Source organism: Artemia sp. Qi Xiang Cuo, chromosome 6 (genome assembly GCF_049724085.1).
Source record: "Artemia sp. Qi Xiang Cuo chromosome 6, ASM4972408v1, whole genome shotgun sequence".
Taxonomy (NCBI): Eukaryota; Metazoa; Arthropoda; class Branchiopoda; order Anostraca; family Artemiidae; genus Artemia; species Artemia sp. Qi Xiang Cuo.
Window position 1 is genome coordinate 58,759,031 of NC_142799.1, and position 65,374 is coordinate 58,824,404.

The window sequence follows — 65,374 nt, forward strand, 5'->3', positions numbered from 1 at the left end:
TTGACCTTGGACACAGTTATATCATGATATTGTCCTTGATGGTCATCCTTGGGAGTTTTATTCTCGGGCAATGTATTTGACTCGTTTTTATGGGGAAATTTATTAAATCCATAGCTTTTCGCAGGTTTGTTTTAGTTGAACCTTTGGGAGGAGTTTTCTTTACAATAATACCGGGGGTTTCTACAGCTCTGTTTAATTCCTCCTGTAAAGACAGGGGCCTTTCTATTGGTGGTGCGGGGGAAACCAAATCATCAGGGAATCTTTTGGGGGGACAAGGGGTCGCAATTATATAGGGAAAAAATTGGGTTTTTGGAGATATTGTATAATCTAAATCTCCTGCGCTCACCGATGAATAACTTTTTGGATCTTTTGGCGTTTTTACTCTCTCTGGTAGTAGAGATTTTCCTTTAGGAATAACTAAATTTTTCATAGCTAAAAATTCTTCAAAATTTTTCTCATCGCTCTCATGTTCAAAATAATCTTGTTTAAAATTCAAGGGTTTTAGCTCTGCCAATCTTGATTTAGGTGGCTCATTTTCCGAATCTAATGAATCAGTAGAGGAGGGATGTGATACCCATCTTTCCGGAAATTTGGCTCTTTTTATTCTGCTAACATATGCCATGTAATGTCTTCCGCCATCGGGGTACTTCATTTAACAAGTATAATCATTATCGTGCTTTTTTACTGTACGGTCCAGAATATTTATTGGAAAGTTTTTTGCCTTCCGTTTTTGCTTCGTTCTTTAGGTAGACGCAATCTCCTACTTTGAAATTTATACTCTCCTTGACTTTGGGTTGGTTTCTTAGCTCTTGGTTTATTTTACATTATTCCAACTCTCGCCTAACTATTTTATAAGTTTTCCTCATCCTATTTATGAATTCTTGTTTGTAATCTCCCGAGCTATTATAATACTGCCGAGATTCAATAATCTCATTATACGGGATTCTAAAATCACGACCAAAAATTAAATAAAATGGATTGTCTTTGGTTATTTCTGAATAAGCAGTGTTGATTACGTTAGTTAAATAAGGTAAGAATAGATCCCAGTCGTTCCTATTTCTTTTTTATAAATAATTAATAAGTTCGAAAATATTTTATTCCTATTTTCTATTTTACCATTAGCTTGTGGGTGGTACGGAGCTGTCACCATTTTCTCTATATTAAGAAAACTCATTAAGTCTTTTGTTACCTTTGAAACAAAATTGCTCCCGTTATCACTCAAAATTTTATTTGGAACGCAAAATTGTAAAAATAATTTTGCTAACGCTTTACTGGTGGTATAGGCACCTTGATTTTTTATGCTTTTGCAAAAGTAAATCCGGAAAAATGATCTATAACTGAAAGAATACAAGTATGGCCTCTGCTAGAAACAGCCAAGGCTCCGCTTGTTCCGTATAAGTCAAATGAGATAATATCGAAGGGGTATTTTGCTACTGGGACCCTTTCCATTGGAGGATTAGGATAAGCTGGGGGGGGGGGGCTCTTAAGTTTCATGCTTCGCATGTACTTACAAATTATTTAAGTTCTGTCATTGCCAACGGCACGTAAAAATATTGTTTTAATTTATGGAACGTTTTCAGTACTCCTAAATGTCCACCTATATCTGAATGAAAATATTCAAGTGCAGGCACTATTAAGTTTTTTGGTAATACAGGTATTATTGAGGATTGGTTTCTCTTTGTCTCAGCAGTCACGACTCTACATAGTATTTCTTCATCAAGGTCATAGTAAAAATTATCTATCTCTTTTCTAAGAGTTTTGAATTTATCCGGTAACGCATCGTCATTCACAAAATAATCAATAAGTGCTACACACACTTCGTCCTTTTTTTGCTTTCTTTTTATATTTTCTAGACAGGGGACAATAGTTAACCTTATTTTCTTTTACCGTGTTCTTGACTTTGTTTTTCTTACTTCCATGTTTGCTCTTAGCATTGACAGCGTTAACTTCATTTTCCTCAGCCTCCGACGGAATATTTTCTGGGTATCAACTCAAAAAGTCGCAAGCTGCGTTTTGTTTACCTTTTAAATGTTCAACTTTATAATCTAGGTATTGGATTTTCATAATCCATCTAGCTAGAATGCCCGTGGGGTTTTTAAATGTGCACAGGTACTGCAAGCTCTTATGGTCTGTTCGTAGTATAAATTTTCTACCAATCAAATAGTGTCTAAATTTATCCAAATGGTGGATTATAGATAATAATTCTAAGTTCGTGGCGGAATAACTACTTTCGCCTTTTGATAAAGTTCTACTCGAATAGCATATAACTTTTTCTATTTGTTTTTGTTTAGGCGTTCCCTCTAGAGGATTAGGGTTTTCTACCGGGATTATTTGCGAAAGAATAGCGCCAATGCCCTTTGAAGTAGCATCGGTTGTGACCACGGATTTTCCGTTTTCGAAATCAGGAAGTGATAATATTGGTTCTGAAGTGAGTGCCTTTTTGAGACGGTCTAGGGAAGTTTGTGCTTCCTGGGACCAGGTAACATATTGGGAGTTCCCTTTGGTTAATTCCGTGAGGGGTTTTGCAATTTGGGCGTAATTGCGCACGAATTTTCTAAAGTAGCCAGTAAGACCTAAAATTCCCCTTAATTCTTTCATAGTTCTGGGGGGCTTGAGATTTTCAACACATTTTATTTTATTAGGATCTGGGGATATCTCTCCTTGTGTTACTACTACTCCTAAAAATTTAATTTTAGGTTGAAATAAATTTACTTTCTCATTCCGGCATTTTAAATTGCCCTGTCTGAACTTCTCGAACACCTTAGCTAACGTTGCTAAGTGTTGTTCGGCATTTTGTCCCACGCATATGACATCGTCGAAAAAATGAATTATATTCTTTAATACTCTTAACAGGTGTAATAGGGGTCTACAGAGCGCGCTTGAACTTGTTTTATGTCCGAATGGTACCCTTAAGTATTCATAAGAACCATATTCAGATGCTGAAAATGTAGTTTTATGGTCATCTTTTTCGGCTATTTTCACTTGGTAGTAGCCTTGGGTAAGGTCCAAAGAAGTAAAAATTTTGTTTTTGCTTGAAATTGAGTCAAGAATTTCATCTATTCTTGGTAGAGGAAATTTATCAATAAAAAACTTGTTTGTTGAGGGCTCTGTAATCTACTACAAGTCTAAAATCTCCATTCTTTTTTGGTACTAAGATCACTGGTGCACTATACGGACTTATACTGGGGCGTATAATTTCATTTTTATCTAATTCACGGATTTTATTTTTTAACCACTCTTTGTGATTATACGGCACACGATATGGCTGTTTTGCTACAGGATTACCAGTCGTTAAAATTTAATGTTCATAAAACGGTATCAATCCGATGTCATATTCAGATGCGGAAAATACATCTTTGAAATTCCATAATAATTCGCATAATTTTTTCTTAAGATCCAAGTCTGTAATATGATCCATATTAAATTTGTTTAAAGATTGTGATTTAGTTAAAGGATATTCGTTATTTGAAGTTTTAATGCCGTTACCTAGGTTTCTTTTAGAATTTTCCCAGGTATTTAAATCATTTTCCGAGATAACTTGGATTTGAACTAAACTTGTCCCCTTTCTTATTGTAATTGTATCATTTTCTTGGTTATTAGTTACCCAAATAAAACCTTCCCTTTTTCATAAGATATAATCTGTTCCTCGCATAGCAGATTTTAAGGAATTTCAGATGGGGTCGCATACCATATTTCGGATTTGCTAACCACTGGCTCAATCATCTGTGATATTTGAATTTTTTGCATCGTTTTGGGAGGGACTTTTTTTTCCTTATCACGAATCCGTAATATTTCTCTTTATTTTCATCGTTTAATAGATTCATACTGGTGCTAAGCTTCGCCATTGCGGCATCTTGTGGCGTCACGTTGGGTTTTACTATGTTTTTCCATAATTCCACTATTTTCTTAATTTCGTTTGACCTGTACTGTCGCATATCTCCTATTTTTATTTTCGCAGATTCGATATCCTTATTTTTTAAATTTACTTCATCACTGCAATGTCTTTCAGAATAATTGAACAAATTTCTATCTATGCCATGTCCTTTTTGCGAGACATGAGGCTCAAAATATTGCGACATTATACCACCAGAAATTTTGTTTACTGTTACGTTGTCTTTGTAAGCTCTGTTACAATTTCTTACGGTAGAAATTTCTTCCCCTACCTTAGCCGGGTAGACAAGCCTCCCGTTCGCTACGTCTAATAGTACTCTATTAGACCTTAAGAAATTTACGCCTATAATTTCTTCGTACGGAAAGTTATCGCATATTATAAAATTTGTCGGAAAGATCCTATTGTCCCTTTTTACGTTTAGGCAAATTAAACCTCTTACATCCAATTCATGCCCTGTCACACTAGCTAAATTGGGATTATTAGGGTTCCTCTGTTGCATAATATGCAGAGGCAACATATTAAATACGCATGAGTTTATGATACACATCGTTGCACCAGAGTCAATCAAAGCCTTAAAATAAACATTTTATACACAAAAATAATTAAATATAGGTAACTTGTTATTAATATCACTACAAGACGGCACTTCCATTGTTTTGGACCTATTAAATATTCCGGGCACCCTCTGGGTCCAATTTATAATTCTGAGGGGCCTGAAACGTTTCCCTGAGGATTTATTTCATGTGTCGGTGCCTGTAATAGATATTCAGACGTATGAGTTTTTGTATGCATATCTAATTGATTTACGTCTGTCTGTCTTCGCCATGTATTATTATGGTAACGTGGATGTTCTGTGTCAGTGCCGTTTGCTGGCGCTGACTGCCAATGCCGTTGGCTTGCAAAATTTTCATTTCCCATCGGCAAATTTTCGTGATTTCTATATAGCATTCTCACATTATATTGGCTTTGGCGAGTATTTGGGTTTTCAAATCAGTAATTAATTTGTCTGTTGGGAGGAGGGTTATACAAATTTGGTTGGTACGTGTTGTAGGGTACTGCTTGGTGCAATCTTCCCTGGTTGTAGCCTAGTGCACCACCGGCGCTAAAAATTTTTCTTTCGAACAAATGGTTGCCATAATTTTGCCTACTGCCGACAGCAATTCTTGGTATGCGGTTGGGGACATAATGGCACTCTCTCGCGATGTGCCCAGGTCGATTGCAATTATAGCATCTTATTATTGTGTGGTTATTTTCATGATTGGATTGTTTGACAGGCTGAAAATGTACTGTTTTCTGCCTAGCGGGTTCTTGCGTTTTATTTCTTTGTGTTACTGGGGAGTTATCCCTTGAAAAGAAATTGGAGGACGCCTGATCGCTCTTGAAGTTTATTTTCGCATTTTAATCACCTAAGCTATTCATTTTTGTTTTACTTTGATTTGCGACAATCTTATGAACTTGTATCAATCAATCTACCTCCTGAATTGCGAGATCCAACGTTTGAATATTTTTGGATATTACCACTGTGTATAGTTTTGGGGGTAGCCCTTGCAAAAAGGTATTTAGTCTGATTTTTTCATACAGTTGCCCAGAATCAGTTCCGTATTTTGCCTCTACTGAAATGCGTATATTATCAAGATATTCTCTCATATTTTGTGAATAGTCAAAGCTCACCGTTCCGTGTTTTAATTTATTTATGGAACTGGTTTCGATAAATCTATCTTTAAATGCTATTAACAATTTATCAACCGTATTTATTGGCAAGTTGGCGTTATTGCCTGTGGTATGTTCAATCTGTTTTAGAAAGGTTAAGGCCTGGCCTTTTAATCGTAGTAGGAGCATGTCGACTAACGCTTCTAGCTCTGTTTTTGTTAGTTGTACAGACTGGGTCAATTGGATATTAAATTCGTCAATAACTGACTGACCATTGTACTCCGGGATAGACTTGGCTATTTCTATATTTTTCGCGACCAACTTTTGCGCCATTAATTTTTCTTCTAAATCCTCTTGCATTTTTTTGCTTTTGAATAATTCGAAACAAATTTATTTTTTTACTTAGCCTATTTCGGGGAAGGCTATTATCTCCTATGAGATATTTTAAAGGGTTTCTTGTCGTAGCTTAGCGGTTATAGGCCTAATCACTTTACTTATGTGTCTGTATCTCTCCAATAATTAAATTCAAATTACATGGTTTATAGCGTAATCAGTTCGCAAATTTTCCTCCAATTTCCGACCGTGCCATTTGTAGCGATAAAATGGCACGGTAATCCTACCGATCGCGCCATTTGTAGCGATAAAAATCATTTGTAGCGATGAAAAATAGACTGGACTAATTGTGGTACTAAAAATTGACCGCATCAAATGTAATGTAGTGCTCAAAAGTCGTGAACTTACACCTTATAAGTACTCCAATAGCGCCGCTTATAGCGCTAAGGATTGCGCCAACAAGGCTTGCGCCACCCTCAATTATGAGAGAAAATAAAATGTATAGCCATGTAAACGTGACCTCTTTTTCTTGAGCTATCTGGAGGTCGGATTCCCTGGGAACGTCCTTGGAGATTTGTGAACTAATTACCTATCATTAGGCTGGCTACAAACATATAAGATGAAATAAACACAGGTAAAAAAAGCAATAGATTTATTGAAACTTACATATTTAGGTGAACAGCAGTTGGTCACTCCAAATGACAATAACGGTGACCGAGATACAACAAGTAAAGATCATACGCCAAAAATTTCTGTCTGAATGGTCCTGATTCTGATTTACGAATCCTTTCAAAAAGCACTTTTACCCCACTATCAAACGTAGTTTTTTTGCTCTGCGTTGTAAGAACTGCCTCACAATTGGCCCAAGTGGTCCAAGGATGCGAACCCTTCGTCCAATAAATTCTTTTAAATATTTCTGATGATTCAAACATTCACACGGTTCTTATCATTTAAACTTCCTTAGAAATACTGTGCGTAGCATCTTTTTTGTTGCCTACTGTCTTAGCGAAATCCAAAGCTTGGATAGCGCCGTTCTTTGTCTGAGGCTAATTGCGATTTTCTCTTTGCTGATTTAGGATTTTTCATTTTTGAAACTAGGTTTAAACTTAATTAGAGGAAGTCGGAACTATCCTTAGAAAGAAGGAACCTTATTTTGGTATTTTAAATACATCGCATTTTACTCACGGTACACAGTCTGTTTAATTATATTTGATTTTTGAAGCAATCAAACAGTTCGTGGTAAAGTTATATTAAAAGACAATCCTTACAAGAAAAAACCATTGCATATATTGGACTTAGTTAGCTGCCTGATTCTTTTAGAGTCATCCCTTACTGCTCCAATGAAGAAAAAGCCGTAGGGTTTTTTCTGTCTGAAATCAGGGTTTACATAATTTGGGTTGTCAATCGTGGTTGCATCCGGGTTGCAGTGGTAGCTAGCAACCAAGTAAGAGACAACCACATCCAATGTTAAGAAATATAGAAACCCACAACTCATAAATAAAGAGTCAGTTCAAAACGAAAAAAACATCAATAGAACCGCCATGTCTGAAATACCGGTATAGGAAATTTTTTGTCCCTTGACATGAATAGCAAGGAAAATATATTGGCTTGAAAATCAAGAAAAGTGGCAGCTACTACAGCATTTTCACTAAACGGCATCTTTTTTTCTTTTCTTTTTTAAAATTAATACGGGTTACAGTGGTAGCTAGCAATCTGGGTTAAACTGGTAGCTAGCAATCTAGTAAGAGATGATCATATCCAATGTTAAGAAATATAATAGGCCATAACTTTAAAAAAGTGGTAGTTAAAAAAGAAGAAAAGTGGCAGCTACTACAGCATTTTCCCTAAACGGCATCTTTTTTTTCTTTTCTTTTTTAAAATTAATACGGGTTACAGTGGTAGCTAGCAATCTGGGTTACAGTGGTAGCTAGCAACCTAGTAAGAGATGATCATATCCAATGTTAAGAAATATAATAGGCCATAACTTTAAAAAAGTGGTAGTTAAAAAAGAAGAAAAGTGGCAGCTACTACAGCATTTTCCCTAAACGGCATCTTTTTTTTCTTTTCTTTTTTAAAATTAATACGGGTTACAGTGGTAGCTAGCAATCTGGGTTACAGTGGTAGCTAGCAACCTAGTAAGAGATGATCATATCCAATGTTAAGAAATATAATAGGCCATAACTTTAAAAAAGTGGTAGTTAAAAAAGAAGAAAAGTGGCAGCTACTACAGCATTTTCCCTAAACGGCATCTTTTTTTTCTTTTCTTTTTTAAAATTAATACGGGTTACAGTGGTAGCTAGCAATCTGGGTTACAGTGGTAGCTAGCAATCTAGTAAGAGATGATCATATCCAATGTTAAGAAATATAATAGGCCATAACTTTAAAAAAGTGGTAGTTAAAAAAGAAGAAAAGTGGCAGCTACTACAGCATTTTCCCTAAACGGCATCTTTTTTTTCTTTTCTTTTTTAAAATTAATACGGGTTACAGTGGTAGCTAGCAATCTGGGTTACAGTGGTAGCTAGCAACCTAGTAAGAGACGATCATATCCAATGTTAAGAAATATAATAGGCCATAACTTTAAAAAAGTGGTAGTTAAAAAAGAAGAAAAGTGGCAGCTACTACAGCATTTTCCCTAAACGGCATCTTTTTTTTCTTTTCTTTTTTAAAATTAATACGGGTTACAGTGGTAGCTAGCAATCTGGGTTACAGTGGTAGCTAGCAATCTAGTAAGAGATGATCATATCCAATGTTAAGAAATATAATAGGCCATAACTTTAAAAAAGTGGTAGTTAAAAAAGAAGAAAAGTGGCAGCTACTACAGCATTTTCCCTAAACGGCATCTTTTTTTTCTTTTCTTTTTTAAAATTAATACGGGTTACAGTGGTAGCTAGCAATCTGGGTTACAGTGGTAGCTAGCAACCTAGTACGAGATGATCATATCCAATGTTAAGAAATATAATAGGCCATAACTTTAAAAAAGTGGTAGTTAAAAAAGAAGAAAAGTGGCAGCTACTACAGCATTTTCCCTAAACGGCATCTTTTTTTTCTTTTCTTTTTTAAAATTAATACGGGTTACAGTGGTAGCTAGCAATCTGGGTTACAGTGGTAGCTAGCAACCTAGTACGAGATGATCATATCCAATGTTAAGAAATATAATAGGCCATAACTTTAAAAAAGTGGTAGTTAAAAAAGAAGAAAAGTGACAACTACTACAGCATTCTGCCTAGTGCCCTTTTTAATAGTCAATAGTGATTGAAGGGCAACTAACCCCCTCTCACACCCATTTTACCCCAAACACATCCAACCAACATTTTGAGATAGCCATTTTGTTCAATGTAATTATTTGGATAAACCCTGTGTTCTATACCCTCCAATCATAGATGCCATTGTTATTAATATTTTGGTACAAACAAAACTCACTATAGCAACTGACCCCCATTCATCCACGAGAAAATTTCTTGGTGACACCCAATACCTCTAATACCTATTAAAATGGTACAATTTTTACCTTCAATGCTTTAACATAATTGAAGCACTACAAACAGTATATCATTAGAGAAAATCTAAAACATATCCAACTTAAGAAATGAACATCTGCACTTAAAAGGAACGACAAAAGAGGGCCCCCCTCACTTGCACCCCTAACATGCGTTTTTTTTCAATCAGTAAAATACTAGAACAAATGCATTATGCATACTCAAAGAACTCTTGCTTAACACTTCCATAACACTTAACACTTGCTTAACACTTGAATAACACTTCCAGGAACGGATTTTCAGCCAACATGGTGTCACTAAGCAGCAATCTCAACCTTTTCTTACTTGTAAAGCCTTAAAGATTCAGTGAAACATAACCTTTGTGTAGATTATCACAATTTTAAGTTTGACATAGATTTTCAGTTTATTTCTTTTGTAATTTAGACCTTTGCTAAGTAGTTTCCATGGTTTGAGTTGAATCATTAGCCTTAATTAAATTTGTAAGCCTAATTTGAATCAGAACCCTTTTTATACAATGTTAATTGACAAAGAGGAAAGTAGGTGAGGCCTGAGCTCAAAAGATATCTTCAGGTGAAAATAGTAGATTTACGAAATGGAAAAATATTTCCATCTTATATTTAGGTGGTGGGCCGATTTCTAATGGTTTTATTCTCTTAGAACAATTATTTTTATGTATTACCCTGTAAAGCTGTTGCTGCAGATAGGGAAGGAGATAAAACATAAAAGTATCTTTATGATATACCTGAAAATCCAATTCACTTTTGTCATCAACATTCCAAGATAGGGAAAAAATACTGACTAAAAATTTTACTTTCTCAACTAATTGTAACTTAATTTCTGGCAAAATTAATTTCATCTACACATCAAATTTAATCCAAATCAGGTCCTTGGAAGGTGCATTTGTATCCCATTCTCTGCCTGATTCTAGTTTAATAGGCTCTACTAAAGATTACATGAAGAGGGGTATTTTTTAACATAGAAAATAAGTTTTATTTCTCAGTTTGGGTTAAGTATTAAGTATTGTTAAGCATTGAAATTGGTCTCTCCGCAATTGCAAAGACAGTTCTGAGATTTTTAGCCAGACTTGAGTGTATGGTATTTTTAAAACTATTGCCCGTTTTTAAGACTTCATATAAACATTTTCTCAAACCCTCATTTGGCTGTATATGTGATTCTGAAACTGTTGTCAACCAGCAAAAAAAAAAATTAAACTCTTGAAAATTCACTATCTGTCAGTTTGGAAAATTGATGGAGATGGTTGTTTAAAAAAAAAAAACCTCCTCATGCCCAATTTTAGGCTTCATGTTTATTTCATTCAAGTCGCTCAACAACTTTTAAAATACCGTATAGAAAATTTATTGTAATATTTTGCCTTTGCTTTTGAAAATTATACATTTCAAGAGCATTTAACAAAATTCTAATAAAATTTGAATTCAGAATTAACTTTTGTATGTGGAAAAGTGTTGAAATGATGCCAGAATTGCCACTTTGGCAACTTTGCTATGAGTAATATATGTTTTAAAATAATAGGAGAGCACTAAAACTGCTAATGCATAACTGGGTGGATTCCTGCACTGAGAGATCCTCTTGGCATGTTTCAAATGCCTCATGGTTAGGAAAAGGAAAGCCCATTTAGCTAAATACTGTCCCAACAGATCATCGACACAGGGACAAGTGTGCCCCCTTGCTCCCTAACAATGCCACTGAACAGCTCCCTCTAAAATTGATATTTTGTCTATTTAAAATAAATATATTTGTGAACTGAAAACTGTGAGCAAAACTGTGGTAATTGTAACAGTCATTTTAAATTGACGTAATTAAAGGTGTGTAAAAGAAAACTAATTGTCATAGATATTTTACATTGGAATATCTTATCACACTTAATAATGTTGTTTCCAGTAGTGTCCTCAACCCCCCGCCCCGCCCCCCGCCCCACACACAAATAAAAAAAAAGGAACATATCATTTTCACTTTTACTGAAAAGCAAATACCTAGCTTAGATTGTAATTTTATTAAGCTAGTTGATTCTCTGTACATCTGAAAGGTTTGGTTTTAAAAGCAGGAAATATTTACAAAAAACAAATTGGATTTATTAATTGTGAGAAGTCTGAGTAGTTTTAAATTTTATGATGTTATAATAAACAATCAAATACTTAAAAAATTGACTTTGTTTACAGTAAAGCACAAAGTGAATTCTTTTTTGGAATGGTGGGGCTGGGCAGCCACTTCACTTTTAACTGTGACAATTTTAGTTTGTTAAAGTGTGCCTTCTTTGTTGATTGAAATTTGTTTGTCTTAGGTTTCATTTATTCATGTTTACTAACTTATGCTCGTTTTAGGTTTGATTTATATAAGCTAATGTCTTCTTGCTTAAGTTATAGATAAGTTTTTCCGTTTGCAGAATTTTTTTTTTCAACTAGGAGAAATTGCCCTTGGCAGTGTTCATAGTAATTTTCACTTTGGTGGAAATAAAATATCCTTTCTGAAAATATATATTCTTACCTTGTTTTGGTCTGCCTATGTATAATTCCTTATCCCTGAACCTACCATGGTTTGAATGTATTTTGCTCTTATGCTTCTAAGACAACTTAGGTGAAGACCTTATGCACAATCTTAGATAAAGTGCTTCTATGTAAGATCTTATGCATTATATTACTTTTATCTGTAGCATTAAATCGTTTTTAGAAGAAATACAAACAATCCAGATGACAGAGACAAAAAAAGACTTGGAAAATGCTGCCTCTAATTTCATACCGGAACCAAAGAAGGGTTTACTTACATCATTCTTGACCCGCGAAGCAATGAAAATTCCGGAGAAGCATCTGGTAAGTTTGTTAATTCTGTAGCAATTTATATTTTCAAAAAAATTATTGCATAATAAATAGCTCTATGACTATAGTGTTTCATTATAATAAATACACCAAAAAATTGAGATTCTATTAATATCTGAATGTTGAAACAATTAAACAGTTGGAGATTGTGAAAAAAAGACACTGGGTGGGATTCTTTTTGAAGGATCTTCAAATTCAAATATGCACAAAATAGCAGGAAAATAAACATACAACCAAAACGAAGACAAAAGTGGAAGCATTTTGTTGATTATTTTTATATGAGACGGTTCTTCTAGAAACTGTGATAATGTGTTAAAAAAAAGTGTAAAAGTGTGGCACTTTTATGTATTTATATAGGACTTTAGTCATGAAAGTTTCTTTTGATGACTAAAGTCCTACCAGTTGCAGTTGCCCATTATGGTTTTTGAATTGTGGGGGACTGTTATGATGAAATAATTGGAGTATCTGCTGTTTATGCATTTTAAAAAAGTAGTAGGCTTACTTAATAATTCTAGTAGTTTGGTTCTTAAAGGTGACCTGGGTTTACCAAATCTGAGTCATAAGAGGACTATACAGATGATTAAAATTTTGTTTACAGGCAGTCTTACGTTTGCCCAAACAAACAGTTCCTGGTAACGAACTATATGTAAGGAGCGACCCGGCTCAATGGTAACCGAAAGTCCAAAAAACAGAAAAAGAATCAGATTTTAATTTTGATTTCAAATATATAAGTTTCATCAAGTTTAATCTTACCCATCAAAAGTTATGCGCCTGAGAAAATTTGGCTTATTTTTGAAAAAAGGGGAAAAGACCCCCTAAAATTTATAGAACCTTAAAGAAAATCACACCATCATATTCAGCGTATCAGAGAACCGTACTGTAGTGGTTTCATGCTCCTATCTACAAAAATGTGGAATTTTCCATTTTTTGCCAGAAGAAAGATCATGGATGCGTGTTTATTTATTTTTTTTTCTTTTTCCCACGGCTAATCGTATTGACCCAGTGGTCCTAGAATATCGTAGGAGGGCTCATTGGAATGGAAATTAAAGTTCTAGTGCCCTTTTTAAGTGACCAAAAAAATGGAGGGCAACTAGGCCCCCTCCCACGCTCATTTTTTCCCGAAGTCACCCGATCAAAATTTTGAGATAGCCATTTTATTTAGTATGGTTGAAAATGTGATAACTATGTCTTTTAGGATGACTTGATCCCCCAAATCCCCCGGGGGGAGTCCTGAAAGTTATGAACTTTACCCAATGTTAACATATAGCATTGGTTATTGGGAAGTATACAGACGTTTTCAGGGGGAATTTTTTCTGGTAGTGGGGGGTGGGGATGGGTCAGGGGTTATGTGGGAGGGTCCTTCCAGGGAGGAAGTTTTCGTGGGGGAAGGGACATTGCTATGAAGGGGGCGCCGGACTCCCCAGCATTATTTAAAAAAAAATCAGAAATTAAATATAAAAAAACAAGTTTTTCAACTGAAAGTAAGGAGCAACATCAAAACTTAAAACGAACAGAAAATATTAGCTATATGATTCGGTTCACCCCCTAGTCAATACCTCGCTCTTTAAGCCAAAGATTTCTTAGTACTTTCATAAGAGCTATTTATTCTAATTAACGGCCTTTGTGATTAAGGTGTCGTTTTTAAAGAATTGGAACAAAATTCGAACTTTAGCTTAAAGAGCGAGGTATTGACTAGGGGGCAAACCCCCTAATATGCGTATTAAAAATATATGGATATAGAAGTTCGATATGTAAGTTAATTCGTAAGTTACGTATATTTATTACTAATAAAAACGTTCGTAAATAAAATTCAACAAGTTTCGAGAAAGCCATTTACCCAAATAAAATTAAAACTAATATGCAAATTTTGTTTTAATTATTCAACTTCGCTGAGCCAATTTCAAAACCTGCATTAATCAAAAAATTTTCAGAAATTTAATAATTTTTTTTTTTTTTTAACTGAAAGTAAGGAACAACGATAGAACTTAAGACGAACTGAAACTACTTTGTTTAAGAAAGTGACTTTCCCCTCCTCAATGCCTCGCTCGTTACGCTAAAGTTTGACTTTATCACAACTCTGTTTTTTTTAAACGATAAAAAACTTTAGCGTAAAGAGCAAGGCGCTGAGGAGAGGACAGCCCCTTTCATATACGGAATAATTTCTGTTCGTTTTAAGTTCTAATGTCGCTCCTTACTTTCAGTTAAAAAAACTTGTTTTTTGGTTTAATAACTCTCTAAGAAGGTAGTTTATAATGAGACGTTGAATCATATGCAGTGCAATAGCGCTGCCTAAGTAAACAGCAAGAAAGTAAAGCTGCCCAAGTATAGGTATAATGGCTTATATTTTTTTAGGCCAAGGCACTTCCTTTGGAAGGAGTTTTCGTAGAAACTTTGAAAGGAGCTCATTCGATTGCAGATTGAAAGGGCTAGTAACCTTTTTAAAATTAAAAAGTGATTTGAGGGCAACCAGCCCTCTCCCTACGCCCATCATTTCCCTAAATGTATTAGATCAAAATTTTGAGATAGCCATTTTGTTCAGCATAGTTGAAAGATACCAAAATTATGTCATTGAGGATGTCAACCTCCCTTTTGTCCTCAGGGCAATATGTTCATTGTTTACATATAGTATGTGTTATTGAGAAAGGTATGTATTTTGAACTTTACTTTCCAAAAAGACAAAGGGCATTCACGTGGGCCTTTCAGAGAATGGTAAGTAGAGTGTTGAACTAAATCAAAACATTTTATGTGTATGTAGATTGTCAAAAGGGTATAACTCAGGAATAACAGTATATTAATTTGGAACTTTCAGGAAATGACAAAAGAGAAGATCAAAAAGGCAAGGTTTGCATGCTACCACTACTACTACAACTACCACCTTTACTGAAGCTACCACACTACTCCATTTATAATATTGAGGGGAAATTTGAAGTAAATCGAAACACACTATTTACATGTACTGTACATTGTCAAAAGAGTACTTCAGAGAATTCTTAAAGGGGAAGATCATCTGACCAAAAGGCAATTTGTGCACACTACTTCTATTGCAACTACTTGTAAGGCTAAGAACATTGGGATGAAAATTTCGAGATGTATATGAACAAACAGGTTATCAAAAGTTCATATTAGCAATGTCTTAACATTAACTAGTTGCACTAAGTTGAAACTTTCAGTACTTGAAGAGAGGGATGTTCAACTTACCAAAAGGCAATACGTTAGTACTACTGCTGCTATTAGAACTATTGCTATTACAATCAATACTACTAGTAGTAATACTAATACGGCTACTGTGGCTACTATTACAACTATGCCTATTGGTCTGAAGATGAAATTTTCAAGGAATTTTGATCGGGGAAAGCGAACTGAATTACAACACGCCGTCTGTATACAGGTTGTCAAAAGAGCATAACAGCACTATCGTAGGAACAGTTTATTGTGAGAAGTTGAAACTAGCAGGGCTTGTTGTGGGGGATGTTGAACTAACCAAAAGGAAATATTTACATCGTAATGCCACTGTTTCTACTCATATTACTACTACTGCTACTATTATTACTGCTTCTACTGCTACCACTAAAGCTAAGGCTACTACTATTAATTCTACTTCTAATAGTGCTAGGGCCCGACCAATATGGATTATTTGGGTCCGATATCGATATTGGGTCCGATATGGTTTATTCTATTCTTTTTAGTGGTTTTGGTAGAAGATCTACTTCCTTGAAGCCACCTTTTTTTGGAACATTACTGCACCAGGTATGTATTGACAAGTATCGACAGCACATATATTTTGACTCATCTCTGTTATTCTCTCCACCTTGGTCATAATTTGCTGGTGGCTCCGCCCCCAATGACTGGACAAGCAAAATTACCTCAGGGAATCTGGTGCCATCTTCTGGACAAGTTGCGCATAAAAAAATATATGTCGGCCGATAACTGATATTTCTTTCCTGATATCCAATAATGACACTGACCCTCATGTCGGCCTAATAGTATCGATCGGCCGATATATCGGTCGGGCCCTAACTACTACTACTTGCTGCTATTAAATCTAAGGGTATTAAAGCGAAAGTTTCGGAATGTATTGAGACTGTATGGAACTAAATCGAAACACACTCTGCCTACAGAGGTTGTCAAGAGATCATGAGAAATGCTTCAGGAACCGTTGATTGTATTAAGTTGAAACTTTCAGCATGTGTTGAAGGGGATGTTGAGAAACCAAAGGGGCTATGCGCATACTGCTACTGCTGCTACAATGCAAGCTAAGGGTATTAAGTTGAAGCTTTTAAGGAATATTTTGGTGGATGTTGAATTTAATCAAAGCAAACTCTGAGCGTGTGGATTTTCTAAAAGGTGACAAAGCAGTATCTCAAGAACGGCTTACATTATTAAGTTAGACCTTTAAGGGTAAGTTCGACAGATTTTTAACTAACTTTAAGGCACTATGTGTATGCTGTTAATATTACCACTACGTTTACTGTAACTCATGAGTCTCAGGGTATTGAGGTAAAACTTTTTGGGGGACGTTTAGGGGGAATTCCAATTAAATGAAAAAACTATATGCATGCAGGATTTCAAAAGTGCATTTAAGCAATATCATAGGCAGCTGTGTTCTATAATAGCTAAAAGTTTTATTGAAACTTTTAAATGAGCTAATTTGATTCAGAATTAAAAGTTCTAGTGCGCCTCTTAAGAGTAATAAGAGATTGGAGGGCAAGCAGCCCTTCGCCCAAGCCCATTCATTTTCCAAAGACATCCAGTCAAAATTTTCAGACAACCATTTTGTTAGGCATAGTAAAACAGTCCAGCAACTATATCTCTAGGGATATTGAGTATGTCGATCCCCTACAATTGTGCAATGGACCCACTATGCTTTAAAACTAAATCAAAAGATACTGCGTATATTGTTGCCAATAAGAAACGTAAGTAATATATCTTGAATTACTGGGGTTATTAAGTTGAAACTTTCGGGGCTACTACTATTACTACTTCTGCTCTTATAACTTAAATGAATAAAAAAAAGTGTATATGTACCCAGGTTGTCAAAGAGCATAGATAGAATGTTTTGGGAATAATATTTAGTTTTACTTTTCAGGTCAGCTCGGAGGAGGTATAAAATTAAGTTAAACTTTACTATTGGTGTCCATATTAAAAGCTATTGAAAAAATTTCTCCAACATACAAATAGGAAGGCAAACTATGAAAACTTATAGAAAAACTGAAAAAATATAAAATATTATTTTTTTTCCACGAAAAAGTTTACGTCAATAAAAAACGGACAGGAATTAATTTTAAAACATTTTCCTTAAAACAAGTTTTTCAAAAAAAAGTAAAGAGCTCCAATAAGCCAAAAAGGAGCATAAATAAATTCAAATAATCTTCCAATCTTAAAACTACCACAAATAACCATCAACAAATAAAGGAAACCAAAAACGAAAAGAAACTACAATAAATAACCGATTCAAACTTAGAACGAGCAAAAATTAACAAGAGTGGGGCTGATAGCCTCCTTGCTTTCTCAATGCCAGAACATAACTTGCACTTTACTGGAAACCAAATACATTTTAAATGTTTTCACTTTTTTCTTTAATAAACGAAAAATCATCAAAACTTTAAGGAATAAATATCAGTAGAACCATATGTATATTAAACTGACAATCGGTAATTTGTTTTTTTCTTTTCATCAAAACTTTAAGGAATAAATATCAGTAGAACCATATGTATATTAAACTGACAATCGGTAATTTGTTTTTTTCTTTTCAGTTAAAAAAAGCTTAACTGAATCAATAATTTAAAGCTTAAAAAGGTGATTACAGATATAGAAAAAACTAGATGCGGAAAAATTTCACTGAAACCAAATAATTTGGAAGTTCTGTGAATTCAGTCTTTCAATTGTTTATTTGAGATGTAAACAGAAGCATAAATATCTACTTACAAATTACGAGTCTAAATCAATTTAAACGAAAAATTTTTTGTGACTGGTTGAAATTTGGAAGAGTTTTAGGCCTTATAACTCAAAATTGTGCTAGAAAGGAACGGGGACGCCATTTTAGATTCACTTGTAGATGACCCTGCTTGGTTTTTTCGGTACTAGGTTGGGATCATGGGAGACTGGAAGATTTTTTGTGTTTGTAAAAGGCGTTTGTTAAAAAAAAATATTTTCTTTTATCAATTGTTTCCTCATGCTTGATTTTTGAAATTGTTTCATGAATTGTTTGTTCTTTCCAGTATGGGATATGTCGACGCGTATCAGAGTTTGAAAAATTGAACCGAATCGGAGAAGGAACTTATGGCATTGTTTGTGAGTCTCTTAGTTGTGTTTGAATCTTTTTTTTCCGTCCAGGCACGTAAATGAGAAAAGTAAATGCCCTGAAACAGTAGTGACAACAGTGACAAAATAAAATTAAACCGAGTTGGAAATCGGGCTTTTCAGCCGTATCAAGTCTTAAGGCATCTTAACACAAAATAAACAAGAATTAGGTAGAATTTTTGATGGAATATCATATTTTTTTTATCCTTCTGATATGATTATCATATAATTCTTGGATATATTCTGAAGAGGATTGTACTTTTTTTCGACAGTATCAGACTTCAGTTTTTTTCTTTTTACAGTGTATTCTGATGATAATATCCAGTGCATGAACATACTACTACTCCCTAACAACTCGCTGCAGTACCAAGCCGCTTAAGGCCAACACAACTACGCACGCTCTTCCTCCACCCCAGTATACTCATAGACTCCCTCTTTACACCCTCTCAAGAAGTTCCAATTTCCTTTAAATCCCTTCTTACGATCTCCTTTCACCTATTTTTGACGTAATACCTTAAACTAGGTATTTTTTTCCCCCAAACGATACTGCCTTTCCATAACGAACAAATAAACGTTCAAATGAGGACAATTTCATTTATTTAGACAGTGAAAACAGGTACAAAGTCTAGATTTTTCGATCACATATACAGCGATCGTCATCAGTAGAAATACTAAAATATTAAAATTCAAACTAATATATTAATACAAAACAGAAGAGTAACTTCTGGGTCATTCACTAGATTCTTTTTCTGAGAGAGTTCAATAAACAGGGTCCATTCAAAGTCTTGAGATATAAATTTTCTGTTTTAATCTTGCCTAAATGTAAAATGAATTTCCAATGAAGGTGGCAATTGCAAAAGGAAATATCTTCTGTGTCTTCTAATTGTAAAAGAAATGTTGAATTTATAGCTGTTTACTTGATTGGTCTCATATATATATATATATATATATATATATATATATATATATATATATATATATATATATATATATATATATATATATATATATATATATATATATATATATATATATATATATATATATATATATATATATATATATATATATATATATATATATATATATATATATATCTCCCCATATATACGGCGAATTTTTGACGTAATACCTTAAATTGGTACCCTTTTCTTAGACCACACTGCTTTTCTACGACGAACAAATAAATTATTTGAATACTTTATTACTTCTATTAATGACGATCGCTGCACATGTCATCAAAATATCTAGACTTTTGTACCTGTTTTCACTGTCTAAATAAATGGACATATCCCTATTTGAACGTATATTTGTTCCGTACACCCAATTTAAGGAAGACCTGCTTTTCAGTTGCCCCTACATGGTTCGCCGAAAATGATGATCTTTGGTAATGTGTCATCGTTCATCCGCAGAGTGTGTCCTAACCATCTCCATCATTCTCTCATTATAGCCTTAGAAAGCGGGATAGAACCACATTTTTTGTACAGGTTATTTTTTGGAAAACAGATAGTCAGACGGGTACCCCAAACAATCCGTAGTCAGTTCCTCTGAGAAACATCCTCTTCCGTCTTTCGGAGCGCCAACGTTTCAGACCCATACTTGACCACGGATATCACTGTAGCTTCCAGTATTCTAGTCTTGTTTCGCGGATTTATCATCCTATTCTTTCAAACTTATTTCAACTGTGAAAAACACTCTGGGCCTTGGCTATTCTAATTTTAATATTTTAGTTGCATCCACACTAAAAATACTACCGAGATAAGTGAAGCTTTCCACTTGGTCGATCTTCTCGTTACCCGAAATCACCTCTTTACCCTCACTTATTCCCAGTCTGAGCAACTTAATCTTTTTAACATTAATTTCCAAGCGTATTCTTGCGCCCTGAGCCGTCAAAGCCTCCAAAAATCATTCATTCTGCTAATATTTTCATCTAGGATGCTCAAATCATCGGCATGATCGAAATTTTGGGAAGTTTTACTTTCCCATTTGATTCCATACTCTCCCATGGTCTTTCCTGTGTTTCTTAAGACAAAATCCATCATCATGATCTATATAAATGGGGGTAGAATGTAATCCTGCTTAACTATTGATTCAGTACGAAACCAGCTACTAATATCTTTTTCTGCCTCAACCACAGCAATGGTATTCTCGTACATAGTACTAGTGGCTTTACTGTTTCTATCTGGTATACCGTACAAGGGTAGAACATTTACTACACCTCTTCTATCGGCTGAATGAAAACCTTGCTCATAATCTATAAAACTGAAGACTAAAGGGATTCGACGATTAATATAAGAGAAAAAATTTGGCCGACCCAACTTCTCCCCTTCTTATAATCACATCTTTCTTCTCTTAAAACTGTATCTAAAGCATCTCTAAAGTGAAAAATGTATCATCATACTAAATAATTTTATTCCTACAAAAACGGGGTTAATGCCTCTGTAACTATCATTATCACTCTTATCACCTTTCTTATCGCGATGTTTAATTAAAGTTTTCTTAAAATCGCTAATTGCTTTCGCATTTTCAAAATTAATAATCGTACTCTTCAGTAATTATCTCTTATTTCACAACAAACACATTTAAAGAACTATTTACCCCACTATCATCATCTGGTGCTATATTATTTTTTTATCCTTTTAGTACTGTCTCTAATTCATCCTCGTAAAATCAATCTTTCTTCACTTCTAAAGCATTACGATCTTTTATTCTTTTCTACATCATTTCTTATTACTTTGTCACGGCTTAGCGTATTCTCAAAATGTTCTCCCCATCGTTGTTTAAGTTTTTTATTATCACTAATTGTGGTGCCGCACCTATCTTTAGTCGTGAGAAGTTGAGATTGGCTATTCCTCTCAGTTTTGTTACATGGCGATACGATATTTTACTAATCTTCAGCAATTTTGTAAATGGCCTCCACTTTATACCTCCTCAATTCATATTTTAATGCTTTCTCTACCTTCCTTACATTGCTCTTATTTCCATATGATGTACTCAAATACTTCTTGTACTAGCCCCTCCTCTTCTCTACTAAGCTTAAAGCATTTTAATTAATATTCCTAGCTGAATTTCTAACTCTTCTCCCTAAGACACCATCTGCTACTTCACGAACTATTTTCCTAAAAAAGCTAAAAAGCTATATTCTGGAAAGATTTCAAAGTCTGACACGCAGATGTTTTTATACAATGCCTGTATAACCTTGATAATATTTTAATTCTTAATTGGTCAAGAGGCAGACAGAGATGAATTGGACATTAAAATGTGCTGGATTTGCGAAAAACTGTCGGAAAATAACATAGAAACAATAGGAAATGCTCAGTTTGAAACAATAATCTTATTACGGGGAGTTTCAGACATATGGGATACTCAGAGGCGTGAATCCACGCCTCTGCTACGCGTTCCCCTCAAAAGAACTGCCCCGGAAGTTACAAACCGACCCTCCAGCCATGAATTTTGCTTACATTAAAAAGTTCGAATAGTTTAATTTCTTCTAAATAGTTTATTTCTTCTATAATTTCTTCTATAATAGTTTAATCTTCTACATTATGCAATTTTATACTCTTTAGTTTAGTTTTCAACTATTCCTGGAAAGTTTCTCTCAAGTTCTTATTTTGGAGTCTCTCAACGTTATAACTTCTCGGAAGGTAATTACCCTTCCTAAATTTCGGCTTCAAATTAACCCTAGACAGTACTAAATGGTAATCTTTACTTTTGAAATCACTATCAGCGCTCCTTTATGCTCTGGTATCTTATATCGACCCTGTAATTATTCTGTTTGCAAGTTGTTGTGCCGTAAACTGAGTACCATGTTAACTTGTGGGTTATTTTGTGATCAAATAGGCCTACTGTATTGGTTACAACTATATTGTTGTACCTACAAAATTGCAGCAGTCTATAACCGATACTTTTTTTCTTTTGCTACACCAAATTTACCTTAGCTAGGATACCATCTGTCCCTATTTTTACCAACCTGGATATTAAAAATCCCAAATAAAAATACCATATTTCTACCTGAGATCCTGTAGCTGTAAGAAAATTCATCTGACTCGCTACTCATATCTCCGTGAGTCGGTTCTACGAGAACACACTACTATGACTGATACCTTGATTTTTACCTTGGACTGATGACTACTATGGCTGATACCTTGATTTTTACCTTGGACTGATGACTACTATGACTGATACCTTGGTTTTTACCTTGGACTGATGACTACTATGGCTGATACCTTGGTTTTTACCTATGACTGATACCTTGTTTTTTTTTTTTTTTTAATGAGCAACTAGGATTCTACTATTAATACCTTCCCAATCTAAACAAGACTTAGAAGCTCCCTTATTCCTCATGAGACCTTCTCCGTGCCTATGTACCCCATCCTTCTTGCATGAGTAAATACATTCTACATCATCTATTTTCATGTTACCTATCCCTAGGATTTGACTTTAAGAAAGACATAACAAGTCCACTTCAACATGTCTGAATTCTTCAGTTAAAACTTCAATATGATAGTTGTTTTTTAACGATGTTACATTTAAATTTCCAATTTTCATTTTATTTAAATCATAGAAACTATTTTGGCCTCAGGCAACGGAGACCCCAAACCATCTCACAACACCGGAACAGCTTCAAACCTTTCATACCAGCCAATCCTCGTGTTGGCATTTGGCGGGTTTGAATAAATGTTTGCATATGCGGCTAAAATAACCGTTTCAATTTAACTTGCATCTATGACATGTTCATAAAATTTTTATTCCATAAATTGTTGCCTTCTTTTTGTGTTTTATTTTCCAAATTTGTGTTTAGGATTTTTTCTAATTTTAATTAGAACTTCTTTTGCGCTAGACCCTTTTAATCTGAGGTGTTGGGGCAAGTTGTCACCCCTGTGATTGTGAAAGTGACACAGGATTTATCTTAGGTATGAATAAACTATCATCTTTTCATCTAAGGGTTACCAAAATAAAAGTCGCTTAATTTAAAGTCACCCGTATCTCTGTTAAAAGCCAAACCTGAATATCAAAATTATTGATTTCAAACGTCTCTCTAACCCCAGTTTATGCTCTTTGTGTTTGTTTGTTTTTTTTTGTGATGGCTGGCCAATTTGGTTTACAAGTTACTTGTGATTCACTCCTAATAACATTTGGTGATGTACAAGTAATACAAGTACTTGGTGGTGCACAAGTACTGGGTGATGCACAAGTACTACACGTATTTGGTTATGCACATGTACTTGGTGAAGCACAAGTACTACAAGTACTTGGTGATGCACAAGTACTGCACGTATTTGGTTATGCAAAAGTACTACAAGTACTGGGTGACGCACAAGTACTACAAGTAAATGGTGATGCACAAGTACTGCACGTATTTTTTTATGAAGAAGTACTAAAAGTACTTGGTGAAGCACAGTACTGCACGTATTTGGTTATGCACAAGAACTAAAAGTACTTCATGATGAACAAGTACTACAAGTACTTGGTGATGCACAAGAACTGCACGTATTTGGTTATGCACAAGAACTTCGTGGTGCACAAGTACTACAACTAGTGGGTGATGCATAAATACTGCAAGTACCTGGTGATGTACAAGTACTGCACGTATTTGGTTATGCGCAAGCACTTGGTGATGCACAAGTACTGCACGCGTTTGGTTATGCACAAGTACTTGGTGATGAACAAGTACTGAACGTGTTTGGTTATGCAAAAGTACTTGGTGATGCACAAGTACTAAAAGTACTTGATGATATATAAGTACTACACGCACTTAGTGATGTACTCCTATCACCAAGAGAAGACATCTTGTACAACCAATCTCAGTTCTATCGCCTCTTGACTCGCTCCCTCTATAACCTCACTCATACCTGTAAATATTACAATACAGACCAAAAATCGTCATTTTTTGGTAGTCCACTTGGGGTCAAATGAAAAGCTGTAGGTCTTCGAATTCTGTGAGAAGAGTTTATAAAAATATTCTTATAAATATTTAAGGAACTTCTTAGAAGGGAGATAAAAAGTAAAGTTCTGAACATTGTGGGCTGAAGAAGGAGCGTGTATGGCTCTATTTATTTTTTTTTTTTTTTTATTTACAAACGGGTTACAATAAATAAATAAACAAACATCTCATTTAAAAACACAATCCAATGCATTACTGCATGCCGGACAAAAACCCGAAAAAAAGAAAAACACTTAAAAAAATATATATAATATTTTCTTTTATTATCTTATTTCCTCGGACCCTAATATAACCCAAAAAGGGTCCAACCCATAAACAAATAAATATCTTCTCTTGCCTCCCTCTCCCACCCCTCCAACAAAAAGTGGGAACTTGAGAATCATCCACGCAAACAACCCAACACATTTCACAACATTCACAAAACGAAAGGAGAAAAAATAAATAAATAAAAAAAGGAAATAAATCACTCATCCATTCAAAACCCAAACAATCATCTCACCAACAACATTCGACCAATCATTCTCTACACACAACCACTAAAATCTTACATATTGAGAAAAGCAGCTTAGTCCGAGGGAATTTCGAAATTCATCCAGATCTGTCTTGTTTTTTACCTCCTCGGGAAGTTTGTTCCAGACAGCCGGGCCATAAAAACGGATAGAAAATGTAGACCTTGTTGTTACAGGGAACGGGGTTCGTATTGAATGGGCATTTCTTGTCTCATACTTGTGTTGAGCTTCAGTAAATCCAATCGAGAAACATGCAGGTAGCAGGTTATTAAAACTTTAAAACATTAATTATGCCGTGTAAAACGTAACTAGGCCGAACAGTGGCAGAATCTCAATACCGTCATATTGCGTTCGAACCGAGACACAGCCTTGCATTCCAGATAAAACATGAGCAGCTTTATTTTGTAGAACCCTCGGCGGCAGTAGATAAGTAATAAATGTTGCTGACCAAACACTTACACAATATAACAAATACGGATGAACCTGCGAGAAATACAACATTCTTAAAATTTTAGGAGGGAAAAAATGTTTCAGTTTCCGCAGCATTCCTGCATTCCTGGGAATTTCTGTACAAAGATTCAATATGAGGCTTAAACATAAGACACTCGTCAACTTGGACACCAAGATATTGGACATAACTATATCTCTGGAGATATCCACGTTCTAGTTCAATACCATGGATCCAAGGATAATAATTAGCACTTCTTCCATATAGAATAAATTTACTTTTACTATGATTCAAACATAATTTATTTACACGCATCCATCTTTCAATACAACTCATTCCTGTATTTAAAAGCAGAAATAAATCTGCCTCAGTCACAGCTGCCACAGAATACTGTGTGTCATCAGCGAAGCTAGGCAATATCATCTTTGACCTTCTAGCTGCAGGTCCCACATGACTAAATATCCTTTTAAGACATGCATTCAAATCAGTGATGTAGATTAAAAACAACAAGGGTCCAAGCATAGAACCCTGTGGTACTCCACATCTCACATTCATATAATCAGAATGAACACTTCCAGCCCCAACACACTGTTTCCTTCCACTCAAAAAAGACAAAATCAAACTATGAAAATTACCACGAATACCGGCATGCTCTAGTTTTGATAATAATACACTATGGTCAACAGAGTCGAATGCCTTCATAATGTCCAGAAATATAGACGCAAGTTTCAACCCTGCATCCAACGAATCATTGACAAATGTTGTTAAGAAAAAGCAAAGCTTGCTCTGTTGACATCCCATGACGAAATCCGAACTGAGTAGGGTGAAATTAAGAATTTTTATTTAAAAAATCCACCATTCTTACATAAATCAGTTTTTCAAACAGACGCGATATTATTCGGAGCATTGATATTGGTCTGTAATTATTCATATCATTCTTATCACCACTCTTAAACAGGGGTATCACATGAGCACTTTTCAAACAATCCGGGTAAACTCCACTCTTAAAACATGAGTTAATCAAATACAACAAATGACCTGAAATAATAGAGAAAACTGAACGAAGAATTCTAACACTGAAAAAATCGGACCCAGCTGCTGAATTCTTCATTGACTTCGCCGTCGTCTCAAGCTCTGCAAGAGTCACTGGTCTTAAGAATATAGAGACTTCAGCTGCCTCGTCGAGAAAATCATTATATGAGCCATCACTTGGTGACTGTACAATACTATCAGATACGCTCTCACCAATATCTGTAAAATGTGCACACATTTTATTAGCAGCTTGATTATCCGATTGAGCATCAGGAATGTCAGGGATAGTCGCGGCAGTACTAGGGTTCACTACCAACTTGATGATTCTCCACGTTTTTGCAGGATTGCCTTCTGCTTCTTTAAATTTATTTTCAAAGTAGAGCTTTTTAGCCTGTCTTAGAAGGGTGTTAAGATTTCTATTATAACTTTTGTAAATATCTTTATCTGATTGAGATCCAGTTTTAGTAGACCTTTCATAGAGCTCTTGCCTTTTATCCATCGATTTAAGTAGCGCTTTCGATATCCATGGTTTCTTTGCAACATCATAACGTTTACGCTTTTGTTCTAACTCCAGATTTTCACTAAACCTATTAAACAGTTTTCAATACCATTTACCAAATTTATCATGAACACGGCCACTACCATCAAGGCATTCAAATGACTTCTTCGTTAGTTCAGTCCTATATTGGTATATGGCTCTCTTATTAGTTACAGGCCGTTTAACTTTAGTCATACCTTCTCCTTGCTGACAACAACTAATAGCTGCACGGATCACAGTAGCACGGTGATCTGAAACGTTGTTCACTAACACTCGCGACAAATCGCAGCTAACATTCAAAAACAGATTATAAATCACAGATGCAGAAGCTCCAGATATTCTAGTTGGGACATTAACAGAAGGGGAAAGACCATAACTATACAGAAGATTCAAAAAACTTCTTGCCTTCGAATTCACATCTTGCACATTATTCAAATCAATATTAAAATCACCACTTATAAAGCAAGGCACTCGCAAATCCGGTATTTTATTCAACATATTATCCATCAGGTCCGAAAACTAATCCACATTTCCTGAAGGGGGCCTATAAACAACAACAAGAAATAACTTGCGCCCAGACAAAGAAACCTCTAACACCATTGATTCAAAAATCATTTCTCGATATACAGCAATATCCGGCCTTGGCTTTACATTATATCCATTTTTCACATAAATTGCAAGACCACCATGCTGTCTTTCCACTCGATTCCGAAGAAACAACCTATAGTCTGGTATATCCAATAATGAAGAGTTATGGTCTTTTAGCCAAGTTTCTGTCAAAGCCATTACACCAGGTTCCAGCCTCGATGAAACTTCATTAATATAATTAAACGAACTATTTAAACCACGACAATTCATACCATACTTTTTCAGCTCCTGCATAACTTTCCATTCATTCAATTCATTCAGGCACACACATTTAGAATCAGCACACTCGACATTCATTCCACCCTCAATCTGGTCTTCATGCATGATACCCTCACTCATCTGTGAAAAATCAACACGACGACTCTCAAGTTCCCCCAATCTATTCAAATTTATCTCAACCATTATCAAACACCAAAGACGGGCAAGAGAACGAAGCGAGAGAAACTAAACCATTTAACTTACCCCAAATTTTCATTCTACCATCAAGGTCCAAGGAAATAATGGGGCCATAACCAGGCACCAAAAACGCAAAAACCTGAAACAATTGTTGGGTTTGGGTGATTTATTCATTAGTATTATGATGAGTTTTCAGTAGTAGCAGTTTAACCGATCTGGTGGAATCCTTCCACCTTTCATGTGCAAGTGGCCTGGAATGTCCATGAGCCACTGAGATGCTGCAATTTTTTTTAGCTACATGATTCTCTGCTCGGAGTTAGTAGTAGCTGTAGTAGTAGTATTTCTAATGATTTTTTTTTTTACTGGCTAGCAATACGAATTAGTTACGACCTTTTCTGCCCTTGATTTATCTTCAGACATTTATCTTCAGACCGACAGGAAGCCTATCCACTACTGCAGAAATGGTCCAGACTATGGGCAAAAAAAATTATGTTAATATATAAACAAATAGGACTTGTGGTAGTGTGGGAGGGCAATAGATTGATCTCTGCTTGACAATGCGGGGCTCAGGTTCGATACCGGCTTCCCCAGGTCCGACGGGGAAGGGAACACCTTGGTTAAATGCGCTCAAGTAAAACATCTAAGATGTCCAAAATGCCACAAATAATCCAGGAGGAAATACTTTATGTTATATTCATAAATAGATTAATTATATTTCTTATCTAATATTTTTGTTTTTACCCATATTTTAGATAATTTCGAAGACCACACTGCCTTTCCATGACGATAAATAAAAGTTCAAATATGGATAAAATTCTTTTAAGAGACAGTGATGATGATAACAATGATAGAAATTCACAAAAATACCAGATATTTCAGTCACATGTGAAGTGACCGTCATCAGTAGTAAAATATCAATAGTAAAATGTTTTACTACTGATGACGGTCACTGCATATGTGACCGAAATATCTGGTATTCTTGTGAATTTCTATCACTGTTATCATCATCACTGTCTATAAAAAGGATTGTATCCCTATTTTAACTTTTATCTATCCCCATATTTTAGACTTTTTAGTATCTAATATGTAATATTTTTTTTTGGCCCAGATATGTGGAAAAGAAAAGAACAGGTTCTAAAATGGTAATGGTAACAGTTGACAAAAATAAAGTAAGCCAAATACAAAGCTGAGTATTTCAGCTATATCAGTGTTCTTTATCAAAAAAAATTATCAGAACTTGATTTAAATAAAAGAAAAAAGATTGAATTCTGGAAGAGTACCCCACCTTTATTTGACAATATCACATTTCATTTTTGTTGCCATTATACCTTCTGATGTTGAATTGCACAGTCTTAGAATTGAATTTTATATAAGTATTGGCTCTAGGGAATTTCCTTTAAAAAATTGTCACTTTTTATATTTGTTCCAGTCAGTAATAGTTAACCTGAAAATTGAGTTTAATTGAAATCTGTTGTAATCTCTTGTATCATAAATATATATAATTAATCCCATGTCAATATGTGATAATGGTATCTTAGCTCTTTCTTTTCATTATTGAAAAGTTAATAAGGCTGCTTCTTACTATGCTTCATTGTGAATCAATTGGACTTCAATTGCTATTGTCAAACAGGAATGCCACCTTTTCAGATTTTCTTTGCATTTGATTTACACAAGGCCTAACTTTCAGAACCGTTTTGCACCGATAAAATAAGCACTGAGGTTTTGAGAAAAAGTTCCTAATTTCAACTCTAGAAATACCTGGGAGGAAAACTTATTTGACTTGGTTTATAATTTTATGTGTGAAATTTTATTTTCGTCATGCCTGCTGGGAGGTGGTTAGGAGATGGAAGATTTCACTCCCTGCCAAAATTGGCCTAAGTGTCCCGTCCCTATCTGAAAAATCGTATAGTTTTGGCCTCGAAAATTTTCTTTTTGTTGTGTAAGTTTCTGTTCCTCAAAAAATAAAATAAAATTGGAAAAACACCATTTTTCTATAATATTAGAAAGTACATTAATCATTAGATTTATAATCTTCCCAAAAAGTTGGAAAAATATAATTTAGCCCTTTTCTATAGTTCAGAGAGTGATAGGCAGGTATACTAATAATCGTCACTCAGCAAGTGTCATCTGAGTATAGCAGGACTGCAAAGTGATAGGCATTCATTAATATCTAAAACCAGAAATAAGAATTGTCTGCTTGAACCCATAGCTTTTTTTACCGAAGAAAAAATAGGAATACTACATAAAACAAAAGTTTAAGGGTCGGGGGGGGGGAGGGTAGGCTCACCATATGTTTTTAAGAGTCTAGCAAGAAACCAAAATGCAAAATGGAAAAATATCATGTATTATAATGCTTATAGGAGGAAGTTAGTAGTGTCCAGGGGCGAATCTCCAGCATTTTATTGGGGGGGGGGGGAAGGGGGGTCCATATCCAGATAGTCAAAAGGCATGGGTGGTATAATATTTTTTTTTTCTTCACATTATGGGGGGGGGCAACGGCCCCCCCGCCCGTGCCCCCCCCACACGACGCCCCGGGTAGTGGCTGGTGTGTTCTAAAATCTATTTTCCAAAGTGATAATGATTAGCATTTTAAGCCTACTTTTACTTTTGTTTCTTTTACTTTTTCAATAATAGTTCTATAAATAAATAAAAGATCCAATTTTGGTACATAATTGTCTAATTTTTTATAGTGACTGTGACCAGGGACGTACACGGGGGAAGAGATTCGAGGCCGAGCTTTCTGAAATTCTAAATTTTCTTTAATTTCTCCTTATATCTTGTTGAAATTATCAGTGACGTTTTCATTATTGGGCCCTCCGAAGGCAAATTGTATCATTTTCCCCTTTCTATGGAAATTCCTGAGTACATGCTTGACTTTGGCCCCTGGTCTATGATCCCCAGGCGGGAAAATGACTTTAGAAAAGATATATTTGTTTTAAGTATCTTTATTTCTTTTTTAGGAATTCATTTTGTCATAAACTTTCTTACATCCTTTGCTTTTGTCTTTCATTTTTGTCTAAATTTGAGTTCCGGGTTTTTATATTTCTTAACATTGGACGTGATCGTCTCTTACTAGGTTGCTAGCTACCGCTGCAACATGGATAAATACATTCTGCATCATCTATTTTCATGTTACCTATCCCTAGGATTTGACTTTAAGAAAGACATAACAAGTCCACTTCAACATGTCTGAATTCTTCAGTTAAAACTTCAATATGATAGTTGTTTTTTAACGATGTTACATTTAAATTTCCAATTTTCATTTTATTTAAATCATAGAAACTATTTTGGCCTCAGGCAACGGAGACCCCAAACCATCTCACAACACCGGAACAGCTTCAAACCTTTCATACCAGCCAATCCTCGTGTTGGCATTTGGCGGGTTTGAATAAATGTTTGCATATGCGGCTAAAATAACCGTTTCAATTTAACTTGCATCTATGACATGTTCATAAAATTTTTATTCCATAAATTGTTGCCTTCTTTTTGTGTTTTATTTTCCAAATTTGTGTTTAGGATTTTTTCTAATTTTAATTAGAACTTCTTTTGCGCTAGACCTTTTTAATCTGAGGTGTTGGGGCAAGTTGTCACCCCTGTGATTGTGAAAGTGAAACAGGATTTATCTTAGGTATGAATAAACTATCATCTTTTCATCTAAGGGTTACTAAAATAAGAGTCGCTTAATTTAAAGTCACCCGTATCTCTGTTAAAAGCCAAACCTTACTATCAAAATTATTGATTTCAAACGTCTCTCTCACCCCGTTTCCGCTTTTCTTCTCTTTCTTTTTGTTTTTTTTTTTTGTGATGGCTGGCCCATTTGGTTTACAAGTTACTTGTGATTCAATCCTAATAACATTTGGTGATGTACAAGTAATACAAGTACTTGGTGGTGCACAAGTACTGGGTGATGCACAAGTACTACACGTATTTGGTTATGCACATGTACTTGGTGAAGCACAAGTACTACAAGTACTTGGTGATGCACAAGTACTGCACGTATTTGGTTATGCAAAAGTACTACAAGTACTGGGTGACGCACAAGTACTACAAGTAAATGGTGATGCACAAGTACTGCACGTATTTTTTTATGCAGAAGTACTAAAAGTACTTGGTGATGCACAAATACTGCACGTATTTGGTTATGCACAAGTACTAAAAGTACTTGATGATGCATAAGTACTGCAAGTACTTGGTGATGCACAAATACTGCACGTATTTGGTTATGCACAAGCACTTGGTGATGCACAAGTACTACAACTAGTGGGTGATGCACAAATACTACAAGCACCTGGTGATGCACAAGTACTGCACGTATTTGGTTATGCACAAGTACTAAGTGTACTTGGTGATGCACAAGTACTGCACGTGTTTGGTTATGCAAAAGTACTTGGTGATGAACAAGTACTGAACGTGTTTGGTTATGCAAAAGTACTAAAAGTACTTGATGATATATAAGTACGACACACACTTAGTGATGTACTCCTATCACCAAGAGATGACATCTTGTACAACCAATCTCAGTTCTATCGCCTCTTGACTCGCTCCCTCTATAACCTCACTCATACCTGTAAATATTATTACACTACAGACCAAAAATCGTCATTTTTTGGTAGTCCACTTGGGGTCAAATGAAAAGCTGTAGGTCTTCGAATTCTGTGAGAAGAGTTTATAAAAATATTCCTATAAATATTCAAGGAACTTCTTAGAAGGGAGATAAAAAGTAAAATTCTGAACATAGTGGGCTGAAGAAGGAGCGTGTATGGCTCTATTTATTTTTTTTTTTTTTTATTTACAAACGGGTTACAATAAATAAATAAACAAACATCTCATTTAAAAACACAATCCAATGCATTACTGCATGCCGGACAAAAACCCGAAAAAAAGAAAAACACTTAAAAAAATATATATAATATTTTCTTTTATTATCTTTTAATTCCTCGGACCCTAATATAACCCAAAAAGGGTCCAACCCATAAACAAATAAATATCTTCTCTTGCCTCCCTCTCCCACCCCTCCAACAAAAAGTGGGAACTTGAGAATCATCCACGCAAACAACCCAACACAACTCACAACATTCACAAAACGAAAGGAGAAAAAATAAATAAAAAAAGGAAAAAAATCACTCATCCATTCAAAACCCAAACAATCATCTCACCAACAACATTCGACCAATCATTCTCTACACACAACCACTAAAATCTTACATATTGAGAAAAGCAGCTTATTCCGAGGGAATTTCGAAATTCATCCAGATCTGTCTTGTTTTTTACCTCCTCGGGAAGTTTGTTCCAGACAGCCGGGCCATAAAAACGGATAGAAAATGTAGACCTTGTTGTTACAGGGAACGGGGTTCGTATTGAATTGGCATTTCTTGTCTCATACCTGTGTTGAGCTTCAGTAAATCCAATCGAGAAATATGCATGTAGCAGGCTATTAAAACCTTTAAACATGAATAATGCCGTCTAAAACTTAACTAGGCTGAACAGTGGCAGAACCTTGATACCGTTGTAATGCGTTCGAACGGAGTCAGAACCTCGCATTCCAGATAAAACATGAGCAGCTTTATTTTGTAGAACCCTCAGCGGCAGTAGATAAGTAATAAATGTTGCTGACCAAACGCTTACACAATATAACAAATACGGATGAACCAGCGAGAAATACAACATTCTTAAAATTTTAGGAGGGAAAAAATGTTTCAGTTTCCGCAGCATTCCTGCATTCCTGGGAATTTCTGTACAAAGATTCAATATGAGGCTTAAACATAAGACACTCGTCAACTTGGACACCAAGATATTGGACATAACTATGCCTCTGGAGATATCAACTTTCTAGCTGAATACCATGGATCCAAGGATAATAATTAGCACTTCTTCCATATAGAATAAATTTACTTTTACTATGATTCAAACATAATTTATTTACACGCATCCATCTTTCAATACAACTCATACCTGTATTTAAAAGCAGAAATAAATCTGCCTCAGTCACAGCTGCCACAGAATACTGTGTGTCATCAGCGAAGCTAGGCAATATCATCTTTGACCTTCTAGCTGCAGGTCCCACATGACTAAATATCCTTTTAAGACGCGCATTCAAATCATTAATGTCGATGAAAAACAACAAGGGTCCAAGCATAGAACCCTGTGGTACTCCACATCTCACATTCATATAATCAGAATGAACACTTCCAGCCCCAACACACTGTTTCCTTCCACTCAAAAAAGACAAAATCAAACTATGAAAATTACCACGAATACCGGCATGCTCTAGTTTTGATAATAATACACTATGGTCAACAGAGTCGAATGCCTTCATAATGTCCAGAAATATTGACGCAAGTTTCAACCCCGCATCCAACGAATCATTGACAAATGTTGTTAAAAAAAAAGCAAAGCTTGCTCTGTTGACATCCCATGACGAAATCCGAACTGAGTAGGGTGAAAATAAGAATTTTTATTTATAAAATCCACCATTCTTACATAAATCAGTTTTTCAAACAGACGCGATATTATTCGGAGCATTGATATTGGTCTGTAATTATTCATATCATTCTTATCACCACTCTTAAACAGGGGTATCACATGAGCACTTTTCAAACAATCCGGGTAAACTCCACTCTTAAAACATGAGTTAATCAAATACAACAAATGACCTGAAATAATAGAGAAAACTGAACGAAGAATTCTAACACTGAAAAAATCGGACCCAGCTGCTGAATTCTTCATTGACTTCGCCGTCGTCTCAAGCTCTGCAAGAGTCACTGGTCTTAAGAATATAGACTTCAGCTGCCTCATCGAGAAAATCATTATAAGAGCCATCACTGGGTGACTGCACAACACTATCAGATACACTCTTACCAATATCTGTAAAATGTGCACACATTTTATTAGCAACTTGATTATCCGAGTGAGCATCAGGAATGTCAGGGATAGTCGGGGCAGCACGAGGGTTCACTACCAACTTGATGATTCTCCACGTTTTCGCAGGATTGCCCTCTGCTTCTTTAAATCTATTTTCAAAGTAGAGCTTTTTAGCCTGTCTTAGAAGGGTGTTAAGATTTCTATTATAACTTTTGTAAATATCTTTATCTGATTGAGATCCAGTTTTAGTAGACCTTTCATAGAGCTCTTGTCTTTTATCCATTGATTTAAGTAGCGCTTTCGATATCCATGGTTTCTTTGCAACACCATAACGTGTGCGCTTTTGTTTGAACTCCAGACTTTCATATAACATCTTAAACAGTTTATCATACCATTTACCGAATTTATCATTAACACAATCAGTACCATCAAGGCATTCAAATGACTCATTCGTAAGTTTAGTCCTATACTTATATATAGCTTTCTTATCAATTATAGGCTGTTTAACTTCAGTCATACCATCTCCTTGACGACAACAACTAATAGCTGCACGGATCACAATAGCACAGTGACTGGAAACGTCGTTCACTAACACTCGCGACAAGTCGCAGCTAACATTCAAAAAGAGATTAGCAATCACAGATGCAGAAGCTCCAGATATTCTAGTTGGGATATTAACAGAAGGGGAAAGACCATAACTATACATAAGATTCAAAAAACTTCTAGCCTTCGAATTAACATCTTGCACATTATTCAAATCAATATTAAAATCACCACTTATAAAGCAAGGCACTCGCGAATCCGGTATTTTATTCAACATATTATCCATCAGGTCCGAAAACTAATCCACATTTCCTGAAGGGGGCCTATAAACAACAACAAGAAATAACTTGCGCCCAGACAATGAAACTTCTAACACCATTGATTCAAAAATCATTTCTCGATATACAGCAATATCCGGCCTTGGCTTTACATTATGTCCATTTTTCACATAAATTGCAAGACCACCATGCTGTCTTTCCACTCGATTCCGAAGAAACAACCTATAGCCTGGTATATCCAATAATGAAGAGTTGTGATCTTTCAGCCAAGTTTCTGTCAAAGCCACTACATCAGGTTCCAGCCTAGAAGAAACTTCATTAATATAATTAAACGCACTATTTAAACCGCAACAATTCATACTATACATTTTCAGCTCCTGCATAACTTTCCATTCATTCAATTCATTCAGGCACACATATTTTGAATCAGCACACTCGACATTCATTCCACCCTCAACCTGGTCTTCATTCATGGCACCCTCACTCATCTGTGAAAAATCAACACGACGACTCTCAAGTTCCCCCAATCTATTCAAATTTATCTCAATTATTATCAAACACCAAAGACGGGCAACAGAACGAAGCGAGAGAAACTAAGACAATTAACTTACCCCAAATTTTCATTATACCATCAAGGCCCGAGGAAATAATGGGGCCATAACCAGGCACCAACAACACAAATAACTGAAACAATTATTGGGCTTGAGTGATTTATTCATTAGTATTATGATGAGTTTTCAGTAGTAGCAGTTTAACCGATCTGGTGGAATCCTTCCACCTTTCATGTGCAAGTGGCCTGGAATGTCCATGAGCCACTGAGATGCAGCAATTTTTTTTAGCTACATGATTCTCTGCTCGGAGTTAGTAGTAGCTGTAGTAGTAGTATTTCTAATGATTTTTTTTTACTGGCTAGCAATACGAATTAGTTACGACCTTTTCTGCCCTTGATTTATCTTCAGACATCGTTTTTTTGCAGGGGAGGGGGGGTATTTTTCTTTGATATTGCACAATCATGTCCGATGTACGACCTAATTCGAGTGCATATATGCTGTGGTATAATAAAAGAAACATTTATTTCCTTCTTCAAATATTTCCTTTTTTCCGTTTATTATAGTATTATCTCCTTTTTTTCTACATGAAGTAACTCCGTTGAAGCTTGAATATTGTCATTTTACTGTATTTTAAAAGATATTACCTGATTATTTTTTTATGCAAGTTTGTGTGGCTTCTTTGAGGGAACCATGTGAGATATTTATAAGATACAAAAATGAATGTTTTAGGGGAAAATCTGCATGTTCCAATCATGTTATGTAATGTGTAATATGTCCTGGGCTGATTCTTTAAATATAATTCTAAATACATTAGATCGAATTTGGTTTTTGTGTCTACTAATACCAAGTTCTTTGGTGCGGAAAGTGTAAAATTTTGGTTTTTCAATCTTCCGACAGGAAGCCTATCCACTACTGCAGAAATGGTCCAGACTATGGGCAAAAAAAATTATGTTAATATAAAAATAAATAGGACTTGTGGTAGTGTGGGAGGGCAATAGATTGATCTCTGCTTGACAATGCGGGGCTCAGGTTCGATACCGGCTTCCCCAGGTCCGACGGGGAAGGAAACACCTTGGTTAAATGCGCTCAAGTAAAACATCTAAAATGTCCAAAATGCCACAAATAATCCAGGAGGAAATACTTTATGTTATATTCATAAATATATTAATTATATTTCTTATCTAATATTTTTGTTTTTACCCATATTTTAGATAATTTCGAAGACCACACTGCCTATCCATGACGATAAATAAAAGTTCAAATAGGGATAAAATCCTTTTAATAGACAGTGATGATGATAACAATGATAGAAATTCACAAAAATACCAGATATTTCGGTCACATATGCAGTGACCGTCATCAGTAGTAAAATATCAATAGTAAAATGTTTTACTACTGATGACGGTCACTGCATATGTGACCGAAATATCTGGTATTCTTGTGAATTTCTATCACTGTTATCATCATCACTGTCTATAAAAAGGATTGTATCCCTATTTTAACTTTTATCTATCCCCATATTTTAGACTCTTTAGTATCTAATATGTAATATTTTTTTTTGGCCCAGATATGTGGAAAAGAAAAGAACAGGTTCTAAAATGGTAATGGTAACAGTTGACAAAAATAAAATAAGCCAAATACAAACCTGAGTATTTCAGCTATATCAGTGTTCTTTATCAAAAAAATTTATCAGAACTTGATTTAAATAAAAGAAAAAAGATTGAATTCTGGAAGAGTACCCCACCTTTATTTGACAATATCACCTTTCATTTTTGTTGCCATTATACCTTCTGATGTTGAATTACACAGTCTTAGAATTGACTTTTATATAAGTATTGGCTCTAGGGAATTTCCTTTAAAAAATTGTCACTTTTTATATTTGTTCCAGTCAGTAATAGTTAACCTGAAAATTGAGTTTAGTTGAAATCTGTTGTAATCTCTTGTATCATAAATATATATAATTAATCCCATGTCAATCTGTGATAATGGTATCTTAGCTCTTTCTTTTCATTATTAAAAAGTTAATAAGGCTGCTTCTTACTATGCTTCATTGTGAATCAATTGGACTTCAATTGCTATTGTCAAACAGGAATGCCACCTTTTCAGATTTTCTTTGCATTTGATTTACACAAGGCCTAACTTTCAGAACCGTTTTGCACCGATAAAATCAGCACTGAGGTTTTGAGAAAAAGTTCCTAATTTCAACTCTAGAAATACCTGGGAGGAAAACTTATTTGACTTGGTTTATAATTTTATGTGTGAAATTTTATTTTCGTCATGCCTGCTGGGAGGTGGTTAGGAGATGGAAGATTTCACTCCCTGCCAAAATTGGCCTAAGTGTCCCGTCCCTATCTGAAAAATCGTATAGTTTTGGCCTCGAAAATTTTCTTTTTGTTGTGTAAGTTTCTGTTCCTCAAAAAATAAAATAAAATTGGAAAAACACCATTTTTCTATAATATTAGAAGGTACATTAATCATTCGATTTATAATCTTCCCAAAAAGTTGGAAAAATATAATTTAGCCCTTTTCTATAGTTCAGAGAGTGATAGGCAGGTATACTAATAATCTTCACTCAGCAAGTGTCATCTGAGTATAGCAGGACTGCAAAGTGATAGGCATTCATTAATATCTAAAACTAGAAATAAGAATTATCTGCTTGAAACCATAGCTTTTTTTACCGAAGAAAAAATAGGAATACTACATAAAACAAAAGTTTAAGGGTCGGGGGGGGGGGGAGGCTCACCATATGTTTTTAAGAGTCTAGCAAGAAACCAAAATGCAAAATGGAAAAATATCATGTATTATAATGCTTTTAGGAGGAAGTTAGTAGTGTCCAGGGGCGAATCTCCAGCATTTTTATGGGGGAATGGGCAAGAGGGTCCATATCCGGATAGTCAAAAGGCCTGGGTGGTAAAATATTTTTTTTTTCTTCACATTATGGGGGGGGGAAACGGCCCCCCCTCCCTTGCCCCCCCCCCACGACGCCCCGGGTAGTGGCTGGTGTGTTCTAAAATCTATTTTCCAAAGTGATAATGATTAGCATTTTAAGCCTACTTTTACTTTTGTTTCTTTTACTTTTTCAATAATAGTTCTATAAATAAATAAAAGATCCAATTTTGGTACATAATTGTCTAATTTTTTATAGTGACTGTGACCAGGGACGTACACGGGGGAAGAGATTCGAGGCCGAGCTTTCTGAAATTCTAAATTTTCTTTAATTTCTCCTTATATCTTGTTGAAATTATCAGTGACGTTTTCATTATTGGGCCCTCCGAAGGCAAATTGTATCATTTTCCCCTTTCTATGGAAATTCCTGAGTACATGCTTGACTTTGGCCCCTGGTCTATGATCCCCAGGCGGGAAAATGGCTGTAGAAAAGATATATTTGTTTTAAGTATCTTTATTTCTTTTTTAGGAATTCATTTTGTCATAAACTTTCTTACATCCTTTGCTTTTGTCTTTCATTTTTGTCTAAATTTGAGTTCCGACTCAAATTGTACACCACATAAGGTTTAGGAATATGTGACAGTATATAAGGAACTCTCTGTCTCCCCCCCCCTTAGTTGCCCAGGTGATTACGTATTTGATTATTTACGCGTAGATCGAGCAAAGGACACACAAAATGGTCAAATAGTTGCGCTGAGAAAATAAGGATGGATCGAGAAAGAGATGGCATGCCTGTGAGTGGCATTAGAGAAATCAATATTTTGCTGTCATGTCGACACCAGAATATAGTTAGGCTTCATGAAGTCGCTGTCGGTAAGTGTTATTTTTACACTATTTTATTTTGTTCTATGGACTGCTAATAGTCACCAGAGAAAGCAAAGAACTCTCCAGAAAAAAAAATCGGTGAAAAGTTCTCAAAAACCCACTTTTCAAAGCCTGAGCACACCCTTCCCTTCGGAAAAATATTCTCCTCCTCCCCTTCCCTATAAGTGTCTAACCCGTCTGCATCTACATACCATGTATATATTATCTTTATTTTTTTGTTAAAAGATAAATTATCTTTTGAAAGTTAATTACATTTGAAAGATAAATTGTTTATCTTTATAAAACTTTTATCTCTATATTATTATTATTATTTATTGAAAACCTGTCTTATTACAAAAAGGAAATGACAGAGCACCATAAAAAAAAGATCACTGTGCAACTATTACATTGTAACTAGTGTAGATGGAGTTGGTTCCAAGCATGTTTTAACAATAAAAATGACGGAGCACAACAGAAGGGCACTATACTTTCTAGGACGAAAGACAATTAGAAAACTCAGAAATAATGAAGAGCACACTCACTTGTAACAAAAATGAAGAAGAGGAGCTATGACAAAAGTTTCTTTCTCTGACGTTTGCTGAAAACGCAAAAATTTGCTCGCAAAATTTAAATGCAACAGTTTTTTCCATTTTTGCTCAAGAATTTTCTCTAAATAAATATATATGAAAAATATTAACTTGATCTATATTCATTAAGCGATATTTTCAAATAAAAAGAAACGCAACTATTTCAAAAAAAATTCTCGCTGAACGGCTCCATATTTTTTCGGAAACATTGGCATCCATGGATGTTTTGGCCTAAAAAAAACGATCTAGATAGGTCAGAAGTTTGTGAAAATTCGTTTTAGAAGAAAAAAAATTAAGAAAAGAGCCTTTATTTTAGAAGAAAAAAATTATGTGAGTGACTTCCTTTTTATATACATCAGTATTGCAATGACGTTGTCATAGTTGTCACACTGAAAAATTGAAGATTTTCATGTATGGAGAAGTTTAAATTAAATTGCTTAAAAAGCAAAAACTGGTAACTGCAAAAATATTTTCACATACTTTGACAAGGGATTACATCAATTCAAAAACCTTTAAAAAGAAAAGAAAAAGTTTGAAGCTTAGTAGAATTAGAAAACTGGCAGGTCGGTAAACAGTTGGAGGAAGAATATAGAAAGAGGGAAAATACTGTAAACATGGCCTTCAAGTTTTTGGAATTCATTAAACCCTTCTGCAGTATACTACCTGAAATCACCAAACCTGAGAGAAGGGTTCAGTTCAAGGAAAAAGTTTTTGGACAGCGATTACCCTTTCCATATTCTTGATTTGCTGCCAGATACCACTTTTTGGTATCATGTCTTCAGATTCAGCAGATCCTTTCTACTGGATTCGAGTTATCCTAGCATCAAACAGAGGAACTTTGATGGATCTTGGAATTTCACCAACTGTGACCTCTGGACTAATTATGGAATTTCTATCTGGAGCCAAAATGATCGAAGTTGGAGATACCCCGAGAGATAGACAACTCTTCAATGGAGCACAGAAACTATTTGGCATGATTATTACTGTCGCCCAAGCAATTGTATATGTGATGACTGGCATGTATGGTGATCCAAGTGATATTGGCTTAGGAGTTGGTCTTTTGATTGCCATACAATTGTTCATTGCTGGTTTGATTGTACTTCTTTTGGACGAATTTCTTGAAAAAGGCCACGGACTAGGATCAGGAATTTCTCTTTTCATTGCAACAAATATCTTTCAGTTTCTTTACAGTCAACACTGGAAGAGGTACAGAATTTGAAGGTGCAGTCATTGCTTTGTTCTATTTGCTAGCCACCAGACAAGACAAAGTCAGAGCATTGCGTGAAGCTTTCTGTAGGCAAAATTTACCCAACCTCTTGAACTTGATGGCAACTGTCCTCGTATTCGCCGTTGTTATCTACTTTCAAGGTTTCCGTGTAGATCTTCCAATTAAGTCAGCCCGCTACAGGGGCCAGTATAGCAGCTATCCCATCAAGTTGTTCTACACTTCGAATATTACTATTATTCTTCAGTCCGCCCTTGTATCAAACCTCTACGTTTTGTCCCAGATGTTGTCTGCTAGATTTGCTGGTAACTTTCTTGTAAACCTACTTGGTGTATGGTCTGACGTTGCGGGTGGAGGACCTGCTCGTGCTCATCCAATTGGAGGTTTGTGTTACTACTTGTCACCCCCGGAAAGCTTGGGTAGCATAGCTGATGATCCAATTCATGCCTTAATCTACATTATTTTAATGCTTGGATCCTGTGCTTTTTTCTCCAAATCTTGGATCGACATTTCTGGATCATCTGCTAAAGATGTTGCCAAGCAACTTAAAGAGCAGCAAATGGTAATGAGAGGCCATAGGGAGAAGTCGATGATCCATCAATTGAACAGGTATATCCCAACGGCTGCTGCATTCGGTGGCCTTTGCATTGGTGCTTTATCAGTTTTAGCTGATATGCTTGGTGCCATTGGCTCAGGCACTGGTATTCTGTTGGCTGTCACAATTATATATCAATATTTTGAGATATTTGTAAAGGAACAGTCCGAGGTTGGAGGAATGAGTTCAATGTTCTTTTAAAAAGTGACCTTATAAGACAAATGTTTTCCAGTGGGAGTGATTTCTGGATTATATTTGAGACTACTGCGTCTTTTCAGTCGCTCCCGTAGAAAAAGAATGTGCTAAAGAAACGTCAGTGAAAAGCCTCGGATCAAATCCCAATATGATGACGACCCATGCCTGCCCCTCGACCAGATTTCTGAACGCGAATAAACCAGTACGAATTGGATTTTGAAACGTAAGGACTATGTCGGCCCTTTCAAAAACTGAATAAGTTCTACAAGAGTGCGAAAACTTTCGGCTAGATATCCTCGCAGTGGCCGAAGCACGATGGAAAGACTGTGGAGAAAAGAAGCTCAAAACAGTAAACAGCAACATGACTTATACAGTTCTGTACAGCGGAAAAACGGACAGACATGCAGCCGGAGTCTCAGCTATATTGAACCCAAATGCAGCAAAGTCTCTCTGCTCGTGGAAACCGATTAACGAGAGAATCCTGTATACACGATTTGCATCTAAACATGCAAAGCTGTCGCTAGTCATGTGCTATGCACCAACAAATGATGCCGATGAAACCTCGAAAGACGGTTTTTATGAAACCCTCCAGTCCGTCCTAGACTCCATCCCTCTCCATGACGTCGCCTGCTTGGCAGGTGACCTAAATGCGAAAGTTGGTCAGGACATATCATACTGCCCCGAGGTGTTGGGACATCACGGGCTTGGAACTATCAACGAAAATGGTGCAAGGCTAGTCAGCTTTGCCATGTCGAATGACCTGTTGATAGGAGGTACATTATTCGAGCACAAAGATATACATAAGTATACATGGACATCCCCAGACAAAACTGTCAAAAACCAGATTGACCACTTTCTAATCCGACGACGGTGGAGAACTAGTCTGAAAGACGTGAGGAGTTACAGAAGTGCGGACGTTGGGTCCGATCATGAACTTCTTGTAGCGACACTCAAGTTGAAACTCCGCTCCAACAGATCCCGACAACCAACAAAACTACCAAGCAATTTTGATGTGGAGAAGCTCAGAGACAAGAATGCTAGGAGACAATTTAACATAAAACTCTCGAACAGATTCGAGGCACTTGCTGATATACCACAAGATGTGGAAGAAGCTTGGACAACTATACAACAGAACTACGCAGAAACTGCTGAAGAAGTTCTTGGCTTTAAAAAGTCAAGGTTGGTAGCTACCGCTGCAACCTGGATACATCATTCCTTTATGTAAGTTGCTACCTACCGCTGCAACCCGGATAATAAACTGTTTACAAACAGGAAAAAGCCTACGGCTTTTTTTTCTTTGAAATAGTAAGAGACAAATCTCAAACAATCAAGCAGCTAACTAATTCCAATGTATGCAATTGCTTATTATTCCAATGATCGTCTTTTAATGTAAGATTATTTCAGTTAGCATGGTCATTTCGTTCTCTACTGTAATTAGTATAGGCAAGAGGTCGTTCTTTATTGTAATCACCAAAAGTTCATGCATTTCTAATACAACAGTTGACACACATGCTGAAGCCTTGACATCTTTACTAATAAATACAGCTAATCATACTATCCCCAGGACAACACCTAAGAAAACATTCCCTAAACAAAGTCCTAAAGCATGGTGGACAAATGAGTGCCTAAATAAGTGGAAGATATAAAAGGCAGCTAGGACAGAATTCATAAAAAAACCAACACCTACTACATATTTAAAAAAATTACAAGCAGAATCTAATCTAAAAAGGACTATAATAGATCCTAAATATAAATACTGGGATAATTTTTCAAATCATCTCTCCAGAGAAACACATGAGCCAATTATACATAAAGTTATAAGCCACATATGTGGGGAAAAGACTTCTCCCAACCCACTCCTGTATCAGCTTATGCATAATAATACCCATTATGACAATGATATTGAAAAGGCTAATCTATTTGCAACTCTTTTTGTTAATAAGCTAACATCAAATAATCAAAGCAAACTGTACACAATTCCTATGAACCCTAGTTACCAACCACGCCCAGGATCCGAGTTGATAACTAATCCATTTTCAATCCAGGAATTGAATAATGCAATACATCATATTAGGTCCAAAACTAGCAGCAGCTATGACAATATACACCCTACATGGATAAAGAATCTCACACCTTCATACAAACAAGAACTGCTAAATTGTTACAATCACGCTTGGGCATCCTCTAGATTCCCCAATATATGGAAATGTTCGTCCCTCCTACCAATCCTAAAGAAAAATAAACCAAAAGATAACCCTGAGTCTTATAGGCCCATAATGATTACACCTGTGATGGGGAAAATAATGGAGAAAATTATTCATCACAGACTCCTCTGGTTTGTTGAGAAAAATAATATGATCCCACACACTCAAACTGGATTCAGGAAATACCACTCCTCAATAGATGCTTTCATTTTGCTAACAAATGCAATAAATGAATCTTTCTCAAAAAATAATATCCTAGTGGCAGCTTTCCTTGATTTTGAAGAAGCATATGACAATGTGAACCACCAAATCCTTTTAAATAAACTTGCAAACCTTGGAGTACCTCCTAAGTTAGTATCCTTTATTAAATCCTTCATAGAAGTGCGAAGTTTCATTGTTTGTGTTGGTTCAGCCTCTTCACCCCAAAAGACAGTATCCAAAGGCTTACCTCAGGGAGGAATCCTCAGTTGCCTCCTATTTGCCCTATATCTCTGGGACATGAACCTACCCCACACGAACCTACAATATGCTGATGATCTGGTGCTATGGTCATCTGGCAACACCTTTCAGATAGCACAGTCAAATCTGCAAAAGTCACTTTTCCAGTTTGAAAAATTCTCTCAACATTCAGATTTACCCATTGCACCCACCAAGTCAAAAATAATCCAATTTCACAGGAAACGAAACCATGTTAATGCAAAACTAACTCTAAATAAAACAACTATTCCAGAAGATAATAATATTAATCACCTAGGTCTCATGCTTGACCAAAAACTTAATTTCCACCTCCACATTTCAAACACAATAAAAAAATGTTATAGAAAAGCAAATATACTAAAAAGACTTCTTTCCACACCCTGGGGTTGTGAGGAGAAAACCTTACTCCAGTTTTATAAATCACATATAAGACCCCATATTGACTATGGGCTCATTGTCTATGGTGCATTCGCAAAGACCCAGATGCAAAAAATTGAAACAACACAAAATGATATAATACGTCTCATATTTGGTCTTAGGAAACCCACAAGCACCAAGTTTCTGCTTATGGAGAGTGGATTAACCACAATAAGGGAGAGACGTAGGTTTCTCTTGATAAAACATCTTACAAAAATTGAATCAAATAGCTCACACACATTACATAATTGGTTAAGAAATCCAGCCATGTATAGATGTATTGCAGATGAGTATGACAATATTCAAAAGAAGTTCCCTGTACCAGCAAAGTCTATTGCACCTACTTTCCCCCATTCCCCTCCATGGAATTGGTCATCTCCCATAATAAAGACTGAATTTTCAAAATGGAATAAAGATTTAACCCCCATTGCTTTTGTTCAGAAAAAATTTGCAGAAATTAATACAATTACCTATAAAAATCACTTCCAAATGTTTGTTGATGGGTCAAAAATGAATGAGAAGGTTGCAAGTGGTGTTTTCCTTCCTCACCTGAAAATTGCAATGGGCGAGAGGTTATTTAATAATTTATCTATAATGTCTGCTGAGTTAAATGCCATAATCATGGCATTAGAACACCTTAAGCAAAACCAATCTTTGATTGAACATTTGAATAATATGATCATTTATTCCGACTCTTTATCAAGCCTTGAGTTGCTGGCCTCAGCTCCTCAATATAAGTTGGACATTGACACTTATCACTGTCTCAGTATTATTGATGATCTTGCTTCAAGTGGCATAAAAACTTACTTTCAGTACATTCCTAGCCACTCTGGCATAAGTGGTAATCATCAGGTTGATGAAATAGCAAAAAATGCTATAAATATTGACCAGCCAAGTGGGAGACCAATCCCAATTAGAGATATTTACCGATGGAGGCTATCAGATATTAATTTTAATAAGATTAATCCTATCCTTTCCCCCTTTCCCAATAAGTATCTTTCTAAAATTTATCATAGAATTCGTTCTGGAACAAATGGACTAAATTTCCTTGCATTCTCATATAAGCTTTCTAATTCAAGTGGATCAATTCCCCTGTCCCCTCTTTACAGGCATTGTAATATGAATAATGAAACAATTGACCATTGCCTATTTGAATGTAATATGCTGACGTCTGCACAACATACCTTGCTTTCTAAACTGTTAAAATACTTCAAACACCACAAAATCCCACTATCAGCCAAGAGCCTAGCCAACTATACCTTCACAAAGAGCATAGAAATCGACATCTATCATCTTATATTTGAACTCCTAGAGTCGAAAGATCTGCTGAAAGATATCTGAATATATCTAATAAATATGAGGCAATCAAGCCAGTAGCTCTGTAGCCCACAGAGTGAAGCAAAAGGAAAAGGGCTAAATAGTGTTACTGAAAAGCCCGCCTGCTGTAAAATAGAAGAAGAAGAAGAATTTTTTAGAATAATGTTTAGAATAAAATAGCCATCGAAGAAATCGCCAGAATTTTTTAGAATAATGTTTAGAATAAAATAGCCATCGAAGAAAATAGCCAGAAAACAGCATATTACAATAAAGGCAAACAACTCTATAAGAAAATTAAAACAAATTTTCTTGTGAATTATTATCGCTTCTAATCAGCAGTTATACCAAACCAATCCTGCTCAACTAATCCTCAGGGCTATACTGTGGTGTTCTCCTCCTCATAGTATAGTGCAGACGGTTTGATATCATTCCATTTTCCCTTCTTGCTTTAGTTTTGTTTTTCTCTGTTTAAAGCTTTTTCCAATAGGCAATGTTTAGAAGTCCTCCAAAAAAAATGTCCCCCCAGATCCCAAATCAAATTCCAGTGAATGTGCCATAGTGAAAGATACCCATCTTGGCTGGTCAAGCACACTTTCTCAAAGTTCAAATGATAGCTCCAATTCGGAGAATACGACAATGATAAGTGTAGGGGCTAATGTAACTATAAATGATGATAATGGGTTTCAAGAGGTCCTCTCTAGAAGCTCTAAAAAAAGGAAAAAAATCTCTCCAATTAAAAGAATTTCCCCTCTCCCTGCCCAAGATCCTCCCTCCAAAAACTTAGGAATTTACCTTCAAATAACTCCCACTACCCTCTTTGAAATAAAAATGATCACTGCAATAAGAGTTGTAATTTTTAAATTGCTAAAATCAATGTTTTCTCTTGATATTAACTATGATGAATCTTTGCTAATAGCTGTAGAAGATCAGAAATCAGCAGATACAATAATTAACCTAAAATCCCTTCTGAATACCCCAATTATTGCATCTAATTGGAACCCAAAACAATCACCAACAAAAATAGTAGTTTATAATATTCCCCCAGAGATATCTACTCAGGTGTTAAAAGAAGGCCTTTCAGATAGGGCTGGAAACACAATCCCAGTTGAGGATGTTACCCAACTTGGAAAACCCAACTCTAATGGCCTAAAAACTAGTAGATCCTTATTATTCACACTGAAGTATAAAATTGATATCCCATAAAAATTATTCCTATTTGGGCAAATCAAACCACACAAGGAATACAAACCTAAGCATATTCAGTGTCATAAGTGTTTCAAACTGGGACACACAACAAACAAATGCAATGAAATTCTCCAAAAGTGTAGTAATTGTAAATCTTTCCATCCTAATGAGCTGACAACTTGCAACAACACTCAGCCTAAATGCATCAATTGCAAAGGCCCACATGAATCTACAAATAAATCATTATGCCCTGCATACAAGAAAAGAGCTCTAACCCTCCAAATATCAACAGAGAAGGCAATCCCATACCCCTTTGCAGCAATGGAAGCAAATACTGCCCAACAATACCAAATAAAGCCTGTAATGAAACCAACCAAAACCCCCAAGTCAAATGCCCCCAATGCAGCAAGCACCCCATATAAGACACCATCTTCTAAGCCCCCTAGCTCAAATCCCTATCAGAAGCAATCACCAAGCCAACAAGCCTCCTTGTCCGGTGAGATGATGCCAGCCTGGCCCTCCCTCCCAAGAAGAAACAAACCAGAAACACTACCAGGAATCAATCCTTTAACCAACAAACAGGATGCACTACCAAAAATGCAATCCCCAAATATATGCTTATTCATTCTAAACTGTAATGCAGTTCAGGCCATGAACATACATCAACTACAGAAAACAAAAATTATTGCAGAATTGGCAAAAATTTACATCCCAGATGATATACTCATTCAAGCAAAAAAAGATCTTGCTTTACTGTTAACAAAGCTGAACATTGATACACATCCATATGAAGAATAAATCAACAACACAACATTTATCAATACTCCAATGGAACGTAAGATCACTCACAGAAAATAAGCTAAATGAACTAACATCATTTATGAATAATAATTCAATTAATATTGCTTGCCTCCAAGAAACTCATTTAACCCAAAATCAACAAATTAAGTCTCTGGGATATACTATCCTGAGAAAGGATAGATCTTCAGAGAGAAAAGGAGGTGGTGTAGCTTTATTAGTTAATAATAATATAAAATTTTGTGGCATCAATTTTCCAGATTTTGAAAATGATGTTGATGTAATTGGTATAAGTGTTTGGCTGAATAATTTAAAAACCTACATAATAAGCTTTTATAACCCTAATGGCCAAACTACAGATGCCAAGGATTTCTTTAATTATATAAATAATTCTGATATGTTAAAAAATATCATTATTTGTGGAGATTTCAATGCCCACAGCCTTTTGTGGGGGAATAAACCAGCAAATAAAGCTGGTAAATTTATTGAGCATATGACTTCAAATAATAATGAATTAGTTGTTGCTACCCCTCCAAACCTGAATACTTATTTCAACCCCAAAACTGGCAATTTCTCCACAATTGACCTACAAATTGTGTCTTTAAATTTTTTGAACAAAATTTACATAAATAAAATTGATAGTCTTTGTACAGACCATTTTGCTATAGTTTTCTCCCTAAATGAACCTGCTGAAACTGTATCTCATACATCCAAATATATCAACACTAAAGCAAATTGGTCTATTTTCCAAAATAAGCTAAATGATGAAATTACAAGTTTCACCCAAAGTTCATGCATTTCTAAGACAACAGTTGACACACATGCTGAAGCATTGACTTTTTTTACTAATAAATACAGCTAATCATGCTATCCCCAGGACAACACCTAAGAAAACATTCCCTAAACAAATTCCTAAAGCATGGTGGACAAATGAGTGCCTAAATAAATGGAGGATAAAAAAGGCAGCTAGGACAGAATTCATAAAAAAACCAACACCTACTACATATTTAAAAAAATTACAAGCAGAATCTAATCTAAAAAGGACTATAATAGATGCTAAATATAAATACTGGAATAATTTTGCAAATAATCTCTCCAGAGAAACAAATAAGCCAATTATACATAAAGTCATAAGCCACATATGTGGGAAAAAGACTTCTCCCAACCCACTCCTGTATGAGCTTATACATAATAATACCCATTATGACAATGATAATGAAAAGGCTAACCTATTTGCAACTCTTTTTGTTAATAAGCTAACATAAATTAATCAAAGCAAACTGTCCACAATTCCTATGAACCCTTGTTACCAACCACGCCCAGGATCAGAGTACATAACTAATCCATTTTCAATCCAGGAATTGAATAATGCAATACATCATATTAGGTCCAAAACTAGCAGTAGCTATGACAATATACACCCTACATGGATAAAGAATCTCACACCTTCATACAAACAAGAACTGCTAAATTGTTATAATCACGCTTGGGCATCTTCTAGGTTCCCCAACATATGGAAATGTTCGTCCCTCCTACCAATCCTAAAGAAAAATAAACCAAAAGATAGCCCTGAGTCTTATAGGCCCATAATGATTACACCTGTGATGGGGAAAATTATGGAGAAAATGATTTATCACAGACTCCTCTGGTTTGTTGAGAAAAATAACATGATCCCACACACTCAAACTGGATTCAGGAAATACCACTCCTCAACAGATGCTTTCATTTTGCTAACAAATGCAATAAATGAATCTTTCTCAAAAAATAATATCCTAGTGGCAGCTTTCCTAGATTTTGAAGGAGCTTATTACAATGTGAACCACCAAATCCTTTTGAATAAACTTGCAAACCTTGGAGTACCTCCTAAGATAGTATCTTTTATTAAATCCTTCATAGAAGTGCGAAGTTTCATTGTTTGTGTTGGTTCAGCCTCTTCACCCCAAAAGACAATATCCAAAGGCCTAACTCAGGGAGCAGTCCTCAGTTGCCTCCTTTTTGCCCTATATCTCTGGGACATGAACCTACCCCACACGAATCTACAATGTGCTGATGATCTGGTGCTATGGTCATCTGGCAAAACCTTTGAGATAGCACAGTCAAATATGCAAAAGTTACTTTTCCAATTTGAAAAATTTTCTCAACATTCAGATTTACCCATTGCACCCACCAAGTCAAAAATAATCCAATTTCACCGGAAGAGAAACCATGTTAATGCAAAACTAACTCTAAATAAAACAACTATTCCAGAAGATAATAATATTAATTACCTAGGTCTCATGCCTGACCAAAAACTTAATTTCCACCTCCACATTTCAAACACAATAAAAAAATGTTATAGAAAAGCAAATATACTAACAAGACTTCTTTCCACACCCTGGGGTTGTAAGGAGGAAACCTTACTCCATTTATATAAATCACATATAAGACCCCACATTGACTATGGGCTAATTGTCTATGGTGCATGTGCAAAGACCCAGATGTAAAAAATTGAAACAACATAAAATGATACAACGTCTCATATTTGGTCTTAGGAAACCCACAAGCACCAAGTTTCTGCTTATGGAGAGTGGATTAACAACAATAAGGGAGAGACGTAGCTTATTCTTGATAAAACATCTTACAAAAAATGAATCAAATAGCTCACACACATTACATAATTGGTTAAGAAATCCAGCCATGTATAGAGGTATTGCAGATGAGTATGCCAATATTCAAAAGAAGTTCCCTGTACCAGCAAAGTCTATTGCACCTAGTTTCCCCCATTCCCCTCCATGGAATTGGTCATTTCCCATAATAAATACTGAATTTTCAAAATGGAATAAAGATTTAACCCCCATTGCTTTTGTCCAGAAAAAATTTGCAGAACTTAATACAATTACCTATAAAAATCACTTCCAAATATTTGTTGATGGGTCAAAAATGGATGAGAAGGTTGCAAGTGGTGTTTTTCTTCCTCACCTGAAAATTGCAATGGGAGAGAGATTATTTAATAATTTATCTATAATGTCTGCTGAGTTAAATGCCATAATCATGGCATTAGAACACCTTAAGAACCAACCTTTGATTGATAATTCGAATAATATTATCATCTATTCCGACTCTTTATCAAGCCTTGAGTTGCTGGCCTCAGCTCCTCAATATAAGTTGGACATTGACACTTATCATTGTCTCAGTATTATTGATAATCTTGCTTCAAGTGGCATAAAAACTTACTTTCAGTACATTCCTAGCCACTCTGGCATAAGTGGTAATCATCAGGTTGATGAAATAGAAAAAAATGCTATAAATATTGACCAGCCAAGTGGGAGACCAATCCCAATTAGAGATATTTACCGATGGAGGCTATCAGATATTAATTTTAATAAGATTAATCCAATCCTTTCCCCTTTTCCCAATACGTATCTTTCTAAAATTTATCATAGAATTCGTTATGGAAAAAATGGACTAAAGTTCCTTGCATTCGCATATAAGTTTTCTAATTCAAGCGGTTCAATTCCCCTGTCCCCTCTTTGCAGGCATTGTAATATGAATAATGAAACAATTGACCATTGCCTATTTGAATGTAATATGCTGACGTCTGCACAACATACCTTGCTTTGTAAACTGTTAAAATACTTCAAACACCACAAAATCCCACTATCAGCCAAGAGCCTAGCCAACTATACCTGCACACAGAGCATAGAAATCGACATCTATCATCTTATATTTGAACTCCTAGAGTCGAAAGATCTGCTGAAAGATATCTGAATATATCTAATAAATATGAGGCAATCAAGCCAGTAGCTCTGTAGCCCTCAGAGTGAAGCAAAAGGAAAAGGGCTAAATAGTTATACTGAAAAGCCCGCCTGCTGTTAAATAGAAGAAGAAGAAGAAGGTTTGCTTTGAAATTTAGTTTTAATGTCAAGTTATTTATTAATGGTCGTTTTTAGTTATTAAATTAAAAAAAAGTTTCTTTTTGAAATGTGGAGGTGGAAATTAAGTTTTTGGTCAAGCATGAGACCTAGGTAATTAATATTATTATCTTCTGGAATAGTTGTTTTATTTAGAGTTAGTTTTGCATTAACATGGTTTCTCTTCCGGTGAAATTGGATTATTTTTGACTTGGTGGGTGCAATGGGTAAATCTGAATGTTGAGAGAATTTTTCAAACTGGAAAAGTGACTTTTGCAGATTTGACTGTGCTATCTAAAAGGTGTTGCCAGATGACCATAGCACCAGATCATCAGCATATTGTAGATTCGTGTGGGGTAGGTTCATGTCCCAGAGATAGAGGGCAAAAAGGAGGCAACTGAGGACTGCTCCCTGAGGTAGGCCTTTGGATATTGTCTTTTGGGGTGAAGAGGCTGAACCAACACAAACAATGAAACTTCGCACTTCTATGAAGGATTTAATAAAGGATACTAGCTTAGGAGGTACTCCAAGGTTTGCAAGTTTATTTAAAAGGATTTGGTGGTTCACATTGTCATAAGCTCCTTCAAAATCTAGGAAAGCTGCCACTAGGATATTATTTTTTGAGAAAGATTCATTTATTGCATTTGTTAGCAAAATGAAAGCATCTGTTGAGGAGTGGTATTTCCTGAATCCAGTTTGAGTGTGTGGGATCATGTTATTTTTCTCAACAAACCAGAGGAGTCTGTGATAAATCATTTTCTCCATTATTTTCCCCATCACAGGTGTAATCATTATGGGCCTATAAGACTCAGGGCTATCTTTTGGTTTATTTTTCTTTAGGATTGGTAGGAGGGACGAACATTTCCATATATTGGGGAACCTAGAAGATGCCCAAGCGTGATTGTCTTTCCTAAAGGGAAGAAAGCAGCAGGTCAGAGTTTTTGGTGAAGGTGGCTGAGCTTACTACTCCAAAATAGCTGAGGTCTTAAGCGGGGTTCCTCAAGGAACAGTTTTGGGACCTACACTCTTCAATGTATATATTAATGACGCTCCAAGAACCGTTACAAGCAAGCTTAGCCTGTACGCCGACGACTCGAAGCTCATTGGTCCTGTCGAAACTCAGCAAGGTGTGACCTTAATACAGTCAGATCTTGACAGCTTTGGCAAATGGGCCAAGACATGGAGGCTCGAGTTTAATGTCGAAAAGTGCAAGGTTCTCCATTTTGGAAGAAATAACCCACGATGGCAATACTCGATGTCAGCAAATGCCGGTGTGAGACAGCCACTCTCTGAGAGTCCCTCTGAAAGAGATCTGGGGGTCGTTGTAGACAAAGACCTTAATTTCAACTGCCAAACCCGAGCTGCAGTAGCAAAGGCGAACCAAACTCTTGGTCTCATCAAACGTACAATGACAAGTAGATCCCCTGTAATAATCACAAAACTTTACAAGAGCCTGGTGAGACCGAGATTAGAATTTGGAATGTGTGTCGCCACGCCAATTAATAAAACAGACCAGATGGCTCTCGAGTCTGTCCAAAGACGGGAGTCAAAATGCATAAAGGGGCTCAGAGACAAAGAGTATGAATGCCGACTGCAGAGCCTCAAGCTACCAACTCTGACATACTATTAGCAAAGAGGTGATATGATAATGACCTACAAACTGCTCAAGTCTGATAACAAGGACCTCTTTTAGCCTGCTAAGTCGTCAAGAACCAGGGGTCATTCAGCAAAGCTTTTTCGGAAGTGTGCTAATACAAGGAAGAGGAACCATTTCTTCTCCAACCGCATCATAAGCCTCTGGAACAATCTGAGCAAAACAACAGTGAGTTCACCATCTGTTGACAGTTTCAAAGCCAATCTTGATAAGGAATGGGAAACCAAACTATGGCTCACGCAATGGGATGAAGCTGATGTCCCGCGGCCCTATCATCACTAACTGGCGTACACTGGACTCGTCCATATCGCTAGCAAGTGCGATTTAAGGTAAGGTAAGGTAAGGTAAGGTAATGAATTTCACCCCCAACCAAAGGTAAAATTACAGCTACTTTTGGCTATCTTGAAAATGGTTTAGATTAGGAAAATGGGTAAAAATTTAGAATTGGTACTGCTGATAAGGAGACATGTTAATAAAAAAATTCTTACTTTAAAATATGTATAATGATTCTAGTTAACATATTATCCAATATGAAAACCTTTATCATCAAGTCTTGGTAAATTTCTACCAAATCATATTATTGAGTTTGGAATAAAGTGAATACACCATCCAATGCCTTTTTTTATGCTGATTACAAATATAATAATCATTTCTATTGGAAATGAATTTCAGCCCCCCCCTCTATATGCCAATTCAGGGTGAGGTTAGGGGTAAATATCTACCAAATCATATTATTGAATTAGGACTAAAGTGAATACACCATTTGATGCCTTTTTTCATGCTGATTACAAATATAATAAGCATTTCTATCAGAAATGAATTTCAGCCCCCCCCCCATATATAGGCTATACCTAACCTTACCCTGAATTGGCAAATATAGGGGGGGGGGGCTGAAATTAATTTCCGATAGAAAAGCTTATTATATTTATAATCCGCATTAAAAAAAAGGCGTCAAATGGTGTATTCACTTTAGTCCTCACTCAATAATATGATTTGGTAGATATTTACCAGGTTAGGTTGTAGAAATATATACCCTGAATTGGCATATATAGGAGGAGGGGGGGGGGGCTAAAATTCATTTCCCATAGAAATGATTACTATATTCATAATCAGCATAAAAAAGGCATTGAATGGAATATTCACTTTATGCATAAGTCAATAATATGATTTGGTTGAAATTTACCCAAGTCTTTCCTCTAAAGATCTTTCTAAATAAAATTCCTCTTAAAAATTAACAATAAACCTTCATGCTAAGATGCAATGCATAATTCTTCTGAAATTGCCAAATAAGTTGTTCTATAGATAGCATTCATCTCAGTCATTGTTATTTTTTTTTTTTTTTTTTACTGAGTAGTGGTGGAACACCACTTTTTTACTGAGTAGTACAGAATATTAATAAAACACTGGCAAAATACAAAATATTGGTATAAATAACATGTACCAGAGTAAATAGTATACATAGAGGTTTATTATAATTTTTTTTTATTTTAAGCTGGAAAAAGAAGGATTTTTAGAGGAAAGACTTGATAATAGGCTAAAGGTTCTCCCCTTGAATAATATGTTATCTTAGATCATTATGCATATTTTAAAGTAAGAATCATTTCTTAACATGTTTCCTTGTCAACAATACCAATTCTAAATTTATACTGGAAAATGAATCTTTCAGGGGTGAGTCTACTGGCTAAAGTATGTCATGGGAAGGTAGCCTATCTTGAAGTTTCTACCTCCAGCTCCACTCCTCCTGCTAGAGGGAGGTGTCCAATGGATATGCTTAAAAAATTACATTCTATAGTATGTAAAAATAATATTCAACTACACTTAGTATCAAGATAAAATATCATGCTAGACAGATAGTAACATTTTTAGGACTCTTATACCTTTACCTAACTAGCTGAATATTTGACTGTCTATGGACTATACAGATTATCTACCTAATTGGATAATAACATAGCTTAGTGTTTTGGATGTATCCAACTAGGCAGGTAAGAAGATTCTCCAAGTAGTTTAGGGTTAATATCCAACTAGCCAGATAATTCATTTATCTTATGCAGGTAATACCAAGTCTTAATGCTCCTTATATATATCCAACTAGGAGGATAAGTAAATTCCATTATATTGATTTTGGACAATATCCAACTGGCCAGATAAATTGTTTCTCTTAGGCACAGAAAGAATATCTAACTAGGTGGATAGTAATTTAGCTTAGTGTTTCTGATGTATATCCAACTAGGCAGATAAGAAACTTCTCTAAGCAGTTTGGGGTTATTGCTATTTGGGGTCAGTGCTAATTTTGTTGATGGCATTTGAAGAACTTGAAACAGTAAGAAAACAGTTTATATTTGAGTTGCTAAAACTAGGTTGATAATAATGTAGCTTAGTGTTTCTGATGTATATCCAACTAAGCAGATAAGAAACTTCTCTAAGCAGTTTGGGGTTATTGCTATTTGGGGTCAGTGCTATTTTTGTTGATGGCATTTGAAGAACTTGAAACAGTAAGAAAAAGTTTATATTTGAGCTGCCTAATAAATGTGATTTAAATTGCTATAAATAAGTATTTTTGGAATATATTACTCTTCAACAACTTGTTTATAAACTAGTGATATGTTTTTAACCACTTTTCAATCAAATACTGAGTGTCGATAACTTTTTTGTGTGGTTACAAAAATGAAATACCTTTGGGGCCCTTTTATGGCTTAAGATGCAACTAGTCCCAGAAGCATTCTTGAATTATGAAAGAGCATAAAAAAGGCATCAAATGATTTTTCACTTTCATCTTAGCTAAATTATGTGGCCCACTAGAAATTTACCACCAAATGCATGTCAAGTAGTTTGCCTAATTTCTTAAAAGGGCATCAAATGACACTTTCACTTTCATCTCAGCTAGGTTATGTGGCCCACTTGAATTTTACCAAAAAGGAGGACTTGTTGTATTTTGGCATTTCTAAGAGGTCAATATATAAAAATGGATATCCTCTGCATAGCTTGTATAGAATAATTTTAGATTATATGTACAGATTAACTCCATATATATAGTGATATATTTAATTAATTAACAAAAAGTTTAAATACAAAAATCAATATGATTCACCCAAAGCCAAATGGTTGACGTGGGGTGAAACAGGTAACAAAAAAATAATACATACATGTAACATCATTCAAATACACTATAATAAGAAAGAAAGATAAAAAGAGAGAAAAGAAAAGAAAGAAAAAAATAAATAAAGAATAATAATAATAGAACACGGACAGCAACTACATACCATATTCATGTTGTGGGGTTGCACTCACAAACCAACAAACAATTACAACTTAATTTAAATTAAATGAAATCAAGTCACCTCCAAAACAAACAAAACTAGAATTCATACTTACTTAATAATTTTTCCTTCAATTTTGCTTTAAAACCACTAAAATTTTCTAGTTTCTTCATATCATTATCCAAATTATTCCATAAATTTATACCCTTTATAACAAAAGAAAACGTGGACCTGGCAGACACTATAGGTGGAGTATAATAATCATTTTTACCCCTAGTATTTTTGTTATGTATATTCCATCGGCTGTAAAACCAACCATTAAAGCACTCTGGCAGTTGCTTCATATTGTATCTATACATAAAAACTAATATATAAAAATGATGAAGACCCGCTGCTGGCAGTATCCTAAAATCCCTATAGACTTCTCGAACCGATTCTCTTTCTGATTTTCCTGATAATACTCTAATAGACTTGTTTTGGATAATTTGCACAGGACTAATAATTGAAGAAAATGTACCCATGTATACAGAAGAACAATACAAAATATAGGGATGGATTAACGAAAAATAGAGAAGCCTAAGTATACTAGTTGGAAACATATACTTAAGTTTACGAATCATCCCCAAATTACGCGATAGAATCCGGGATAAAGTTTCAATATGGGATCGGAAACTGAGAGTCTAATATATAATAATGCCAAGATACTTTACTGCCTCTTGACGAGCAATTGTATCATCTTCATATGCTATATGCTGTATCCATGGATAATAATTCGATGTCCTCGAAAATATGAAAAAATTACTCTTAGAGGGGTTCACCTTTAGGTGATTCACTCTCAGCCATCTTGAAACCTCATTTAGCGATTCTCGTACACTCTCTAGGAGCAATCTCTCTGACTTTGCGATCACCACTAAAGAAGTATCATCAGCAAACATAGGCACTGTAGCTGCGTTATCTTTTTTGACGATCTCACCCATTATTGGTTTCAGTCTACTTAAATACTTTTGAAGATCATTCAAAAAAATCTAATATAATACGGGTCTGATTACAAAACCCTGTAGGATTCCACACTCAATACAGTTTTTATGGGAACTAATATTGCCGATTTGAACATACTTTTTTCTACAAGACAAAAAAAGACCTAAAAACAAGAGAGTTGAACCGCTAATTCCATAAATTTCACACTTCATTAACAGAATATCATGACTGTCCGTATCAAAAGCCTTTACAATATCTAAAAATACAGTTGCCACTTTATACCCATTATCCAGCGCCATATTAATAATGCTAGTCAAATATATGTTTGCTTGCTCAGTAGTGCGATCTTGACGGAATCCAAATTGTGTAGGAGTAAATATTCTCTGGTCTTCCAGATATTGATAAATTCTGACCGAAAAGCATTTTTCTAGTATCCTAGACATAATGGGTAAAATCAAAATTGGTCTATAATTTTCAACATCACCAGTATTCCCTCCTTTATGTATTGGTATTACTTTCGCTGACTTAAAACAACTCGGAAACACTCCCTCTTTTAGACACTGATTAGTTAATGAAACAGAAGTTTGAGCAATCACATCCCAAAGTATTTTTATTACTCTAATTGAAACAATATCAGAGCCAGACGCGGTACCTTTCATACAATAAACAATGCTTCGAAATTCATAGTCTTTAACAGGTAGTATATTTAAAGAGATTTCCAACTTCTTATGAAGTTAATTTTGAAAAGCCTGGTCGCCTGGTTTGCTTATAATCGACTCTTTCACTCTCCTTCCAACTGTCGAAAAATGATTAGCAAATTCTTCACAAATTTCCTCTGGATTTTTAAGGCTGGTTCCATCTTTACGGAATATTTCCTGAGGGATTCCTCCAGATGATTGTCCTAAAGTGCTTCTTATCACATTCCATGTTTTCGACGGATTTCCGGATGCTTTTTCAAATTCTATTTTATAATAATCTTGTCTAGCTCTTTGCAGGAGTCTGTTTAGGGCATTACAATAACTCTTATAAATTTGCTCATTTATATCGCAGGGATGATGTACCTTTTTCTCATACAAATTATTCTTCTTATTTATCGATCTCAATAAACTTGGAGTAATCCAAGGCTTCTTCAAAGGTTTTCTTCTATTGTTGTTAATATTCTTAGAGCATTTTTCCAGGGATTGCTTAATTATTTGGTAAAAGACTCTGAACTTAGAGTCAATATCCGCAGAGATTGAAAACTCTGTATTCCAATCCTTATTGGCTAGCTCATTTCTACATTTCAGAAGTGCATCTTTATCGAGTAACATCCTCAGCTTAAGACCTCTTCTTTGCGGAATTTTTATTATGAACACATACCGAATAACTTGCAAATACACCAAAATCATCAGAAGTATCACTTATAAGAACACTTGGACCACCCGACATATAATTTGAAAATATATTATCCAGAAATTTCGATGACGTCCTCGTAACACGAGTACTATTATTAATAGCAGGGATACAACCAAATGAAATCATCAAATTTAAAAATCGGTCTGTATTTGATCCATTATCCAATAGATCAATGTTAAAATCTCCCATTATAAAAATAGGACTTTGATGTGGGATCTTTTCCAATTGTTCTTCAAGTAATTCATAAAACTCAATAAGAGATCCTGACGGTGGCCTATATACAATCATAACATAACAACAACGTCCAGACAGCTCTAACTGCAAAATAAAAAACTCAAAAACCATTTCTTTATACATTAAAATATCGTCTCGGACACTTGCCCGTATATCAGAACGTATATACGCTGCCAGTCCCCCGTTTCGGGGAAGTTGACGATTTTTCGTGTAAAGATTATAACCTGAAATATGTAAAAGTTCCGAATTATAATCATTTAACCAAGTTTCAGTCAGTCCAATTACCTGAAGAATAGACAAATTGGAAATTTCATTTATAAAAGACTTGAATTCAACCCTTGGCAATTCAAATGGAACGCATTAAATCTATCTGAAACATTACTACATGCCATCTGCATTTGGTTTACAAATAAATATTTAGAATCTTCAAACTCCAACCTATAATAACCACCAGGCCCACCACTTCCATCAAAAATTTCATTATATATAATAATAAAATATTCATTACAAAAATATTCATTACATAGCTAATAATACATAGACATTTTTTCTACCAAATAGGTGGCTATAAGGACTGACAGTATATTTATAGGATGTTTAAATTAGTCAACCAGTTGGCTATTAGGTCTCACTTAGGCTATATACACTTCAGTCTGAATTAGCCAACTAGTCAGCTGCTAGTAATAGAGTTCTATATATACTATAGAATTAGCTAAATAGTTGGCTATTAAGATCCCACATAGATATAGCCTAAATTTAAGTTTAAATTAGTGGTAAAATTGTAGCATAAAACATAATTTAGCTTGGGTAAAAGTAAATACATCACTTGATGCCTTTTCTAATGCTCTATCATGGTCATATAATTGCATCCTGGAGAAATTCCATTTTGAGCCCTTAATGGGGCCCCAAAAGTTAAAATTGTCCATAGGTTGCCAAAATTTTTAAAACCTGTTTAAAAACAAACCATCTAGTGAAAAAAATGTGTATTTGTAGCTGATACAGGACCAGTACTTTTTATTTTCCTTAATATTAATAGTAAAATGTTATTTTAAAAACAAATTTGTAGAATTTTTAAAAAAAAAGCTATAAACCCCTCAAAAATGATGTCAGTTTGCCTGTTATGTCATTTTTGAGGGGTTTCAGGTTTTTGAAAAAATTTAAGTCCATGACACTAAGGTAGGTTAAAGGCACCAATGATTTGACAGTGTAATTTTGGAACCACCATTGAAATTTTCCTTCAAAACAGGATAACTCTGCTTTGTTGTGACTTGGAATACTATCTCTTGAAGCCATTGTTGTATTTTGACAATGCAAAATGCAGACACTATATCCAATGCACCCAGATAAGAAATGAATATTCAATTCAATCAGTTTCCTTTTTTCAACACAAAATGAGCTCCCAACAATTTGTTAGCTATGTAGTGTTCAAACTGCCATTGCCAAACTTGGTTATTTTTTTTTTGCTGTAGAAGGTGGGATCAGCACCAATGCATTAAGATACATTTGATCTTCTCTAAAATGTAGCCACATTGGCTTTTTTGTGATAAAATTAAGTTAAAATGGCAGCTAACATTATATTGACAAAACTATATTCCAAGTGTTGAAATTTCTTGCCTGATGTAGTGGAATACCAGACCAACTAAGGATGTTCCTTCAGCCAAATTAAAATGTAAATATGGGCTTCTATTATGATATTCATTTCTTTTGGGAATATTTTGTAGTAACCTTGTCAAAATTTTTGACAGACAGCAACAACCCCTGTTGAAATATCGGTTAATCTGTCAAAACTTCACTGAACATGTAAAGCAGCTGAGAAACAATTGGTGTAAAAATTCAAGGGTCCTCTGACAAGAACATCAACAACAAGAGGTTTTGGTGATTATTGTTTTAAATAATATTTCACTTGAATATTATTTCACATATATATTGAAATAGTATCAAATCAGTTTTACTGATTTGATGCTAGATGATGGATTTTTCCATCATCTAAGGAACCACTGCTTAACCTTGTTCTATATTTATATTTTAAACATTTGACTTGGTTGATCACAACACCCTAATTTATTTATCACTGAATAAATTTGAAGTAGACCATCTCTTATTAAATTCTATATACGTTTTCTTTCAAATAGATCCCAAGCTTTAAAATACAAAATATTCTCTCTGAACCCCTTCCTAATTAGCATGGAATTCCTCAAGGAACTCTGTTAGAACCACTTTTATATGCAGTATTGATTGGTAAGATTCCCTCAATGGTGTTAATAATATGGATGACCTGCTGATCCTTGAAGTATGTCATACAACTATCAAAAATAACCCCATCAAAATCCTACCCATGTTTTGGATAAAGCTAAGAACTTACATATGAAAGTAAATTCCACTCAGTAAAATATAATGACAATAAACTACTTGAAATCCACTCCTGTTTTCTTAGACTGTATCCCACCCAAAATGCTGATGAAATATGTTAAACTCCTTGGTGTCACAAACTTCTAATCATCTTAAGTAGAACATACATATTTCAAGAATTCTAGACTTTCCAGACAAAGGATAGTCAAAACTAAATTTTTTTTAAAGTCGATTAAACTGTTAGATTAACTTTGAAATGACCAAATGTTGACAACATTTTTACTGTGAATCACAAAAAATCTCTCCTGGGCCATTAAAGCTCAGAGGAACTGGACCATTCCAGATAGCATCTATAAAGAGACCTATATCACACATTATATTATAGAGACCTAGGTCATAAAATTACCTCTATATAATAATCCAATTTTGTCCCTATAGTTGTATATGTATACATTTACCCATTTAAAATAGAAGAAACAAAGAAATAAAGTAAAAAGAATAGGCATGTTAAATCCACCAGGATCTGCCCACAAGTATTCCCAAAGTATTTTGTCATATGTCAAATTGGGTTCTGACTTATGTCAAAACAGGTAACTTTTTGTTCTGTCAAAGTTGTAGGTGAAAACACTCCAATTTCAGAAAATTGGAGTTTTGAACCCTTTTCTGATAAAATTTCAAACTTCTAATCAAGCAGGTAGATCTGTAGGTATTTTTCCTACATATTGAAACACTTTTCAAACCTAAAGTCTTTAAATTAAGCCTGCTGGAGTAGAAAAAGAGTTGTTTTTTTGTACAAGAACTGTCAAATCATTGGCACCTTTACTCTATGCATAAAAAATTTGTAGAAGATTAAATAAAACAGAATAATGTAGTTTGAGTAAAACAAAATAACTGTTTCTTGAGGCTCTTGCCAACAAAATGCATGTTTGGTGTTCATCAGTTATTTTTCTGCTGCCTTAGATGTCTTTGACCACAAACAATCCATAAAAATTTCTTCCAAGCTTGGGTTTTAACTAAAGCTCTTTTAAAATCATGACTATAGATTTTAGCCATAATCTAATTGTTATCTAGTAGATTTTGTTAGTAGGTTATAAACAGAAATAGAATTGTTAGTCAACAGGCCCAGAAATATAATAAATTGGCAGGGTATCCAAAAACACAAAGAACAACTAGTTGGCTAATTCTAAATTATATTTAAACTCTGTTTTGTCTATTTCAAGCTTCAATAAATTTATATAACTGATACCTTAATAGCCACTCAATTATTAGTTGAATAATTCTATTGTAGCCTATATGTGTTAGCTAATTCAATGGTTTTCCTCTATTGATAGTTAACTAGTTGGCTAATTTAAACTCAAGTTTATGTATAAGTAGGATCTTAATAGCCAGCTAGGCTAGTTCGCTAATCTTATTGTGTATATAGAATTCTATTGAGAGCTGACTATTTGGCTGATTTAAACTCAAGTTTACATATATCCAGAATCTTAATAGCCTCCTAGTTAGCTTTTTATATAGTTTATATGGAACTCTATTGATTGCTGACTAGTTGGCTAATTTAAACTCAAGTTTAATATAAGTGGAATCTAAATAGCCTACTAGTTTGCTAGTTATGCAGTGTATATATTACTCTATTGATAGCTGACTAGTTGGCTAATCTAAACATTTTATAAATGTGATCTCAGTTATATTAGGCATTTCATTGTCAAGAAAAGCTTTTCCATACATAAAATTTGGCTAAGTTTTTTTTATGCATAAACTTTACTATTTTCTATAAGCCATCTAATGGTGTCCCTTTAAAAATAAAAAGAATGCCACCAACAAATTTCATTCAGCTATATAAAAAAGTAGAAAGTAGAAGTAAGCTTTGCCAGTAACAAAATACAAACTAGTTCAATAGGATGTCAATGAGCACCATGTTAATGTGATATTGTTCTGTAATGCAAAGGTCTAGTAATAAATTAACAGAAAAGGTTAGGCAGTACAATTAGGGGCAAATATATAAGCTACATACTGATATATAGGAAGATGTTGAACACAATACTTGATGCCTTTTTTAAGGCTATATTCTTTCTAAATCCCATAATTGCTTCTGGGGCAAATTCTTAATGAGAAAAATTAATTTCCACTTTTATTTATTCCTTCCTCTTCATAAAGTTTAAAACAAATATTTGCAGACTCTGAATGAGCAAAGTTCTCGATCTGATATTTTTTTGCTATATTAGAAAGTTGTTAAACTAGATAAATAATGTTGCCTAATTCTTGAAAAAGCTAAAGGCAAAGCAATGGGGGAGGAGGGCAATTTTGTTTCAAATTTTCAATGGAAAACCAAAAAGGGTATTTTTCAATGAGAAAACCAAAAAAGTTATTTTCCAAAAGTTAGGGGGTCTAAAAAAAAATTAGTAGGAAAACCCTCCTCCCATTGGTACCAATGTAGGTAAATAGTGATTTCAGTAGTGGATCTATAGCCCAAATTAGGGCATGAGAAAGTATTTTTCAGGTCCATGCATCCATGGCTTTCCTCATCCAGGGTACTGAATTTTTATGAGCTTTTAACTACCTTATGCAATGTAGATAAAACTTTCAGAAATGACTTTCCATATCTATGCTGCCAAAGCA

The 65,374-nt window shown here is 35.0% G+C and overlaps 1 protein-coding gene and 2 pseudogenes across 1 annotated transcript; all 3 read left to right on the forward strand.

Annotated features, from left to right (window-relative positions):
- The first annotated feature begins 12,064 nt into the window (after positions 1-12,064).
- LOC148951452 (cyclin-dependent kinase 10-like) lies at positions 12,065-40,005 on the forward strand. The gene is made up of 3 exons (XM_089090286.1): positions 12,065-12,197; positions 18,422-18,494; positions 39,853-40,005. The coding sequence occupies exons 1-3, from the start codon at positions 12,078-12,080 to the stop codon at positions 39,900-39,902; spliced, it is 243 nt and encodes an 80-aa protein (XP_088946412.1). The 5' UTR covers positions 12,065-12,077; the 3' UTR covers positions 39,903-40,005.
- LOC148951453 (protein transport protein Sec61 subunit alpha pseudogene) lies at positions 39,905-41,807 on the forward strand (annotated as a pseudogene).
- LOC148951454 (protein transport protein Sec61 subunit alpha pseudogene) lies at positions 41,790-42,678 on the forward strand (annotated as a pseudogene).
- Positions 42,679-65,374: the final 22,696 nt, after the last annotated feature.

What these genes read in the sequence shown, in the direction of transcription:
- LOC148951452 (XM_089090286.1), top strand. Translation starts at nt 12,078, where the DNA reads ATGACAGAGACAAAAAAAGACTTGGAAAATGCTGCCTCTAATTTCATA. An exon ending in AAATTCCGGAGAAGCATCTG is followed by an intron (nt 12,198 to 18,421) that starts GTAAGTTTGTTA and finishes TGTTCTTTCCAG; the next exon opens with TATGGGATATGTCGACGCGT. An exon ending in AGGAACTTATGGCATTGTTT is followed by an intron (nt 18,495 to 39,852) that starts GTGAGTCTCTTA and finishes ATTTACGCGTAG; the next exon opens with ATCGAGCAAAGGACACACAA.